The following is a 72,089-nucleotide window of genomic DNA, read 5'->3' on the forward strand; positions in this document are numbered from 1 at the left end:
AAAGAAAATTAGAGATTTTCATCTAACTCGCTAAGGAATGGATTTTCGCTAAGCAAGGAGCTTCATTTCGGGATTCAATCATCAAGGTAGTGTATTTCTAATCCTTTGAAGTATTAAGTTTTCATAAATTTAAAGATTTTACTAAGATTTGGTGATTTGAACATTTTAGGATTTACTTTTGATTTCTCAAGCACATTACGTTTTAGGTGTTATTGATATGTTTTATGGAGCCTTAAGAACCTAAACAACTTACTAAAGCTTCAGAATAAATTTAAAACCAAACCAAGTCATTTGGATGATTTTTGAGTGATTCTGAAACTAAATAAACCATTTCAGGGTTTAAATATCGATAATGAGATGAACAATATTGATACTGGTTAAATTGGGGCAAAAATTAGGGATTTTAACTAGAAGTATCGATACTGTCATAGGGAGTATCGATACTGCAGGGGTGATAGTATCGATATTGAGGCATCATTATTCTCAACACAATGCATTTTTGGTACCAGTACTCATAGGGGTATCGATACTTGACCCTAGGGTATCGATACTACAAGTGGAGTATCGATACTTCAAATTTGACCCGTTTAAGGATTGTATGATCTAAGCATGATCTGTAATAGTAAGACTTAGTCCGTGTGGGGCATAAATAACCCAATACATTTAGAAACATTCATAGGAGTTGGTTACAACCGATGTAACCAAACTAAGCATAATACGTTGAAATATCTTCAGTCGAGTACGTATACATATAGTTGAGGACAAGGATCAGTTTAAGAGATATACTGTTAAAGAGTACAATGGATGAGTTAGATACAATATGGGTGAAAAACGTGAGCTTTGAGAACGTCAATGAACCCAGGAAATATAAGCTATCTCTTTTAGTCCAAGAGGCAATGAAGGGAAGTACATTACGAGCAACTAGAGTATCGCAAGCTCATAAATCATCAGTGAATCACAAAACACGTAGAGACCTCTCTTAAGTCAAAGTGACTAAAATGTCCTTAAGGAATGAGCGACTATGATAGAGTTGGTTAATATATAACAACAGTAACAAACTAATAAGTCTTTGAATAAATCTCTAGATAATACAAAGAGAGAGATAATAGTTAGTGAGAGGATGACTTCACTTTAGGGAGTCCAACCATGCTAAGGTATAGTTGGATTACCTTAGTTGCCCTAGTGGGGCATTGTTAGTGTGCGAGGCACTTCAAGAGCTAACTATGGAGGGAGGCTCGAACACTCGTGAAGAGTGGGTTAGTGATGTCAGTGTTGTGTGGCCTTCGTAACTTAGGTTTGCATGGGTAATAACGATTATAAATTGCCTTAAGGGTATAAGACACTAAAACATTATTAAGCTTTTGCATAACATTCTAAGATAGAGAACGATTGAGATAGCAATAGGTGAGGGAACGATCTCACCTAATTGTGTTATAATTGATAATAATAACAAGATAAGAACGAGATAATAATATTATGTGTGATAACCATAAGAACCTTATGAGGTAAGATTCCATAAGACTTATGCCTTTGTTTACTGCTCGAGAAACGGTAAAGACACACGAGCTACTTGTATACATGATGATCATATAAAGTATATGTATTTTGAATATCTAGATATATACCAACAGTCCTAAGGCACTTTAGTATCAGTACGAATGCTCTTTCGTATTAGTGCTGAGCACTTTAGTACCAGTGCTAGGGCACTTCTTTGAATTGATGACAATGCCTCTATATATATTGTGTTTGGATATGTATCATGCTTATTGAATTATGTCATTGTTTGGTATTACGGTAAGAGACCCAATAATTGTATACTCGTGGAGAAACTCTTAGTAGAAGACTAAGGGAAACATGAGACTCAAACTACAGTGATAGAACTATTGAGCCCTAAGTAGGTAGCGCTTGATCTAGATCTTGCATGTACCTACTGCTTAGTATAATGTCTTTATCATGCTTGTGTTTATGAAATTCTTATGTTGCTTTAGATTAGCAATTCGGATTCATATGTTGGGCTTTGTAATCTTGGCATTCAGATGTTTTTTTCGTTGGCAGGTTATTAGCATGGACAGTTCGTAGAGCACCATCGCAGTAGGATTCCCAACATCTCTGTCAGAGTATTGTATTGTAGTTTAGTGGGCATGTGTATTCATAGAACCTTACTTATTTATTTGAGTTATAAGCCTTAAGATGTATTATTTTGTTTTAAATTATATGTCTTGGAGCTCCATTTTATAAAATACTTTTATAATAGTAAATTATGTTTTACTTATGATTCCATGCAATATGTTTGAAAGGAAAATGAACAAGCTTTTGAAAAACAAGGTTACCTCGATAGCCCAATGTGACACTTTAGGCCTAATTGGGTTTAGGGTGTTACATTTCTAGTCTCGATCAATCAAGTGGCCTAATATATTAATTCTATTACGTAGAATAGATAAATACTTTGTTGGTCAACCATATCTTACTACATAAATTGTGGTAAAAAATACTCATTGCTAAGGGAAAAAAATTACGGCATGCCCAATATCAATATTTATGGTGTAACCAGTTATGACACACGTTTAAATGTATTAAAACATGTGACAATAAATATTGAGATAATGAGGACCTCAAGTCATAGGATCATATATGAAGTTATCATCATGAGCAGTGTCATGATTGTCATATAATAATCCAAGAGACATGCTCATAGCGAGTCAATCCGATATGTTATTCTCTAACACATACTGATGTATTGATTTCTGACATCTCTATGTCAATGACAACGCTTTGTCATTTATCAACTACACATTAGTCTCAATTGTATTATTGTTGTACATGCCAACAATAATACTTGGCCAATGATCTTTTATGAATAATCATATCATTCTATGAACTTTATTATTCTACTGTTTCTTTAAGTGCACAAAAAAATGATTGAATATAACAATGACAACGCCTTTAATTAATAAAGACGATAAAAATAAGTATGTCATTATAATCATCTCTTGATTGGTCTTTGGATATACTCTAACATGCAATGGACCAAATTGAGTTTTTTGTATGCTTTGACTCTGATCCGACACAATAAATCCATAACTTGACTTTCAATTGACTCTAATTTTTATATTATTTAATTTGATATGCACCAAAATAATAAAAAAAAACTAAATTTCAATCTGATCGAAAATATATTACTGAAAATAAAAAAATGGAAAACACACATTGAACAAAAATAACAAAATTTCCAAAGATAACCATAACAGTCCCAATTTCATTTCTAGATTATACCATCTTTTTCTTTGAATACAACTCATCAACAACTATATCTCTTACAAAATTCCTAAAAACTCATAAACTTTTACATATGATGAAAAAAACCAGATTTTCATTAAAGAAATTAAAGAAAAACAAGATATATAAAAATTAAATAAAAATTAAGAACATCATGTTAAATAAAAAAGTAAATAAAAAATATTTTTATGAACAAAAACATATATATTTAAATGAAACTTAAATAAAAAAATCTTAAAAAAATAAAAATAAAAGAGCAAAAAAATAACATCATTAAAACGAGTGCATCTAACAGTGACCATCTAGGTGACAAAACAAAGATCATTAATTAACAATAAATTAATATAGTGGAATGAAACATTATATCTCTTAAGAGAAGTTAGAAATTCAAATTTTGTAAATTTGAATGATACTTAACTAAGTTGGAAGGTTGTTCTATAGTGAATCATTAATTAATATTATAATATTAATAATAAATTTGATAATTGAAATATCTATTTAAATAATAATTTTTCTCAATTTTTGTTGGGTTGTCAACTAATAAATAAGAGTTGTTAAATAAAATTAAGAATTGATTTCAGTAGAAAAAATAGATCTTTCAAATATTATAATACTTAAAATCTTTATACTAATAAATGAAACGTTTATGAATGATTTCAGGATGCAGTTCTCCTAGCTAGTTTGGGGGACCGCTCAGTGTACGAGTAAAAGAGAGATTTCCTCCGATTGAGCCGTTATTCTCTAGATTTAGTTGTGACTAAGTCCTCGAGGTGCAAAAGGTTCCTTGAAGGACTTTGTTTCGAGATTCATGAATAATTAGTGGTAGACCCACCAAGAGTATTTTTCAGAGTTGGCACGACAAGATAAGACCGCAAAGAGAATGAAAAGTGTGATGGAAAGTTTGTTGGGTGAGTCCAACAACCCAAGTTTGAGGACTTATGTACCAATAAATCTATCTCAGTCAGTGGTAGGGAGGACACGGGGTTCGTATGAGCAAATAAGAGTGACGTTAGCTCAGTCGTTCTAGCTGAGTCAAAGGTCAGTTGTAGGGTCTCACAGGAGACCGTCAACTCCACCATCAATAACGAGCTTTAGAAGCTCCAGTAGAGTTTTGGATTTTCTAGAGTGTAAGCGTTGTGGCAGAAATCATCGAGGAATGTGCTTCAAGATTTATAAGAAGTTCTATAGATGCGGATCCTTGGCACATATAGTGAGTGATTACCCTAGTTTGGATGCGATTGGTTTCATAATCAGACATAAGAGTATAGGATTGGATCGACATGTTCCTAATTTGACGATGTGTGATTCGGCTTACTATATCACAAATGAGATACCAAGTATGTTTTCAAATGTATGAACTTTTTATGTTGCTTCAGTAGACATGAGTGTATGTATTCCTTTGTGGTGTTAAGTGAAATAAATATGATGAATCTCTGCATGGAGGATCTTAGTGAGGATCTAAGTGTCCAGTTGGTAGACCCCTAACAGAATAGGTAAAGTTTTCCTTAGATATTTATTAAGGGATTAGGGTCAGACTCAATAGTCGACCTAAAGGAGGATGTTAGTACAAGCATTGTTTGACCTTAAGATTACGGGTCTAGAGATCTAGTAATTCTGAGTTTAGCGTGGAGATTAAGAACTCCATAAGAGTGATAGGAATATCCAAGTCACCTTAACCAGTATGTCCATCACTCTGTTTTCCAGAAACATCATGATGTACCTTAGTGCCAAGGCATTTTAGTTGCTAACTGAGTATGGATGACTCAAGTACTCTCGTGGAATAAGTTAATAGGTTGTATGTTCTGATGCAGCAGTTCCAGAATTCCACCCTAAGTACAAAGAGTACCATATGTCAAATAGTGAGTTACGAGTCTTGAGATACAAAGATTCCTCTAATTTTGTCAGTATACATTCGTGCGCAAACAGTAAGCGAATCAGCTAAGTGAGCCAAGTTTCGTCAGATATGTCTTCGTGTTGGTATATAAGCGTGGGCTATATACAACACCTAAAAGCAAGCAATATGGCATATTACCATAGATTTTAGTACTTCAGACTAAAAGAGATTAAGCTACGTTTGACTAGCGTTAGCTATCAGCAAACAAATCAGTAGTGGTAAGCGGTAGTGTATGTCAGACGTAAAATTTCAGAATCCCTAGTCAGTGTGCAATTGTTAGAGACTTCCACTTTGTGATGTATGCCCTCTAAGAGAGCCAAGTGTTGCTGGTTTGGTTAGACCAGTGACCTATTTTCAGTTGTGAGCCCTTCATATGCTTGATCAGGTGAGTAGAGCGTATACAAGCTGCAAGGTAAATGAAAACCAGTTAGGTATCGCCTTTGATTATTAAATCATAATTGCACAGTAGAAGCTTAGAGGTCAACGTTACTCGATAATTATCATCATATCTTCAGTAGTCGGTATTGAAACAGTGTTGAAAAGTTCCACAAGATCTTAAGGCATAACACGATGAGTTACCTATGTTCAGTAGGTAAAAGAGGTTATCAGGTTATACATAGAATCAACTTGTTTGAGTAAAATTAGATGGATAAGGATTCAATGATAGTAGCGAATGGAGGGGTAGTGTTATCCTTATAGAACGTTTCGAGCGTGTAGTGTCAGATAGAGAGAATGTGATTCTTTAGCTTCGTGCTTCACAAAGGTTTCCATGTAAAGTTTAGCATTGGTAGCGCCTTTAGAAAATCGTAGATAGATTTGACGAGTTTCAAATTATATGTCAGATTGTGAGGACTTCTTCCTTCAGAGTCAGTCTGATATGAGTTTAGGTGCTTCAAGGTTCCTAAGTGTTTGACCTAAGAACGGGTTGTTGTTTGGACTGAGTAAATTTTGAGGACGAAAATTGTTTTAAGGAGAGGAGAGCTGTAACACCTCGAATTTTGGGCTAGTAGTTTCAGGCTTACCCGGGAGGTAAGTGGACCTCGTAAAATTCATAAGTAAAATTATTGGGCTTAATTGGGTTTGGAATTGGATCCAATTAGCCATAAAAAGGGATTTCTAATTGTGGGAAAACGAAGAAGGATTAATTGTGCAATTTTCCTATTTTAGGAAGATGAAGACTTTTCATTTCTTCCATCTTCATATTTTCTTCATTTGTTTCTTTCTCACTATGACCCATAACATAATGGTAATATTTTGAACCATTTTTATGCTTTATTTTTGTCCTAAATTCATCTAGCAAACTTAGTTTATTAAATCAAAGTCTTGGTTTAATCTTAACTAAAGAAAAATAGGGGTTTTCATCCAAATCTTCAAGCAAAGGATTTTGGCTAAGCAAGGAGCTTCATTTCGGGATTCAATCATCAAGGTAGTGTATTTTTAATCCTTTGGAGTATTAAGTTTTCATAAATTTAAAGATTTTACTAAGATTTGGTGATTTGAGCTTTTTAGGGTTTACTTTTTGATTTTCAAGCAAATCATATTTTAGGTGTTATTAATATGTTTTATGATGCCTTAAAACCCTAAACAACTTACTAAAGCTTCATAATAAGTTTAGAAACCAAACCAAGTCATTTAGGATGATTTATGAATGATTCTCGAGCCTAAATAAACTATTTCAAGGTTTGAGTATTGATATTGGGATGAACAGTATCGATACTAGTTAAATTAGGGCAAAAATTAGGGATTTTGACTAGGAGTATCGATACATCCATAAGGATGCCCATTTTTCATAATAGAATGTATTTTTAGTACCGATACTCATAAGTGTATCGATACTTGACCCTAGGGTATTGATACTGCAAGTTGAGTAACAATACTACTTACTTTAGATGGTTATATTTGACCAGTTTAAGACTAGTATGAGCTAAGTATGATCCGTAATAGTAAGACTTAGTCTGTGAGGGGCATAAATGACCTAATATACTTAGAAAAACTCGTAGGAGTGGGTTGCAATCGATGTAACCAAACTAAGTGTAATACTTTGAAATATCATTAGTTGAGTACATATATGGATAGTTTAGGATGAGGATCAATTCAAGAGATATACCGGCAAGGAGTACGATGGATGAGTCGGATACAGTATGGGAAAAAATGTGAGCTTTAATAACATCAGTGAACCCAGGAAGTGTAAGTTGTCCCTTTCAATCCAAGAGGTACTGAAGAGAAGTACGATACGAGTAACTAGAGTGTTGCAAGCTCAGAAATCATCAGTAAATTACGAAAAGTGTATAGACTTCTCTTAAGTCAAAGTAACTAAAACATCATTAAGGAACGAACGACCATGATAGAGCTACTTAATAAATAACAACAGTAGAGGACTAATAAGTCATTGCATAACGCTCTAGATGAGATAATGAAAGAGATAGCGGATAGTTAGAGGATGACTTCACTCGGAGTCCAGTTATGCTAAGGTATAGATAGATTACTTTAGTTGCCATAGTAGGTCATTGTTATTGCGCGAGACACTTCAAGAGCTAACTAGGGCAAGAGGCTCAAACACTCGCGAGGAGTGGGCTAGTAATGTCAGTGTTGTGTGGCCTTTGGGGCTTAGGTTTGCATAGGTAATAACGATTATGAATTGCCTTAAGGGCACAAGACACTAAAATATTGTTAAGCTTTCGTATAACGTTCTAGGAGAGAGAACAATCAAGATAGCAATAGGTGAGGGAATCATCTCACCTTATTGTGTTTTAATTGATAATAATAGCAAGATAACAACGAGATAATAATATTATGAGTGATAACCATAAGAATCTTATGAGGTAAGATTCAATTAGACTTACGCTATTGTTTGTCGCTCATGAAACGGTAAGAACACCCGAGTTACTTGTATGCATGAAGATCATATAATGAATATGTGTAACGACTAGTGTAAAACCCCAAAATTTCATCAAGTGAAAATATAAATTTTAAAAATTTGGTTACCAAAGTAAAAATTTAGGAAAGTTCAAGGACCAAAGTGATAATTTTCCCTAAAAGGATTTTTATTCCATAAATAAAGAGTTCATCCTTAAGAATGAATTGTCTATGGAATTTATATTTCGATCCAAAATTTGTGTAAAGAGTTATTAAGTGATAACAGAATTAAATCAAAAGTTTACAAAAATTTGAAATAAGATAGTTTGAGGTTAGAAATATTATTTTTGATATTTTTAATAAATGGAATTTGATGTGGATCAGTGAAATTTAGTATAATTTGCATGTTAAAGTGGAAGGCTAAATTGAATTTTTAGTGACTAAATTGAATTTTTGATATAAGATAGTTTGAGGTTAGAAATATTATTTTTGATATTTTTAGTGACTAAATTGAATTTTTGGAAATTGAAAAGATAAAGATGAAAATTAGTAAATAATGTTTTTATATTTATTTAATATTATTAAAATGGATATCAAAGGATGGCAATTAAGATTCATTAAGGGTAATTTGGACTTTGGGGAGTAAAATGAAAATTTTAATTAGATACAAGTGGAAGAGACTTTTTTCATAGAAGTTTCATGAATTCTTCTTCCCATCTTCTCTATTGCCGTGAGGTCCTTCATAGGTAAGAGAATATTTATTTTCTGCTAAAGGTTGTTACAATTTTTAATGTTTAGTTTGCTTCTGTTTTCTATAGCACTTACCAATTGTCATCTTTCTTTGAGCTTTCTGTTGTTAAAGTTTTCAGCATCGAAAAATCATTTCCCATTTCAATTAGTTTAATTAGTTCATGAAGCCATCCTGTTGGATTTTTAAATTTCCATTTGTTCACTGCTTAGGATTAAAGCACACAAATCTTAGAGTGTCGACTTCATCCTAATACTAGTCTAACTTGAAACAAGAGAATAATTCATAGCGGGAATTGGTGGAACTTAACATGGTGGCTGGTGATGAGTATTGTTGAGATAACAGAAACTGTGTATCCACGTGAGCTAGAGTGCTCATACATACTATGCATGTAAACTATATGATGGTGATGAATGGTGATAACCATCACAGGGAAGTTGTTAGGAAATGGTTTAAGTCTGTTAGGCTGTTAAGGTTGTAACAAATATGCTATAAATATAAGGTGTAAGATGAAGCAATGTGAGCTGATATCAATAAGAAATTACTTTTTTCTTCTTCTCATTTTTGTTATATGATTTGATGCAAGTTCTACTTTGCTTAACATGGCATCATTCGTTGAACGATTCTGAGGTTTTCTTTCCGCTGTGCCAAGCTCGTGGTCATGGAGGTTCCTGCTGGGAAGACTTTCACGAACAAGAAAGTTAACGTCATCCTTGATGAGGCTAATTTCTTGCTTTAGAAATAGCAAATCTTGCTAACCGTCCTCAGTCACAGGCTGGAACGGTTACTAACCGGAGCGTCGTGTCTACCTCCTGAAACAGTCGAGGATGAGAATGACGATACGGTGGTGAATGAGCTGTATGAGCAGTTTGTTGCACAAGACAGTGCACTCGAATCCTGGTTGTTGTCTACGATCAGCCCCCATTTGTTGTCCCAGATTGTTGGAGTGGAGACGGCAGCAGTGGTCTGGAGCAAGGTGCTGCAATTCTTTGCTAACCGTTCAACCACGGCGGTCATTAGCCTGTACTATAAACTTCAGTCACTGAAGAAAGACAGTGACAACATGCGTACGTATCTCACTCGCATCAAAGAGGTGTGTGATGCCTTATATTCATGCGATAACATAATACCTCAGGCCGAACAGGTTGTGAGCATCCTAAAAGGTCTTCCCCGAGACTACCAACCTTATATTGCGTTCATAACCACCATGAAAGATGCCTTGTCTCTCGACAAGATATGCTCAATGTTAATCAATGCAGAAACTCAACTTGCAGGTTTTGATTCTCAAGAAGAGCCTCTACCGATGAGCGCTCACTTTGCTCAGTCTGGCTCCAGTTCGAAGGCTACTAGTCATGTGTATCATGATCGATCTTCTGGCAAATCTGCAACCAGTGCTGGAGGTCGGACTGGAGGATAGGGTCGTGGTCGGCCACGGGTACAATGCCAATTTTGTGGCAATAATGGCCATATTGTCGTTGATTGCTGGTACAGGTTCGATCAGACATTCACTGGTCGGTCGGCTGAGCGATCTCTTAGTCGAGGTGGCTCGGGTTCAATAAACTGCACCAGTCTGGAATCATCTTCTCCTGATGTAAGTGAGTGTGTATGTTACACTAAAGTCAAGCCTGAAGTGCAGGTATGCTACCCCTCCCAACCATAAACTTATATTGCTTCCAGCACGAGGGACCACTGGGTGCTGGAATCTGGAGCTACGCACCATGTGACTGCTGATTCGACCAAGGTCTTCAGCCCAAAAGAGTTCTCAGGACCAGGTAAGTTACTGGTCGGTAATGGTGACTTAATGCCAATTCAAGCCACTGGTAACTCTATCTTGTGTTCCTCTTCTCGAGTTTTACTATTGAATGATCTACTTCATGTACCTAAGGTAACTAAAAACCTTCTATCCATCTCAAAGCTTGCTAAGGATAACGAGGTGTATTTCGAGTTCCACGCATCATGCTGTTGTGTTCGTGATGAAGCCACGGGTGATGTGCTGCTGTAGGGACAGGAGAAGGATGGTTTGTACCAATTTCGAGTCGATGATAGCCATAATATGAACACTTGCCTTATAGCTAATAAACATGTTTCTTCAAATCACGTGTATGGGCTGTGGCATAGGCGCCTTGGGCACCCTGCTCATGCTACTCTCGAGTAAATATGCAAGCTCTTAGATGTAAATATTGAACAAACTGTTAATGAAAGTTGCGTTGCTTGTCATATGGGAAAGAGCCATAAACTCCTTTTCTCCGACTCGTCTACTAAGTATAATTCTCCCTTTCAACTTGTATTTACTGACTTATGGGGGCCATCGCCTGTTATTTCGAATGGTTATAGGTACTACGTAAGCTTTGTTGATGCTTGTACACACCACACATGGCTATACTTACTTAAAGACAAATCTCAGGCTACACAGGCTTTCCTGCTATTTCAGCAGCTTGTTACAACACAATTTGGATTGAAAGTCTTGGCAATACAAAGCGACTGGGGCAGTAAGTATCATCGACTGTCTCGCATTCTTGTAGAGGCTGGTATATCTCATCGTGTTACTTTCCCTCACACGTAGGAGTAGAACGGTGTTGTGGAACGCAAACACCGTCATGTGGTTGAGCTGGTTCTGGTGTTGCTTGCACAGGCGTCCATGCCGATCAGCTATTGGTCCTATGCTGTGGTGATAACTATGCATCTAATTAATAGGCTACCATCGAGGGTACTAGCTGGAAAATCCCCATTTGAGTTTGTGTTCAACAAAAAGCTGAATATGATTCACTTAGAGTATTTGGGTGTCGATATTTTCCCCATTTTGATTCACTTAGAGTATTTGGGTGTCGATATTTTCCCCATTTGCAGTCATTCAACAATCATAAACTTGAGTTTCGCTCGCAGCCGTGCACGTTTTTGGAAACGAGCCCTCAACACAAAGGGTACATGTGTCTCACACCTGATAAAAGGGTAGTGGTGTCTCGCCACATGCAATTTGATGAATGGTGTTTTCCATTTGCTCAGGACAGTGCTGCTAAACCATCAGGAGCTCGCTCGCAATTGAGCAGAGCCATTTACATTGTAGCTGATGCTAGCAAACTGTGCAATACCAATGCTCGATAATCGAGACTTGCTGATCTGACTGCAGACACATCTGCACACAATCCTGTATGATCGAGTACTACCAATGAATCTGTTACAACACCTAAGTAGTCTAGTTCTGGTGAAGTGGCTTTGGGTGAGCCGCAACCATCTGATGAAAGCACAAGGGTTGTGGTTACTACTGGTCACCCTATGTTAACTAGAAGTAAGTGTGGCATCTTTAGACCCAAAGTATACACCATATTTTTTGATGACATTGTTCCTGCCACAGTTGAGGAAGTATTTCAGTCTTCCCCGTGGTCTGATGCAGTGCATGCTGAATACTCGGCACTGATTCAGAATGACACATGGAGTCTTGTCTCGCCACCTGTCGATAGGAGTGTGATAGGTTGTAAATGGCTGTTTAAGATAAAAATAAATCCTGATGGTTCTGTGCATAGGTACAAGGCGAGGTTGGCGGCAAAAGGGTTTACTCAAATTCCAGGGTTCGATTTTAATAATACATTCAGCCCGGTTGTAAAATTTCCTACAGTTTATATTCTTCTAGCATTGGCAGTTGCAAGAGGATGGGCACTACGACAGGTAGATTTCAACAATGCTTTCTTAAATGGTGACTTGAGCAAGGTTGTGTACATGCATCAGCCACCCGGGTTTGTACAATGCGCTGAAGATGGAACTCCACTGGTGTGTAAGTTGCAAAAGGCCCTCTATGGCCTTTGACAAGCCCCTGAGGAACTGGAATGACAAACTTAAGAACTGCTTCCTCGAACTTGGGTTTGTAGAATCGAAGGCAGACGTATCACTTTTTGTTCGAATCAAGGATGATAGTAGTACATATGCCTTAGTGTATGTAGATGATATCATCATCACAGGCACTTTGGCTTCAGCTATTGATCAGGTTGTTGCTTTCCTCAATTATCGTTTTTCGCTTAAAGATCTTGGTGAACACTCATATTTTCTTGGAATAGAGATTAAGAATGTTGGTACTGGACTGTTGTTAAATCAGCGTGCCTACATATGTGATCTTCTGAAGAAGACCAACATGAGTCAAGCCACACCTGTCTGTACTCCCATGGTTGCTGCAAAAATTGAGACTCAAGCCAGTGAGTTAGTGTTGAACGCTCGAGAATATAGAAGTATTATAGGCGCTCTCTTGTATGTTTTCCATACGAGACCAGACATTGTGTTTGCAGTCAATAAAGTTTCCCAATTTATGCAATCCCCTCGTACGTGTCATTTTGTTACCTTTAAGCGAATTCTACGTTACCTGGCAGGCTCTCTTGATCATGGGTTGTTGTTCTCAAGAGGAGATGCTCGAGTGTGTGTTAAAGCATTTTCTGACACTGACTGGGCTGGTGATGCCAGTGATCGTCGATCCATGTCTGGATATTGTGTTTTTCTTGGGGAGTGTCTGGTTGCCTGGAACTCGAAGAAGTAGAAAACGGTCTCTTGATCGACAATGGAGGCAGAATATAAGAGCGTTGCCGAGTCTGCTACTGAGGTAACCTGGCTGCGGCACTGCTTCGGGATCTTGGGCTGTCTTTGCCAGAGGTACCTGTTATTTGGTGCGACAACACTAGCACTGTTGCCTTGAGTATGAATCCAATTTGCCATGCTCGGTCTAAACATGTGGAACTCGATGTCCATTTTATCCGTGAGAAGGTTACAGCTAGTAGTCTACGGGTTAGCTATGTTCCTACTGAGTGTCAAGTTGCAGACGGTCTAACCAACCCTCTCACCAAGGCTGCCTTTGAGCAGTTTCGTGGAAAATTACGGGTCTTATCGTGTTAAAAAGAGGAGATGAAAGAAGCGGGGAGAATGTTGAGATAACAGAAACTGTGTATGCACGTGAGCTAAAGTGCTCATACATACTATGCATGTAAACTGTATGATGGTGATGAATGATGATAACCATCACAGGGAAGTTGTTAGGAAATGGTTTAGGTATGTTAGGCTGTTAAGGTTGTTACAAATATGCTATAAATAAGGTGTAAGATGAAGCAATGTGAGCTGATATCAATAAGAAATTACTTCTGTCTTCTTCTCGTTTCTGTTATATGATTTGCTGCAAGTTCTACTTTGCTTAACAAGTATTATGATATGGAGTTTTAAAAACCATGCTATGGTTTTATTTGTGGGTTCATTTGTTAGTTGTTTTTTTAGCTAAAACTTCACTTTTGGTGTAAAAGTTTCCTCTCGGGTTCCATAGAAAGGTATCTTTGAAGCTTGCTTTCATTTTCTTCGGTGTGCAAGATATGTAAATTCAATGGGGTCTTCAATTATGCCGAGGCCTTTTTCATGTTTCAAGATGATTCTTTGTTAAAGTGTCTTTTAATTATCCTGATGAGTTATTTTATTTGTTTTTGCTAACCTACTGTGAGAATAAACGAATATGAGCTCCATTTTTTTGTGGTACTTGATTTTGGTTTTGACATTTCAAATTGAAACAGTAAATGGTTAAGTCAAGTAATTATGTGGAAGGTTTGGATAATGCTGAGAATTAATTTGAAAGATTTCGGAAAGTTAATGGTGAAATTAGCAAAAGTGCAATGTAATGTCTTCATTTGGAAGTAATATAAATTGGTTGATTTTGGCGATGGAAATGAAATTTTAAGTGAAAAATAAGGGACCACTTTGAAACTTTTTTGAAAATGTTGGGTTTAAATTAAAAAGAAAAGTTTATTGGTAATTGTTGTGAAATGTTAAAAAGTAAAGAATATTATTGTGATAAGTGATTAATTGGAGGACTTGAAAGGGAAATTGGATTTAATTGAGGTCGACTTCGGTTTAATAAGGAATTTAGTATCAAATGTTCATTGATTGTATTTTTATAATTTTGATTCGAACTCGAGTTTATTTTATTAGTTTGGGTACTGATGTGTATTTGAAATTGTTTATATATAGGAAAACGATGATTGTGTAGTTCATGATCGTAAACGAAATCAAAGTGAACAAGATACGAGAAAATGATGATTGTGTAGTTCATGATTGTAAACGAAGTCAAAGTTCATATATAATGATCCTTCATTGACATTCTCGTAGTTCATTATTCATATATTTCGTAGTCCAATTAATTCATCATACCGCTTGTCGGTTTTTCATCTATAATGATCATTCGTTCTTAGTTATTCACTTTGAGGCCCACAAGGGTAATTTGGTAATTTTAACCCTCAGGGTCATTTTAGTCATTCTCTCATACCCCGAGATAGATGTCTAATCTTAAACGATATGAAACTCCTCACTCTTGAGTTTATTTGACAGCTTAAAGTCACTCAACCACTTTGGGTATTGATACCAAGCCTTCAATATGGATACCCATTTATTCGGTATGGAGACTAATTTTTTGGTATAGAGACCAATTTTCAGTATGAAGACCAATTTCAACACCCAATATCGATATTATAACCTTCAATATCAATACCAAGGGATCAGTATCTATACTCATCCCCTCAGTATCGATACTCCCTGCCTGAAACCCTATATTTTACCCCAATTCAACCAATATCGATACTGTTTATCCTAGTATTGATACTCAAACCCCAAAATAGTTTATTTAGGCTCAAAACACCCAAAAATCATTTTAAATGACTTGGTTTGGTTCCTAAACTTGTACTAAAGCTTTATAAGGTCATTTAGAGTCTTAAAGGTATCTTAAAACACATTATTTACACCTAAAATGTGATTTGATCATGAATTCAAAGATAAACCTTAAAATGCTTAAATAACCAAGTCTTAGCAAATTCTTAAAATTAATGAAAGCTTAACACTTGAAATGATTAGAAATACACTACTTTGATATTTGAATCCCGCAATAGAGCTCCTTGCTTAGCTACACTCACTTCCTTGGTGATTTGGATGAAACCCCTACCTTTCTTTAGCTAGTAATAAACCAAGACTTTGATTCATTAAAACGATGTTGCAATAGGGATTATGAACAAAAATGAAGCATGAAAAAGGATCAAGGCCTTACCTTTGAGCTATGGCTACTTAGAGAAGATAAAGAAAGAGGAAATGGGGAAGATGAAAGAAGAGAAAAAGATGAAATCGGATATAAAAACCCTTATCTTTACAAAATAGGGAAATTACATTTTTTTATCCTTTCCCATATTTCCACTATTCAAAAGCCTTCTTTTTATGGCTAATTGGGCCTAAGTCCAAACTTAATTAAGCCCAACTCGACCCAACGACTTTACTTACGAATTTCACGAGGTCCACTTACCTCTCAGTTAAACCCGAAACTACTAACTCAGAATTTAGGGTGTTACATAATAAGTATTGGTATTCTCCTATGGGAGTTGATACCCCCTTAAACTACTAATACCAAATATAGGTATCGATATCGAAGATAGACTCAAAATCCTCCCATAGGTATCGATACCCAACTTTTTATAGTAATACCTTATGAATGTGCCGATACAAAAAATTAGTTCAATACTAATATCTAGCCAGTGGTATTGATACCAGATGAAAAGTATTAAAACCAATTGAACGATATTGATACCATATGAAAAGCTATCAATAATTAAAACCTGAAATACCCATATTTCTGCACTATATTCAAAGGGTATCGATATAATATCGATATCAAAGCGCAGATTTAGCCTCCCAAGGTTCGATAAATCACTATAACATTGCTTAAATCAACCATATGATCCCCAAATCAATACCTATGACTATTAGTACCTCACATGCATCATTTAACTACATTTAAATCGATTTCCAATATTAAAATCATAACATATGAGAAAATTCATGCAAATTGGTATATCATACAAAAAAAAGAATTTCTATCTATAATTTCTACATTTATGGTTTATATGAATATGCTAAGAATAAAAATGTATTTACCTAAGTTAAAAAAATACAAAAAGAATGCTTATTGATCTTAAGCATTTTTTTATCTTTAGATTGAGATGGTTCTCCTACTTCTTTCACTAGATTAAAAAGCAATAAAAGAGATTATAACTTTAGAGGTTGAAAGGTAGGTAAAATGGACACTTATAACTCTCAGTCTCTCACAACTCAAAAAAAAAAAATCTTCTTTCACCCAAAAACCATTTAAAACCCTATATATCCATCAATTTTAAAGCATAAAGATTCACCTCTCATTATGGAGTTTAAGATATGTGAGAAATGGTTTTTACCTTAACAACTTGCTTTAATGGAACCAAGATTCAAAATAGAGGAGGAAAGAAAGAATGAGAGGAGAATAAAAAGATAGATAAATAAGGTCGAGAAGTGAGATTATCTTTTTTACGATTGGTTGCTTCGTGGATGCGAGTGGAAATTGGTTGTGGAGAATGTTCAAGGAATGCTTGTCAAATGTGGCTTGCTTAGCCTTGGCTGCTACTCGACCCCCTTTGCCCACATGTGGTCCAGATCGGATAAGGTGGCGACCGGATCAACATAGTTTATTTTCTGTCTCCAGCGCATATGATGTAAGATCGTCGGTCTTTCCTGCAATTTCTACGACACCGTGGGATATCATTAGGGGGTATAGAGGCTGGCCTCGGGTTAAAATGCTCCTTTGGATCATTTGTAAAGGGTGTCTTTTATCGAATGAAGAGCGGGTGCACAGATTTGTCCTCCGACGAGCTGTGAGTTATGTGGTGCAGTGGTGGAGAGTGCAAATCATATTTTCTGTGAGTGCATGGCTTCAAGGGCGGCTTGGAAGGAGGTTGTTAAGCCTCATTTATTCGAGGAGTTTATGGATGGAGATATTGTTAGTTAGATTGATAAGAATTTGCGGCAACCCAGTATTATCCTATAGCGAAGGACGACTGGGACCTTAGTTTTGGTTCAATGATGTGGTGTATTTGGACCAGAAGAAATAAGATCATTTTTGATAAGGAGTTTGTAGAAAACGAAAGTATTCTTTAGCGATGTGCTCCGCTCTCTAATGAAGTGTGTGTGGGGTTGGCAAGAAGGAAACAATGGCGAGCTGCTCGACTGCAGAAGGAAAATTGAAGCTCTAGGTGGCAGGCCCCGACTCCTGGTTGGATGAAGCTTAATACAGATGGTTCGTGAAACACTGTACAGGCTTATCGGCTTGTGGAGGAGTCCTTCGCAATCACCTGGGGGAGTGGCTTATCGGCTTTTCAAGGTGTATAGGCTATTGCTAGGTGGTTGATGCAGAACTTTGGGAACTTTTCATAGGATTGTGTGTGGCTTGGGACAGAAATTATAGGAGGATAGTTATAGAAAGCGATAGTAAGAAGGTGGTTAATATGCTCGAGTAAGCTTGAGGTAGGGAGGTTTTCCCCAATGTTGTCGCATATTCATTAACTCTAGCAGGGATTGGCAGCTGCGATTTCTTTTTGTGCCAAAGGAAGGGAGCATAGTTGCAGACGGTTTTGCTAAAATGGCTTGGTCGTCGTCGGTGGCCTTTGCGCTTTATGACGAAGTTCCGGACGAGCTCCGATTGGAAGTTGCTGAATATTATCGTGGAGTAGTTTAACGGCCTTGGGGACAGCCTATTTAAAAATCTCACTTTAACCCCTACTTGAGCATTTTGACCTCCAGTGGTTCACTGTACCCCTATTATTAGTCTATAACTTTTTGTCCAAAATAAAATGATAGTAGCCAAAATATTTAAAAAAGCCAAAATATTTAAAAAAATATATAAGGATTAAATTGACTATTCAATTAAACGTTAGGGTATTAATTTATCATTACGTCTTTAATCTTCAAACCCAACATTAGCTTGGTACGGCTCCTTATGGGTTTTAAGCCGATTTATTTTGTGTAGCATAGTGGGAAAAGCCCAAATAATTGAACGGGCCAAAAATAAAAACCTGGGCAAACGAATACCCGAAAACCCTGGAAGACTATCCCCGATTATTTCACATCACATCTGGCGTCTGACTAACATTGTTTTTAGTTTGCTGTTCTCGTCTACTGTTCCAATTTGTTGTTCTCTCAACTCTTTCAGCACCTGTAATGTAGGATCACCGTCACGTTTCCTGGGCCTTCTCAATGATTCATAGCTCAAAAATCAGAGTTGAAGTAAAAGCGATGAAGAACGTTGAACTTGGGTTTCTTTTATTTCTCCTCCTTTTCAACCTTCGTTTCCTCTTTTCGTATGGTAAAAAGTTCTGCTTTTTCCTTGTTTTATCAGGGTTTTAGCATCTATTGTTTTCATTAGTTTTCTCCCTTTTACCGACACTTGTATGGATTTTGTTTCAAGTTATTCATTCACTGCTTAGGGTTAGGGATTAGGCAAGTTTATGCTTTGGGTTGATTTTATTTTATATAAAAGGAATAGTCGATTGAACTGCTATGTAAAAGGGTTTTAATTCATTTATTTGTTTGTTTATTGGCTCTAGAGAATGGGATTTTCTTCCTTTTGTTTTAGTTTGTTGTTTTCTATGTGAGGTTAAGCTTCAAAGTTAGCTGATTTATCCGTGTGTATGTTTTAGATTAACATTCATGTAGATTGTATACATTGCTTCTAAGTTTTAACTTCATGTTGTGTTTTACTTTGAAAAGCCTTTCATATTTTTCTGATGAATGATTTCCTAAATAGGAAAGGATCGTGCTTAAATACTACACGCTATAGTTCTAAGGAGTTGCAGCATTTTAATTTCATTTATTTTGTATTGATGCAGGAGAAACTGGTGGTGTTTGTGTATCTCAAGGTGGTCGTTTTCCGCCTTTCTCCTCTGAGGGGAAACCTCCTAAAAGGGTGGGGAAGGGACACAAAGATTTGACACTTTGTAGAGTGTTTCGTAAAAAGACTTGCTGTGATGCTGCCCAGACACATCCCTCTTTGCTTTCTGTTAGGAGGCTGGCTTTAACAGGGGAAGCCAGCCAAGAGTGTTTGCATCTGTGGGAACTGCTGGAATGTTCCATCTGTGATCCACGAGTTGGCATTCAGCCTGGACCCCCACAGATATGCACATCCTTATGCGATAGAGTATTTCAGGCCTGCTCTAATGCTTACTTCTCAATGGATGCAAAGACACAGGTTGACAAGTGTGTCTAATATCTTCTAGATTGTTAGTTATGTCGTGAACATCATGCATTTATGGGGTTTAGTGTATTCTCAATTAGACGTTCCCCTAGATTTAATTCAAACACAGAAACTTTGTAGAGGTAGTTGTGCTTAGGTTGTGGTGGATGACCTTTATTTTTTTATCGAGATTTCATTTTAAGCTGTTTTAATCTGTTTGCCAGGAGGGTTACCTTCATGGCCTTGGAGCTATATTTAGTTTTAAATTTTGTCATGCTGATTTGGTATCTCTTATATTTGGATGTTCCCTTAGATTTAATTCAAACATAGAAACTTTTTGGCAGGTTCTAGCGCCATGTGGAGTAAATGACTTTGTTTGTGGTAAAGCATCAGAATGGGCATCCAATGGAACAGAACTATGTCTTGCTGCAGGTTATGGTGTTAAACAATCTGTTGGCATTCATGGTGGTGATGAAGAAGCATCTTGTTATGGTGGTAGAGCTAGTCTTGATTCAATTGCTGATTCATGGGGAGCATCACGAACTGAGAAGCCCCACAAAACTGGGGACTCCGGGCTTTTAGAAGATTTCCAGCAGTGGCTGCAGGATATGCCATCTAATGAAAGAGTTTCTTGGGCGGTAGGAGGCCTGGTTCTTACGGGAGGCCTACTTTTTATAAGGTTCAATCACTTCCTCTTGTGAATGATAAAGTTTTCCTCCAGATAGGCAATTTAGTTTCTTAACCTGGAATGATGACCATGTCCATAAAATTATTCAATGCTAAATGGGCTTCACCTCTCCAAGCCAATGTATTTAAATTGTTTATAGGTCTAGTTTTCCTCTTTCTTTTCTTCATTAATTTCTTATATTTGTTTACTACTTTTGTAATACTACTGACTGTGCAGCAAAAGAAAGAGCCATAATCATCGCCAAAAGCTTGCTGCTATTCAACGAACCGCAAGGAGACTTGAAAGCAAGATGAACCAGACAGCCCCTTCTTCCAGTCAAGGAAATAGGAAAGGAAACCGAAGATGAAACTTCGCTGCCGTTCTTCGAATGTTATATTAGAATCTGTAAGAATTCTGTACTTAAATTCTTTAATGGTTTTTGTTTCCCACCATTGAGCTCTCATTGTTTGCATGTTTCTTCTTTCATTTCTGTAATTTCTGCAGGTCGGTATCCTTGAAGTTCACAACCTCTCTTCCTGAGTTCTAAACCGATCATGATTTTTGTGAACCCTCCTCCAGTTGTACCAGATAAATACGTCGTAATTTACACATTAATATAAGCCTAATTTTGTAGTCCGTTTGTGAAATTATAGCAAAAATAAAAGGTCAGCTTTCTGTTTTTGAGTTCGGAATCCTCCTTTGTGGTTAACTTAGATTTTGTCTATCACTTTGTAGACAAATTGCCGTTGATATGGATGGATTTAGAAAGAGCTGCCTTTTAAGGATTCTTGAATGTTAACGTCAGTGATGTTGAAAGAGCTTTCTCAATATCTATATTATAGTAAGTTTTCATGGATAATTAGTTACTGTTCCTTGCCACGCGTAAACTTTCGATAGCTGAGGAATATGACACGATGGAATTCACAAATGTTCAACAAATGTATTGCATCCGTCTCGTCTTTAAGATCTCTATGTGCAAAGTTACAAAGTTGATACGAAAGAAATATGAATGCATGCAAACATTATGGAGTATCGAATTGGGTTTTGTTAAAACCCTAGTCCTTAATACCAGAAATAAGCTGATTACTAAGTGTATTCAGCAAAAATAAAGACAGATCCATCCATACTTGGGTGATTGCACGCTTATGCTGATTAGAAAACTGTCCCTATTGGTCATATTGCCAAGGGTAATCCAGGACCGTGCGTTGCAAAAGGATGTAGTAAGTAATGGGCCCATCACGTAAACGATCTTTTTAATCCAGTTTTTTCTATTACAATGTTGGATACGAATCTTTGACATTGCTTAAGGATCAAGTATTTCAACCCATTATGGAGATGACTTGATCCTCAAGTAAGGTTAGGAGTTCGAATTTTGACATTGTGAATGAAGAAAATTGAGTTGAAAGTCACCTTCATGATGAGCCTATGCAATATCCAATTTGGATTATTGAACTAATAATTCTGAACAAACTCTTGGTGTCTTGTTTTATTACGTGATCGTTTCTATTCTCGTTATTTCTCCTGTAGTGTAATAACTTTGCATATGATAGACCATTACCTTAAACTAATTTGTGTAACATCATGTTTACCACGTATTTCCCTTTTAAATTTCAAAGGATAGCAATTATAATTGCCATATAGAAATTAGTCATGCACAAAATATAGAAATTATAAGTAAACAAATCAAATAAAAAAACTGCAATGCTAACTGCTTTGCGACAAACAAACAAGTATAAAAAAAAAATAGCTATCAATCACATAGTTTCAAGCAATCACAAGCAAACAAAATAAACCACCGTTGATTCCGATGATCTCCATTCAAAGTAGAACCAGAAAAACACTGCTAAAATTGATGACACTTGCATATAACAATCGTCTCATTCAAACAATTTCTACTTAGAAGAAGTCATTTCGCCAATCTTCCTTACTTTCTGATGACTGCATTTTAGGAACCTGCACTCACATTGAGGGCTGTCATCAAAGTCATCCATAGGGAAACCTGCAGCAGCAACCCCCATTGAGAATTTCAAGCTCATCCCCTTTCCTCAACACTTCAACTACATTAACCCAGAAGAAAATAAACTTCACACTGACACCTTCAAGCCTCGCAAGCCTTCCCTTCGAAATATACCCATTGATGGTATTCTTATATCTCAATTTGTAAGCCCCTTGAAGAGTGAAGGTACATGTACCATTCAAGTAAGCAGAGAATTTGCCCGACAGAGGGTCGAAATCGTAGGCAGTGACACCAGCTGGTAGAAGACCTGTTGGGAAGTTGAAATCCCTGAGGATTTCATAGGCCGTTGGATTGTTGTCTTCCAATGAGATTGTTTCCGAGATGAATGATTGGATGGTGAGAAGGAAAAAGAAGAGAAATTTCTTCCAGAAAGAACCCATTTCTCAGCTTCTTTTTCACTTACCTTGTTGCCTCATGTTGTTGTTGATGTTCTGCATATATAGATATCTTGCAACCCAAGCTATGGGGATTTTTTTTCAATCAAGGAAAGAGTACTTGAAGACGTGTAGACAAGGAGGAAATTGTGGAAGTGTTTCCTTCATCAGCAAGATACCGCAAAACAGTACAGCACTGAAGAGTGTGTTATGGACTGATTTGGAGTTTTTGGTTGGTTTTGATTCATGGTGATTTGGGGTTACGGGTAATTTTGAGCTTTGAAAGGTATGTGCTATCATTTTGGGCCCAGAAACTTGATATTCATCGTACAAAGACATAGCTAGAAGTTACACCTTATTGGTAATGTTTAATAAATACCAAAAATGTACTTTTAATACACACATTAACATGCTATATTTTTCCTAACATTCCAAGATATTATATAATTTATGGTTTGAAGAATATGTTGAGTTTATATTTATCGAAAATATAATATCCATTTATGGATTATTGAATCATTAAAAATGATGAAAAAGTCTAGTGTAGGAATGTATAAGAGGCGGCAAACATTCCTTGAAAATTTTAAATTCTTATATAATTTAGATATGTGATTTGTATTCTTTATTGATAATATGCTTTCGTCCCTTATAATTTTTGAAATTCGCTCCCTAAAGTTTTTCAAGCTCGTCAACTTAAATGGAATTGTGATGCTGGGATCTTGGGTAGAGACGGGCAAAATTTTAGTAGGTAAATTAACGTCTCAGGTGGCGAAAGAATCATCATATGCTCCAGAATATAGATTATTACGGGCCATACTTGAGATTTAGGTACCCACTTCAAAGGAAACTTGTCTAAAATTACCTATAGGTGGTAGGGGTCGATTTATCGATGTGAGATTGATCTAGAAAAAGGAGAGTTCTAGTTATAATCTGATAGCGATTCATGTATATATTTCACAGAAACACGAAATCAAAGTAGGCAATAAAGTAGCTGGAAGACATGGAAATAAAGGGATCATTTCCAAAATTTTATTTAGACAAGATATGCCTTATTTGCAAGACGGAAGACTGTTGATATGGTCTTCAACCCATTAGGAGTACCTTCACGAATGAATGTAGGACATATATTTGAATGCTTGCTTGGGTTAGTAGGGAGTCTACTAGATAGACATTATCAAATAGCACCATTTGATGAGAGATATGAACAAGAGGCTTCGAGAAAACTAGTGTTTTCCAAATTATATGAAGCCGATAAGCAAACAGCAAATACATGGGTATTTGAGCTGAATATCCAAAAAAAGCAGAATATTTGATGGAAGAACGGGGACCCTTTTGAACAACATGTTATAATAGGAAAACCTTATATCTTGAAACTAATTCATCAAGTTGATGATAAAATACATAGGGCGTTCCAGTGGACATTATGCACTTGTTACACAAAAACCACTTAGAGGAATGTCCAAGCAAGGGGGACATCAAGTAGGAGAAATGGAGGTTTGGGCTCTAGAGAGATTTGGTGTTGCTCATATTTTACAAGAAATGCTTACTTATAAATCTGATCATATTAGAGCTCGCGAAGAAGTACTTGGTACTACGATCATTTGAGGAACAATGCCTAAACCTGAAGATGCTCTAGAATCTTTTTGGTTGCTCGTTTGAGAATTACGATCTTTGGCTCTGGAACTGAATCATTTCCTTGTATCTGAGAAGAACTTCCAGATTAATAGGAAGGAAGCTTAATCGAAATGAATCAGAATTTTCTTCTATGATCGACCGATATAAGCATCAACAACTCCTAATTGGATCAGTTTCTCCCTAACAAATAAGTGCTTGGGCCAAGAAAGTCCTACCTAATTGAGAAACCGTTGGAGAGGTGACAAAACCCTATACTTTTCATTACAAAACCAATAAACCGGAAAAGGATGGATTATTTTGTGAAAGAATTTTTGGACCTATAAAAGGTGGAATTTGCGCTTGTGAAATTATCGAGTAATTGGAAATGAAAAGGAGGGCCCTAAATTTTGTGAACAATGCAGAGTTGAATTTGTTGATTCTCGAATACGAAGATATCAAATGGGATACATAAAGTTGGCATGTCTAGTAACTCATGTATGGTATTTGAAGCATCTTCCTAGTTATATCGCCAATCTTTTAGATAAACCTCTTAAAGAATTAGAAACTGTCATCCCATTCAATCGAATTGGGATGCCCTGGATCTGACATGACATGTCTCTTGGGAAGAGTAACATGGAGCTCAAAATTATAGGCATTTTTAATACTCCCAATAAAAACGGAATTGGTCTATGATTGAGTCAGTAAAAAAAAATAACTAGGAATTTGAGTTGTACCTCGTGAAAAAAACTTCTTTCTTTTGCTAAATTAAGCATTCTCACTTCTTTTAGTTCTTTTAGAAATAAATGAAATTGTGTTCAAGTAAAAAATATGTCATGGTTGTAGGAGTCTATAATCACATATAAGCTTAGGCTTTAAGTTAAGGACATCATGGTATAACCGTCGAGGTAACGCAGGACCTAAGAGATCGAATGGAATGGTACATAGACAAGTAAATCCTTTATGATACTCTTTAATTGTAGAGGATCATCATTAGAGGGGAAGTAGACTACTCAAGAATTTCAAATTTCATTTATGTCCTAATTTTGAATTGAATAAAAAATTAAGAAAATTGAAATCAATAAAAGAAGAATGAATCAATAAAATGTTTCTTGGGAACTAGTAAAGAGTATACCTTTTTCTTTTTGGGAGGGAGGGGAAATTCTAGAATTTGAAAGCGACTTTATCTTTATTTGTTTATTTGGTGTAACTACTTGAGTCGGATGAGAGGAAACTCTCAATCTGATTTTGAGGGGGGATTTCATAGGGCCTATCCTAGTTTTTCTTTTGCTAGGCCCATCGCTAAAAAGCCTACTTTCTTACAATTATGAGGTTCATTCGACTATGAAATTCAATCTTGGAAATGCAGTATCCCAATTTTTTTTGCTACCCAGGGTTTCGATACATTTCGAAATTGTGAAATTTCTACTAGAGCAGGTGTTATTCGAGAACAATTAGTCGACCTAGCTTTGTGAATTCTTATCGATTATTCGATAGTAGAATGGAAATAATTACGAGAAGAAAGCCTCACGGTTAATGAATGAGAAGATTGAAAAATCAGAAGAAGAAGAAATGATTTTTTTGGTTAGACGCATGGAATTGGCTAAGCATTTTATTCGAACAAATATATAACCAGAATAGATGGTTTTATGTCTATTACCGATTCTTCCTCCCGAGTTGAGACCGATCATTCAGATAGATGGGGGTAAACTAATGAGTTCGGATATTAATGAACTCTATAGAAGAGTTATCTATAGAAATAATACTTTTACGGATCTATTAACAACAAGTAGATCTACTCCAGGGGAATTATTAATGTGTCAAGAAAAATTGGTACAAGAAGCCATGTATACACTTCTTGATAATGGAATTTGCGGACAACCAATGAGGGACAATCATAATAAGGTTTACAAGTCGTTGTTAGATGTAATTGAAGGCAAAGAGGGAAGATTTCGTGAAACTTTGCTTGGCAAACGAGTCGATTATTCTGAACGTTCTGTCATTGTTGTTGGCCCCTCGCTTTCATTACATCATTGGGATTGCCTCGCGAAATAGCAATATAACTTTTCTAGACATTTTTAATTCATAGTCTAATTAGACAACATCTTGCTCCAAGCATAGGAGTTGCTAAGAGTAAAATTCAGGAAAAAAAGGTCGATTCTATGGGAAATAATGTAAGAAGTTATGCGGGGATATCATGTATTGCTGAATAGAGCACCTACTCTGCATAAATTAGGTATACAGTCATTCCAACCTATTTTAATGGAAGGACGCGCGATTTGTTTACATCCATTAGTTTTAAGGGATTCAATGTAGACTTTAATGAGGATCAAATGGTTGTTCATGTACCTTTATCTTTAGAGGTGCAAGCAGAGGCTCGTTTACTTATGTTTTCTCATATGAATCTCTTGTCTCCAGGCATTGGGGATCCCATTTCTGTACCGACTCAAGATATGCTTATTGGGCTCTATGTATTAACGAGCGGGAATCATCGAGGTATTTATGCGAATAGGTATAATCCATAGAATCGAAAAAACTATCAAAATGAAAGAATTGATGATAATAACTATAAGTATACAAGGGAGCCTTTTTTAATTCCTATGATGCAATTGGAGCTTATAGGAAGAAAAAAATCAATTTAGATAGTCATTTTTTGCTCCCGTAGCGATTAGATCTATGTGTTATTTCTTCAAAAAAAGATCCCATCGAAGTTCACTATGAATCTTTGGGTACCTATCATGTAATTTATAGACATTATCTAATAGTAAGAAGTTTTAAAAAAAATTTGTATATACATTCGAACCACTGTTGGTCATATTTCTCTTTACCGAGAAATCAAGAAGCTATACAAGGTTTTTTCGGGCCTACTCATACGATACCTAATCATATGGTATATAAGCTAAAATAATTCTATGTTACCAGTACGAATTCAGGTCTCTTCGATTCAATTAGGACCCTAGTTCCTGACCCGACTTTCTACGAAAATCAAGATCGAGAAAATAGTTTTCCAATCATTGACTCAAACCCATTGACGAAGTCCACTCAGCGGAATAAGGGTATACTTTTGGCAGAATAGGCCAATCTGGTATTTCATAATAAAGTGATAGATGTAACTGCCATTAAACAACTTATTAGTTTATTAATAGATCACTTCAGAATGGCACATATCCCACATACTGGATCAAGCAAAAACTATGGTTTCCAGCAAGCCACTGCTACATCTATTTCCTTAGGAATTGATGATCTTTTAACAATACCTTCTAAGGGATGGCTAGTCCAAGATGATGAACAATAAAGTTTGATTTTGGAAAAACACGATCATTTTGGGAATGTACGCGCAGATTAATGTCGGATCCCCCAGGACAAATGATCGATTTACCCATTCAAAGCAATTTACGCGAAAGATTGTCTTTAACAAAATATATCATTTCTTGCTACGGAGTCCGAAAAGGTGTTGTGGATACCGTCGTACGAACAACAAATATTGGATATCTTATGTAATACCCCAAATTTTGAATTAAGGACTTTATTGAAAGAATTTAAAAATTTAGAGGATTTATTAGACTAAATGATAAAGATGAGAATAATTTGGATTACTGAATTAGAATAAATTGTAACAAGGGATGGTATAGAGGGCATTTTAGTCCTTTAAATAAAAATGAATTTAAAATCCTTATTTTATAAAACATAAAAGGTAGGGGAAAGGGGAAAGTGGATATCAACCAAAAGCTCTTTCTTCATCTTCTTCCTTCACGTGATAAGCTTCCTCCATAGCTCCCAAAGGTAAGTTTCAATTGATTAGTTTTTCTAGTTGATTATGGGTTTCTTTTACAACCTTAAGTAATATAGAAGCTTAAGGAATCATTAAATGAGATTAAAGCTAAGAAAGGGAAGAAATAGAGGGGATTTTATAAAATGGTTTTTTAAATGAGATGTTAATATAAGAGTGTTTATGGATGTTTATTGGTAAATTTGACTTGTCAAAGAGGTTTATAAGAGATTAGAAGCATTGGATTAGATTGATAAAACATTAGGAAAAATGGTTTGATTTTTAGAATTTATTGTTCTTGGAAGATTTTAGATGTTTTAATAGACTAATTGAATGAATGTTAGTATAGATAGTTAAGGAAGAGTTTAATAGTATTGAATGGGGTAAATATAAAGAAATTTGACCCCATTTGGGTGATTTTTGAGCTGAAAACTGGAAAAATCTGGATAGCGGTATCGGTACCCCATAAAACAGTATCGATAGCCTAGGCAAGAATTAGGCTAAATTATATATGAGGTATTGATATTGATTTAACCAATATCGGTACCTAAGCAATGGGGTATCGATACCATGGTAAGGGTATCGATACCAGTAAAAATATCGAATCTAAATTGGGTATCGATACCTAGAGGGGGTATCGGTACCATAGCATAGGAGTATCGATACCATGGTGAGGGTATCGATACCATGCTCTATTGAAGCTAATTTCGGTATTGATACATTAAGGGGGTATCGATACCCTAATAGGGAAATATCGATACCCTAGAAGGGGTATCGATACCAAAGGACCAAAAATGTTAAGTTGGGGCTGATAATGTGGTAGAAAGTTAATAATAAATATTTTGATTAATGTTAAGTTATAATTGTTAGGAAACGTACTAACAATTGATATTATGCATGTCTTTAATGAATGTGGAATAGATCGAAAACAAGCTACAAAGGCAAGGGCCAAGTTCCGGAATAATTATCTTCTCATTTTGGATATCTAAGCAAGGCGAGCCAGGTGAGTACATTTAAATATGTACGTAGATGTTATGATAGACCTACTTGTATGACTTATTAATGTAAATTGGTGATTTTCAAAGGACACTAAGTGTGCAAAATATAAGAAATCATACTAAGTGTATGAATTTCAGATAGGGCGTTTTGTATGCTAAAAATGTTAAGAAATCATACTAAATGTACGAATTTTAGATAGGGCGTTCCGTACGCTAAAATGTTAAGAAATCATACTAAGTGTATGAATTTCAGATAGGGCGTTTTGTACACTAAAATGTTAAGAAATCATACTAAGTTAAGAAATCATACTAAATGTATGAATTTCAGATAGGGCGTTTTGTACACTAAAATGTTAAGAAATCAGACTAAGTTTATGAATTTCAGATAAGGCATTTCATACGCTAAATTGTTAAGAAATCATACTAAATGTATGAATTTCAGATAGGGCGTTTCATACGCTAAAATGTTAAGAAATCATATTAAGTTTATGAATTTCAGATAGGGCATTTTGTACGCTAAATTGTTAAGAAATCGTACTAAATGTATGAACTTCAGTTAGGGCGTTTCGTACGCTAAAATGTTAAGAAATCATACTAAGTGTATGAATTTCAGATAGGGCGTTCGTACGCTAAAATGTTAAGAAATCATACTAAGTGTATGAATTTTAGATAGGGCGTTTTGTACGCTAAAATGTTAAGAAATCATACTAACTGTATGAATTTCAGATAGGCGTTTCATACGCTAAAATGTAAGAAATCATACTAGTGTATGAATTTCAGATAGGGCGTTCGTACCGTAAAATGTTAGAATCATACTAACTGTATGAATTCAGATAGGGCGCTTCGTACGCTAAAATGTTAAGAAATCATACTAACTGTATGAATTTCAGATAGGGCGTTTCGTACGCTAAAATGTTAAGAAATCATACTAAGTGTATGAATTTCAAATAGGGCGTTTCGTACACTAAAATGTTAAGAAATCATACTAAGTGTATGAATTTCAGATAGGGCGTATCACACGCTAAAATGTTAAGAAATCATACTAAGTGTATGAATTTCTATCTTGGACATTTTGGGTGCTAAAGGACAAGAAATTTATACTATTTGTGTAGTATGAATTTCCATATGGGAAACATAAGGGTATACACATAAGAACTACATAATAAGGAAATGGATCTTTATATTGGTAATGGGTATGTCAACCACATAGATTATAGAAATGATTGAGGAATAACGGTATAAGCACTACATGTGCATCTTAATAAATGAACATAAATAAAAAGTTGATAAATTACCATGTGAGCACTAAGGGTGCTAATGTATAAGGTTTATAATAAATTAAAAGAGAGTTAATTGATATTAAACATAAGTATTAGAATAGAAACTATTCCAAAATAAAAGATGTGATGGCCTAGCTGTGCAATTGAAAGAAAAGTGTCAATTATGCCAGTTAGATGAATGATTAAGTATCGTTGAGTAAAAGAATAATGGTCTAACTGTGCAATTGAAAGAAATGTGTCAATTATGCCAGTTAGATAAAGGCTTAAACACTGTTTAGTAAGAGAAAAAAGGAATTTTAATGTATTGTGAGAAGGGATAATATATATATATAATGTATAACCATACATAATTGGTATGGAAGAATGCCATAAATGAAATGTAAAATAGTGTATAAAAGCATGAAAGGATATCATAGTGGAAATGGTATAATGGTGTATTATAAGCATAATGGGATGCTATCAATGAAAATAAAGGTTTAGGACTAAAAAGATAAATGGAGAAGAAAAATATAGAGGAAGATAGGTATGCTAGGCATAGTAAAATACTTAAGATAAGTGTGAATGGAATACATTTAGATGAGGAGGATCATAGAATCCTTAAGGAATATACGATTTAGTACAAAGTAAATAAAAAGAACATACTTATGTATACACAAAGGTTATTTTAAAATATTATGACTCACTAAGTAAATACTTATGATGTTGTTTCCACGTGTAGGTAAAAACGGAGAATAATTAAGTAAGGAGTGCAGCAGTAGCAGTGAGTATCATTAGTTAAGGTTGACTCTCATTGGCAACGGTAGGACAATCTTATTCAATTTAAGAACTTAGTTGGCATGTAATTAAACAATGGTAAACATTTTGTAATGTAATTAAGTGAAGATTTAAGTATGTTACTTTTGAAATATTCTATTTTGTGGTTAATCAAATTGAAACAAAATTTTACGGGTTTTCAAATGAAAATTTTTTATTAAAGTGATGTGACATCATATCTCGTGTATGAAAGTGTATACGTGAGATGGGTGTTACATCTTACGCGCAAACTTGAAGTAGAATCACAAAATCTTGCATTCGTCCATGGTCGAATAAATACTAACTTGATTGATTGAAATAGTATCTTTTGTTTAAAAATTTGACCATTCAAATTATTTGGATATTTCATTTATGAGTAAATAATTATTAGAATGATTTTTTTGATAAATTTGAGGTGAATACAAAGTAGTATCACTTCAAAGACTCTCAAATATTTGACAATGAACGCTCATACTCTTGATATATGTGGTGCTCGAATATAGGATTTCAAATAATAATAAGTCTTTTAACCACTAAGATCGATTGGTTTGTATAATATTAGAATAATTTATATATTATACTATGCAAAGTTTTCCTATCATCATGTATAATAAATATTTGATATAGTTAGGAATGAAATAATGACTTGTATTTTAAATAATCATAAATATAAAAGAAGAAAATTATTCAGAATTCAAATATTAATCATAAATTTGTTTGTCTTTTACTTTTTCGTTCGCTCTAGCCTTGGCCAAAACAAACTGCCAATGGTCCCCCATTGATAAGGAACCTTCCCCTCTCACCTTTTTCTTGCACCTTTTCATGAAAGTTAAACTCAAAATTAAATTACTAAATAATGTAAACCACAAAAATGAAATTCCCATGTATCAAAGTTCAAGTGAAACTAATATAGTATTGTAAATTAACCATTAACACATTTAGGGGTGTTCAAATTTTCGAACTAATTCGGTTAACCGATCGAACCGAATTAGTTCGGTTAACCGACCGAATCGAATTAGTTCGGTTAATTCGGTCGACCACCGAATTAGTTCGGTCGGTTAACGGTTAAGAAAATTTTTAGAATTCGGTTAACGGTTAATTCGGTTTGAAATTGGTTAATTAACCGAATTAACCGAAATTAAATTTTAAATTTTAAATATATTATATATAACATATGGGCTTAGCCCAAACCATTTAAAACTCAATTAATAATTTAAGATTCAATAACTTTTAAACCTAAATCAATATTAATTAATTAAAAAATTATATAAATTTTTTATTTTATAATTATATATTATTTAAATTAATTGTAAATTGTTTTTTTAATTAAAAAAATATTAAATATATTAAATATAACATATGGGCTAAGCCCAAACCATTTAAAACCCAATTAATAATTTAAGATCCAATAACTTTTAAACTTAAATCAATATTAATTAATTAAAAATTTTATATAAAATTTTTATTTTATAATTATATATTATTTAAATTAATTATAAAATGTTTTTTTTGAATTAAAAATATTTAATTTTTATATAAATTCAAAATTCTAAAAAAATTCGGTTAATTCGAAAATTAACCGAATTAACCGAACTTTATTCGGTTCGGTTAATATTTTCGAAAAAAAGTTTGGTTCGGTTAACGGTTAAAGAAAAAAAATTCGATTAATTCGGTTAATGATAGTTCGATCGGTTCGGTCACCAAATTAATCGAATGAACAACCCTAAACACATTAGATATTTTCATATATAAAATTTAAAAATAAAAAAAATAAAAAATATATGTTTGGACTAAAAGGTGGCATCATGCCACGTGGTATCTTCGTAACCTTGTTAAGGATAAATATTACAATAATATATATAGAATAAAGCTTCAACTACTAAAATAGATATTTTTAACGTAAAAGTGCCACATTAGAATATTTATTAAAGTACAAGGGTTAAGTATGAAACTAACCCTTCTCTAACTAGTGTTTACAATATATTGATAAGGGTTTTGTCATTTTTTATATGATTTAATTTGTTTCTTGAACTTAAAAAAATAAAAAAATATTAAATTTTCTATATTGATTTAGTTCATTTAAAGTTTCACGAAAATTATATTTTAGTACTTGAAAATGGAAGAAATGTAAAATGATAATTTTGGTTTTTATGTTAGTTGTACCTCATTCGAATATCGTTCACAAACTATAATTTTGTTGTAGTTCTCCATCTATCAAGACTTTCGAAGTTTTTAAAAAATTTGATGTTTCATATACTTTTGATAGATATAATCCTTTCACATGATAACTGACAGACCCACATATATGAAAAATCGAATTGAATACTCTCTCTTTCTCTCTCAACTTCTCTCACTATTCATCATTTTCAGATCATCTACTTTTTATCTTTTTCAGAGAATCGTCGACTGTGAATCTTTGTTAAAATAGAATGGATAACCGTCAAACACCACTATAATCGCATTTTTCTTATCAACAATTGATGCTTTAAGCCTAGATTCCTTTTCTACCGACAGTCGAGTTGAGCCCTAAGAACAAAATAACCAACCCAACGTTCTATCTTCTTTCAAAAATCTCCCCGAGGCCTCCGATTTTTTCAGCCAACAAAAGCAAGCCATGCATTACCTGACGTCTACCAGGGTTCTTATGATCAAAGTGATCAACAATACCCCTAGTAGTAGTAGTAGTACCGACAGTTTGTGTACTTCAACGACCGAAATATTCTACAAGTTGACAACTTACGAAGTCTGTATACGTAGTTATAAGCCTCCTAGACAGCCTAACTGCAGTTGCAGCAATAAAACCAACAACAACAAGAGTTAATCTAAAAAAAATTCGAGAGTTGTTGATCTTCTAATGTCAAGAAAGTAGGCAGTGAGAGGAAAAAGAAGAAAGTGCCTCTAACGCCGAAGAGATGGATCAGGTAGAGCAGGCTGTTGTTCGTCTGAGTATTTCTAGTGGCAGAGTTCTCCCTAAGAGCCTGACCATAAGGGGACAATATTTAAAATGTGTGTGGAACCAAGAGAGCAAGAATAGAGGAGTAAAATAGTGATCATGTCGCCTCAAAGTATCATTGTCCAAAATCTTCCACCAAATTAGGGACTATGACATTCTAAAACCCCTTCCTCCTATGAGGCATGACTCTCGATAGAGCTCTACCAACTACTATGAATATCATAAGAAGATGAGTTGAAGTATTGAACGATGTTTACACTTCAAAGAAACGATGGATGAAGTAATTAGAAAGAAACGTTAAAGAAATTTGTGCAAAGATATGGGCACCAAAATGATCTCTCATATAAGATGTACGAGACAAGCCTACTAACATCTGGTGCTAAACTACTGATGTGAAATGCATTAAAAGGAATCACACTTTAGTAGATGTTATTTCCATAGATGTTCATCACCGTGATGTTACTATAGCACTTGAGGTAGCTTCAAAAAGGGCCAACATAGGTGTAATGAGGGAACTATCTAGGACTTGCAAGGAATCAAACCTTGATAATCGATGTTTGGCCTATGATGATAGGCAGAGCTGCATAATGCCCCTCTAGACTATTTATTAAAACTGGAACCAAGGAAAATTTCCTTCTAACATATTGTGTAGTACTAAAGCATTTCTAATGCACACAAACATCAAAATTTTACTCCCTCCGTTTAAGAATTGGTATAGTAATAATTATTTTTAAATTAATCATTTTTAACGAATTGAAAATAATTACGACAGGTATTCTACAAGGGGATCTTCTCTCATTGTCTCTGCAAGAATGTTAATATCTTTACTACGTGCATATGATGTTAAGATGTCTTCGTTTATTCTACAATGCGCCTCCAAGATGCCTTCTCTCTGACCAAGAGCGTTGAGTTGCCTTTGCTACATTCTAACTAAAAAGATTTTTCCATCATCTCTATATTATATGGCTAAGACAATCAAGATGTCTCTGTTACATATAAGTAACGCTGAGATGCCCCACCCATTTAATGTACTATTTCTCCATAGAGCGTCGAGATGCATCTACTTATTCTCCAAAATATGTATTCAATTGGAATATTGAATAGCTAAATTGACTCAATCCCTAAAATAAAAATTTTAAGTTGCACTTTTAAGGTTTCAAGATTTCCTTTTAATGGTGGTTTCTCAAGATTGAAGATACCTTCATCACGTGAGCTTTATGAGAGCAAATCATTTCAATTGGGTTTTCTATTTACACAATTTAAGGAATAATATAAATTAAGACTAAACTATGAGTAAGTGATAAGGAAATGTACAATGGGAAGTTCTACAGTGCGGCACTTTTAATAAACAACTAAAAATAGGTGTTACCGGTTTTGTTATTATTTAAATAACAAAACCAGTAAAAAAATTACCTAAAACATTATGTTAACATCTCTTTGAGCAAAGAAAATGAGAGAGCAGTATTGAGTAATACTTCCTTTATTGCGTGTGTTCTATGTACAAGCTATTAATGCATTTATACACTTTTAATAACAACTAAAATGCTTCTAACAGTTTAACTAACTTCCTAACCAATCTTGTTAACTAGCTTCTTAACACTCCCTTTCAAGTTGGAGAATGACTCATGTCTTTCATTCCCAACTTGATCTTCAAACGCTCATGATGGTTTGTTCTTAAGCCTTTTGTAAAGATATCAGCCTGCTGTTCTTTAGTTAAGACATGCTTGGTACAAACAACTCCCTTTTGTATCTGTTCATGCACAAAGTGACAGTCGATTTCTATATGCTTCGTTCTCTCACGGTATACTGGATTTATTGCAATGTGGAGTGCAGCCTGATTATCACAGTACAACGTTGTTGGCTCGTGGTGCTCAATTCATAGTTCCTTAGTTAATCCCCTCAACCAAACTAATTCCGCTACTGTAGATGTCATACACCTGTATTCAGCCTCAGTCGATGATCGTGAGATGGTATTCTGCTTCTTAGACTTCCAGTAAACAAGAGAATCTCCCAACTTAACGCAATAACCAATAACATAACGCCTTGACATTAGACAAGCAGCCCAGTTAGAATCGCAAAATGCTACCAAGTTAGGTATACTTTTGCTTGAAAATATAATACCTTCACCTGGACTTTTTCATATATACCTCACAACACGCATAACTTCTTCATAATGAACTTTCTTTGGAGTTTGCATGAACTGACTTAGAAGCTGAACAACATACATTATGTCCGGGCGAGTATGTGTTAAGTAAAGGAGCCTTCCAATCAGCCTTTGATACATTCCATTATCTTCTAAGAGCTCATCAGATCGATGCTTAATGTACATATCATACTCAGATGATGTGAGTTTTTTATTCTATTCAAGAGGAGTAGACACACTACGTGTATTCCCTAGACCAAAATCTGCAATGAGTTCCAAGGCATATTTCCGTTAGCTTAGAACAATTCCTTCTGCATTTCGTACAACTTTAATGCCTAAGAAATACTTGAGCTACCCCAAATCTTTCATCTTAAAATTCCTGTGAAGGATGTTTTTTAACTCTTCTATCATTGCCTGTAATCAAGAGATCATCCACATAGATCAACATTATTACCAACTTTTCACCTTCTCGTTTTGTGAACAACGAGTATTCATAAAGATTTTGCACATAACCACTTGCAGTAAGGGCCTCAATCAATTTTAAGTTCCATTGACGAGACGCCTGTTTCAAGCCATATAGTGACTTGAGCAACCTACATACTCTAAACTCCCCCTGGTTACGAAAACCATCTGGCAACATCATGTAGACTTCTTTATGAAGATCTCCTTGTAGGAAAGCATTGACATCCATTTGATACAGATCCCAACCAAACATAGCAGCCATGGCAATGACAGTATGAACAGTAACTTGTTTTACCACAGGTGAAAAAGTGTCATGGAAGTCAATACCTTCACATTGACTATAACCCTTAGCAACTAATCGGGCTTTGAACATTTCAACTGAACGATCAAGTTGTACTTGATACGGTATACCCATTTGCAACCAATGGGTCATTATTTGGTGGTAGATCAACCACTGCCCAAGTACCATTTGCTTCTAGAGCATGAATTTCATGTTGAATAGCTTCTACCCAACGTTCATCACAAGCTGCCTCATGGTAGGTTTTAGGTTCAACTAGAGATAAGGAAGAAGCAACAAAAGGTAGTGATTGTAAAGATAGGAGAAGATGAGGTATGATTTAAGGATGAAAGTGTACCTGCTTGCAGTGAAGTAGAAGAGGATTGAGGAGGAAACAAAGTTAATAACCAGGAAGGTGGTTTAGTGACTCAAGTAGAACGCCGCAAAGGAGAAGAACTAGATACAATTGTCTTACTCGATAACCGAGAGGATGAAGGACATAAATTGTCAGAGGTTGGACATGTTGAACCAGAATTTTCATTATCATTATTTCTAGTTCCGATATCACTTTTAAGTTAATGCACGGGTAAATGCTTATGCACGGGTAAATGCTCATTACGTGAATCATTTGGTGTCATAACTGGAATATGCAAAAATTCTCGATAAAGGTCACTAGGCAGGGTTGAGATATGAAACAAATGAGAGTTTTTACCTGGAAACTGAAAAGTAAATATAGATTCATGAAATACCACATCCCGATTAACAAAAAAGGACTTTGAACTTAAGCTAAAAAGAACATAACCCTTTTGAACCAAGGAATATCCCATAAAAACTGAAGGAATTGATCTGAAGGAAAATTTGTCATGATTGTTAGGGATAGTAGCATAACAAAGACATCCAAATACTCTAAGGTGTGAAAGATTAGGTACCTTCCCATACAACATTTGAAATGGTGTTTTCATTGAAGAACCTTAGTTGACAACATGTTAATTATGTAGTAGGCAGTTTGAATACACTTACCCCAGAACTTAGTTGGAATAAAGGATTAAAATTTAATAGCACGAGCAACATTAAGTAGATGTTGGTGTTTTCGTTCAGCAACCTCGTTTTGTCGGGCGTATGAACACAAGAACTTTGGTGGACTATCCCTTGAGAAGAAAAGAAAGTGTTGCCTTCATTGCTAAAGAATTCCCAACCATGATCACTTTTCACTGTTTTGACTTTAGCAGAAAAATGATTGCCAACATAAGCAAAAAATTATTTAAGGGTGAAAAATGCATCGCTTTTGAGTCTAAGGAAAAATACCCATGTCATACGCGTATGGTCATCAACAATAATTAAAAAGTATCTATGTCCACTATGAGTTGAGACACGATACGCTCCCCAGAGATCAATATGAATAAGAGAGAATGCGGATGACTCACGAGAATCACTTATAGGAAATGGTAAACGAGTTTGTTTAGCAAGTGGACAAACACCACAACTTTTAACATGATCAATATTAGAAAAACTGCTATGTAATTGAGACATTTTATTCAAGGTACTCAAAGAAGTATGGTCAAGTCGTGCATGCCATAGTACACCATTATCTGATTTTAACAAAGTGGAAGACAGACAAGAATTTTTACAGGAAACAAAATGACAAACCGATGGACTGAGTGATGACTTTAAACATAAAGACCATCATAAGATCTACCAATTGCCTTCATCTCTCCACTGCAAAGGTCCTGTATAAGGCAAAATTATGGAAAAAATGTTAATGAACACTTAAGTTCTTTGGTTAATTGGGATACAGATAACAAATTGTAATGAAAGTCTGGTACATGTAAAACATTGGTTAATATGTGATTAGGAGAAAAGTCATAGGTTCCGTTGTGGGCTATAAGGGCGGTTTTACCATTTGACAGCTGAACAAACGAAGAGGAGTCGCAAGCAACATAAGAACTCAACTTCTCAATGTCAAAGGTCATATGATTCGTGGCACCAGTATTAGAATCCAGTCATGATGCAAGGGAACAGAACGAGTACCTGCCATATGTGTTGCAGCTTGCACAGGCGGATCTTTCCCTAACAACTCAAGAATTTGTTGATATTGTTCATGTGTAAAAGTAGGAACCTTAGCAGAAACAGAATTTTCAGCCAAAGAGGAGGTCGATTCTCCTTCATTGTCCAAGGTAACATTGTTAGCAGTAGATCCCTTACGCTTAGTGAACTTGTGATCAGCTGGATAACCAACCATCTTGTAACACGTTTCCTTCTTGTGTCATTTGATGTGACAATAGTCGTACACTCCATTGAAACGTTTTTTGACCTGAGTGCTAGAATAGAATGCAGTAGGTTCTAAAACACTGGCTAATATTCCTGCATTTTGACGTTGACCTTCCTCTTGAACAAGCATGGAATATGCTTGATTTACATAAGGTAAAGGTTTTAGCAGAAATATTTGACTGCGTACCATAGAGTAGGAATCATTCAATCCCATGAGAAAATGAAAAAGCCACTGTTGATTAACATGTTCTGTATTCTGCCGAGAAACTTCACAGTTGTACAGAGCAAAAGGGCAATAGCATCATATTCATCCCAGAGCAACCGTAAGCGTGTGTAATACACTGAAATGGAGGACGTACCTTGAGAATGAGAAATAATTTCTCGATGTAGAAAATAAACACGTGATCCATCAATCTTGTCAAAACGTTCTTTAAGATCTTCCCAAACACGTAATGCATTTGAAGCAAAAACTATTCCCGCATAAAGTTATTGACTAACTGTATTCAAGATCCATGAAAGCACAATGGCATTGCAACGTTCCCACTGTGCCAAAAGATCTGGAGAAATACCTTCACGAGAACAAGTGCCATCCACGAATCCAATCTTGTTCTTGGCAAGTAGAGCAATGCGCAAAAATATGCTCCATAGATTATAGTTTTCCACACCAGTCGCCGATGAGAAACGAGTAACGTTCCCGGAGTATCTGAATGATGAAGATAAAGAGGATGATTGTAGTCGATCTGAGTTGTCTCCGGCTGGACCATGCTTGTGCAGAAACAAAGAACAAAAAGATAACAACTAAACCAGCTCACCGGTAAGAAATTAACTGAAAACAACCGTCGGTGATGGCCTCTGATACCATTTTAACATCTCTTCGAGCAAAGAAAATGAGAGAGAGCAGTATTGAGTAATACTTCCTTTATTGCGTGTGTTCTATGTACAAGCTATTAATGCATTTATACACTGTGAATAACAACTAAACTGCTTCTAACAGTTTAACTAACTTCCTAACCAATCTTGTTAACTAGCTTCTTAACACATTATTATTTCTATCTAAAACATCAATATTTTTAACATTTCCGTAAAGTGCCCAATAATAATGAAACTGGTATAAAAAATAACAAAACCGTAGAAATAATAATTTTCGGTAATTTTTACCGATTTTATTATTTAAATAATAACAAAACCGATAGCACATTTTTAGCGGTATATTAAGGCTGCCGCACGTAATTATTTCGATGTAAAATCAATGAATCAATTCTCCATCTTTTCTACTTGCATGATTTAACTAGCCCTTAGCCATTTATCTTTTTCCTTGGTTTGACTTGAGCACCTAAGTTCGTCTTTTCAATATAGTCATCATATTATATATTTATCACATTTTAATCCTTAAACAAATTTCAAAGCAAATATACTTTAATCATATTTATTCAATGAAATTGATTTCATTTTAAAAAAAATCAAAATGATTATCAAACTTTTTTTCTAATTATCAATTATTAAAAGAATTCTAGACCAGTTTTTGGTGTCACATCCCAAATTTTTGTTAGTGTTTTTGTGACAATTTCATTTGGTTTGTGGAAATCGTGTTAGTAAGGCCTCAATTGAAATTAATGTGAACCTTGATGACTTAGTTATACATTCATGATCTTGAAATTTGGATACTTGCAAGATAAGGAATCAATTTTGAAGTAATGGAGATCAAAATAAATATGAAATGAATCTTATGAGGCCAGAGTGCAGACTCTAGAAAATATAGGGGCACGCCCTGTAATTTACTCATTATCTTGGGCACCAGTTTTAAATTCTGGGACAATTTTCGGGAAAGGGGGAACGCATTTTTCTTCTCTACATTTTCTCTCCCAGTTTGGTTAGTTTTGATAACATTTTTCGCTAACGTTTTCCTTCACCGTGAGGGTCGTCACCATTTGACCACCTGTTCATGAGTCAAGACTCTCATTTGATTAAGTGCCTTGACCGTGGTAAATGCCAGTGCACATCATCCGTTTGTTCAGATTCACCCTTCCTCTGTTCCAATTTGCTTCGGGTAAGTCAATGTTCCCTTTTATTTTTTTTTTTCCGGAAAGAGATGTGTAGACATTCGTTTTTATCCGGGTCTACAAAAATATCATTAATTATTACTATTATTACTTTTATTATTAATAACTAAATTACATTTTTGTAGCCCTAAACATGAGCCCAATTACAAGCTTAACCCAGGGCCCAACAAAGGCCAACCAACAGCCCAAACAGCTGGAACCAAATGACCCAATATCTCAACACTCTACCTGATCCATGCCTACCCAGATCCGACCCGCCCAGCATTCGACCCGGATCCAGACCCGAATTCGGATCTGACCCGGTCCCCTAGGGTTTCTAAAACCCTAACCTTAGGGATATGATATCTGATGTCGTCGCCTATTCTCCACTATCACCGACGAACTGTTCCCGCCTGTTGCTTCCATCCTACAGTGATTGAGTCAATCAACATGCCATCAATCAAAATAAAAATGGAAAACAAATCAAGTCCAAAATTCCAAGCGATTTATCAGATCCATCAAGCATGCAAATAAAAGAAGATAAAGAGGAGATATCAAGGAACCATTCGGTGAAGGAGGTTTTAAGAGAGAAAAATATAGTGGGATTAGATAGAGAGAGTAACCGGGGAAAAAGAAAGAAACAGAGCAACTAAGAGAGAAAAAACTATCCCAAAGCCTTCGAATGAAAAAAATAAAAAGAAAACATAGAGAATCCAAACCCAAAACAACACAACCAAGAGAGCAAAAAGGGAGAAGGTTCTTACCGGGGTTGGAAGCCATTGGGAATATCAAAGGTCGCAGGTGTCTCGTTACTTCGAAAGGTAAACTTGTAGATCTACGGGCCTAGAGCGAGTTTTAGGCTAAGATGGTTAGGGATTTGGGTTAAGGAGGATGAGAGGAAGATGCTGGGGTGTTTGAGGTCGCTCCGACCATCGTTCGTCGCCTCTCTCTCCAACGAGGGAAGTTGAGAGAGTTCTCTCTCTCTCTTTGGTTTTCAGAATGAAAAAAATGAGAGAATGAGAAGGAAAAGGGCTCATTTTGGGCTTATATGTCCCTAACGAAACGACGTCGTTTCAACAGAGACCTTCTCCGTATTTTCTAGCTAAGGGTAAATAGCACCCTAGGTCCCTCATAGTTGTAATTTATATGTTTTAGTCATAATGAAATCTTACTTTATTCTGTTTTGAGCACTTAAGTTTCTGTATTTATTTTATGGTCATATTATTATATGTTATGTTATTATTGTAAATGTTTGACTTTGGTTGCAATATTTGTAATTATTTCATTTTAGTCACTGATTTTGTGTTTTGTGTATTTTTGTGAATGTTAGAATTTGGCCATGATATTTATGTATCTTTTATTTTAGTCAATGCCTTGCATATGGTTTAATTATTGTTTAGTCCTCCATATTTTTGGTAATTTTATTTTAGTCTTTTAAATGTTTTTTTGCTATTTTAGTCCTTTAAGTTTTTATTTTTTCTATTTTAGTTCCTTAAGTTTCTATTTTTTTCTATTTAGTACCTTAAGTTTCTATTTTTGTTATTTTAGTACCTTAAGTTTCTATTAATCATATTTTGGTCCTTTAAATTTTTTATTATTCTGTTTTAATCCCTTTTGCTTGTTATTTTATTTTTAGTGTTTGTAATATGATTGTTATTTACTGTAAATATTTTATTTGTATATTTCCAATTTTATTGTATTATTATCTATTGGTATATTATTCGAATAATTTCAAGAACACGTATGCGTAGAATGAGCGTGAAAAGCATCACTTGGTCGAAGTGGTGTGATCCATATGACATTTCAACGACATGGGAACTTGAAATAAAATCGAGTTTATTTTACTAATTAATATGTTCTAATTCAAATGATGCAATGTGTGTTTTTATATAGTAATTTATTTGATGCAAATGCCGATATTCAATTTATATTCAACTTGTGTTTTTTAATAAATCGAGGAGAGAATATTCTTTTACAGATAAGAAATAGACGAGATAGCTTTCCTGATGGAGGATCGCTAATCTTGAGATTTCTTTTCAAGTAATGAATGTTCCCTAACAAATAATTCAAAGTAAATTAATTAACTTTAACAAATGGATCATATTTTAATTATCGATGCGAATTCATAAGTTCCACCATTACGATAATGTGTAAGCGGCTAAGTACCAATTTTGGGCGTTGTTAGGGTGCCTATCCTTCCCCACGCGTAACCAACTCTCGGACCTGTTACATCGATCTTTTTGGTAAACACATACCAACTTTTGTCTTAAAAAATAACTTTTCCTTAAATTTGTTCTAAAAGACATTTTTAGGTATTCGACCTACCTAACTTAAAGGTCGATGGCGACTCTTAATCAATTTAATGCAAATTAATCCAAAATCACCAATGTTTTCAAAATAAAAGGTCATAATTGTTTCTTTAAATAATAATTAATTGTTTTAAAAAAATGGTTATGAGAAGAAGTATTAAATATTTTTCGGTTCTGTCCATGTTAGCTTGTATCGCTGCAATGATTCGTTTCCTTTACCAGGTCATTGTTCTACCATTTTTAAATGAATAACCATATTTCATCTATCGTGGGCCTCTGATTCTAAACAAAATCATTAAATCATGGAAGCACCACCTTTATTGTCAGTCTTTAATCTAAGAAATGAATTTTAGTGAATACATTTGCTTGGTGAAACGTGTAATCCACCCCAATTGCCATATTCCTTTAAGTTAACTTTGGTGAATACTTTTGCCCAATGAAACTTGTAACTGGGAGTGAAGAAAATAATTATAATACTATTATTTCTTTTATTCTTTTGGTTAAGGTGCCCTATAGATTTCGTGTATTGAGAATTTGGTTTAAAACCCAATGGATATATTATCATTATTTTATAATAGTAAAGGTAGCAAGAATACGGCAATATGTTGGCCTTTAGCGCAGCTAGGTTGACACAGTATGATATGAGCTTGTATCCGAATTAAACTCGTATATTTATATAAACATATGATCTGACCTGTAATATCGTGGCTTGAAATTTGACTCGTTTGATCAATTTGTTTATTGTATCGCTCTCCAATAGATTCATACCATCTCGTTTGGCCCAGTTCGATTCCACACATTCGATTTGAGATACATGTTTTCATTCCGCAGGACCTAATGCTACTGATCATTGAAAGCGTGGGACTTAGCTAGTTCCATTTAACCAATATAGGTGTGTCCCCTTACTTGTTCGATACATTTAGTATGTTATGCTATTATACTGTGTGTTGCAATTGATGAGCATGTTTGTGAACTGAATTTATATATGTATTTGTGATATTTTGACTTCTGAATAATGTTGCATCACATTTAAAATGTATACTGATGCATTCTTGATTCTGCATGGGCTTAGTCCCTGTCTTGATTTTGCGTAGGATTATATCTCCGTCCTGATTTTGCATATGATTATATCCTGACTTGTGTTATAAAGCATATTATACCTTTGCTTTGACATGTATGAAGTGGTTGAATAATGTCCAAGCATGTTCCTAGTCCATGATTACTTTTATGGAGGTGATTAGTTGACCAAATATGCATGTTCTTGATAAAACTATAGTTTTTCAGAAAAATGATCGATCCCTTAGGAGAAATGATCAATCCCAAAGTTTATGTTTTGCTAAGAATCGATCCCTTTTCAAAAAAGGATCGATCCATTCGTTGTTTTAATCGATGGAAAAAAGTGAAATTGTATGCATTAAAGGTCTGAAATGTTCTTAAATTCTAATTTGACCCCTGAATGATTATGTAAGTTCAATTTAACCTAGAAATTGATTTGTTTAATTACTTAAACTCTTAATTTGGAAATTTGATGAGATTTGAGTGATCACTTCTTAAACACACTTAATTATATAATGGAACCCTCAATTGCATGTTATTGTTTGGTACATAAGTTTTGCATGTTCACGTTTAAGTCCCTAATCTTGTATGATCAATTAAGTGATTGTCTGATTTCTGATTGGTATGAAATTTTGCGTGTTGCTTCCTTATGACAATATTTAACATGTTGTAACCTTAATTGGGTGATTTGACATGTTGATTGATTATACATTGTGAAATAACCAAAATACCCCTAAATGTTTAAATGTAATGTTTGCATTTTTAATTGAGATTCAATTGCATGTTAGTTACATTGAACATTGTGTGTGAAGTATAGTAAGATTTTAATTTGTTTTGCTTTCGCGAAATGTTTGTAAAGTGGATCATGATCCGTCTAACACGATTGGAACCTATTGTACGCTCAAGTTGGCAACCGTTTCCACTTTGTTCATCTTGTGGTAAGAGTAATCCGGGAGAATGTTGACGTACTACTGGAGGTTATTTCTGTTTTGGCGACAAGGGTCATCGATTGTTAGATTGTCCGAGGAGAGCTGAGCGTAGAGATGATGCTCATGTTCCTGCCAAATGAGGTGGTTTAGTTGGTACATGTGGTCCGATGGGTCAGGCTCATGGTAGAGGTTTTGGTCTTGCCATGGTAGCTGAGACTAGTGGACCTGCTATAGTTACGCAGTTTGTGAGCCTTACGATGTGTTTCCACAGACATGATCACGAGTACTTTTCTACTAGAGTCTTTTCCTTTGCTTGCCTTGATAGATTCCGATCCTTGGTAGTTAGGCTAGTCGGTTGAGTGTTCATGTTTTTTTAAGAGTGTGGGTTTGGTTGTAACTGGAGCTTTAGGCGAGGGAGTATTTGTGGATCGTGTGTACTGTATGCGTCATTTGGTTGTTCAAGGTGAGGTTTTTTTGGCTGATTTGATGGAGTTATTATTCCATGGTTTTGATGTCATTCTGGGTATGGATTGGTTATGTGAGCATCATGTGCACTTGGATTTCGAGTTGTCCCTGGCAATTATAAAGACGGCGGGAGATGTTTAGTTAGTGGTTTTGGGTGAGCGACCTTAATTTTTTCTAATGTTGTCGACTTTGGATGCAAGTAAGATGTCAGGTCGTGGTTATGAGGCGTACTTAGATTATGTACTTAATCCGGGTGGTCAACAGTTATGTGTGCATGATATTTGTATGGTTTGGGATTTTGCAGATATGTTTCCAAAAGAGCTTACAAGTTTGCCACTGGATCGTGAGGTTGAGTTTCGTATAGAGACTTATATTGATTCAACCCCATGTCTATTGTGCCCTATCGCATGGCACCTAAGAACTTGAAGGAGTTGAAAGTGTAGTTGCAAGAGTTGTTGGATCGAGGTTTCATCTGTCCGAGTGTTTCTTCATGGGGTGCTCTAGTTTTGTTTGTAAAGAAGACTGATTGTACAATGCGAATTTGTATTGATTATCGTCAGTTGAACATGTTGATGATCAAGAATCGGTATCCTTTATCGAGTATCGATGACTTATTTGACTAGTTTATAGGTGAAAAGGTGTTTTCAAAGATCGACTTGCGTTCTAGGTACTATCAGTTAAAGGTTAGTGAACCGGATGTGATGAAAATAGCTTTTCGGACGTGTTATGGTGATTACGAATTCTTGGTGATGTCGTTTGGTTTAACTAACCCTCCAGCTGCTTTTATGGACTTGATGAACAGTGTGTTTCTTCCATATTTTGATCATTTTTTGGTGGTTTTCATTGACGATATCTTGGTGTACTTAGCTTCTGAGGAGGATCATGATTCGTATCTCCAGGTTGTTTTACAAGTTTTGAGTTAAAAGAAGTTGTATGCTAAGTTTTCTAAGTGCGAGTTTTGGTTGGTGAAGGGCATTTCTTGGTCATGTTGTTTCCACCGAGGATATTCGGGTTGATAGTTAAGTGGAAGCTACCTAGGAGTATTGTTGAGGTTTATAATTTTCTTGGGTTAGTGGGGGTACTATAGACGGTTTGTTAAGGGTTTTTTGTGGGTAGCTGCTCCATTAACTAAATTGTTGCAAAATGATGTTAAATTTGAGTGGACGAGTGAAAGGTAAAATAGTTTTGAATTTTTAAATAAAGCTTTGATAGATGCTCCGATGTTGGTTCAACCGGTGTCAGAAAGGAATTTTATGGTTTACAGTGATACGTCGATTGTGGGTCTGGGGTGCATGTTGATGCAAGATGGAAAGGTAGTTGCTTATGCATCGAGCCAGTTGAATTTGCACTAACGTAATTATCCTATGCATTATTTGGAGTTGGCCGCAATAGTGTTTGCGTTGAAGATTTGGTGACACTACTTGTTTGGTGAGAACTGTATTCTTTACAGTGATCACAAGATTCTGAAAAACCTCCTCACTCAGAAGAAGTTGAATTTGAGGAAGAGGCGTTGGGTTGAGTTATTGAAGGACTACGACTGTGTGATTGAGTATCATCTAGGTAAGCTAATGTGATTGTAGACGCCTTGAGTCGTAAGTCGATGGGTGAGTTACGTGCCTTGTTTGTTTAAGTTTAGCTGAGGATGAGCGTTAGTAGTTGAGTTGCAAGTTAAGTCTACGTGGTCTCAACGTATTCGGGATTTGCAACCAAATGACAAAAAATTGGAAGAAAACTTTCATCTAGTGCAAGATGATGTTAGGGGTGACTTCTCATTGAAATCTGAAGATGTTTTGTGCTTTCGAGGTAGGTTGTGTGTGTCAATGGATGAGGATCTGTAGGTGAGATACTCGTGGAGGCACATAGTGAACCAGATGCGATGCATCCGGGTAATACGAAGATGTTTCGAGACTTGCGTGAGTTGTTTTGATGGCCTGGGTTGAAGAGAGCTATTGTTGAGTTTGTCGGATGATATTTGGTTTATCAGCGTGTTAAAGCCGAGCATTAATTTCCTTCAGGTTGTTGCAACAAATTAGTATTCCTGAGTGGAAATGGGAATAAATTATGATGGATTTTATGATGGGTTTATCGTTGACACCGTTGAAGAAGGATTCGATTTGGGTGATAGTTGATTAGTTTACTAAAAGTGTGAATTTTTTGTTGGTTCATACTACATGTTCGTTATAGAGGTTAGTTGAGTTATTCATAGCTGAGATAATGTGGTTGCATGGAGTTCCTTTGTCGATCATTTCAGATCGTGATCACCGGTTTACGTCGAGGTTTTGGCGAAGTTTGCATAAAGCTTTGGGTTCAAAGTTTAGTTTGAGTATATCTTTTCATCCGGACAGATGGCAATTGAGCGTGTGATACAGGTTTTGGAGGATATGCTTCAGGTGTGCGTAATTGATTTTATTGGTTCTTGGGAGCGTTATTTGTTGTTTGTAGAGTTTTTTTACAATAACAGTTTCCAAGCTAGTATTAAGATGGCTCTGTTTGAGGTGTTATACGGGCGTAAGTGTCTTACTCCTTCGTGTTGGACTGAGTTGAGTGAGAAACGTGTTTTTGGTCTGGAATTGATTCAAGAGACTGATGATAAAGTTAATTTGATTAAGTATCGGTTGGAGGATGCTTTTGATTGACAAAAGTCGTATGCCAATTTGAAACGTTGAGAGATTGAGTACATTATGGGTGACTTGGGGTTTCTTAAGGTTTCGCCTTGGAATAAGGTGTTACGTTTTGGGTGTAAGGGTAAGCTTAGTCCAAGTTTTATAGGGCTATTTGAGGTGTTAGAGCGTGTTGGGCCAGTTGCGTATCGTTTGAGATGAGCTCAAGCATATTCATGATGTGTTTCATGTGTCGATATTGCGTAAATATAGGTCAGATCATTCTCATTTTGTTTCACTTAATAAGGTTGAGGTGCGCAAGGATCTTTCTTACGAGGAAGAACCTGTTAAGATTTTGTCCAGGGATGTGAAAGTTTTTCGGAACAAGGTCGTTCCGTTGGTAAAGGTGTTGTATCATAACCATAATACTTAGGAGGCAACTTAGGAGACGGAAGAGTCAATGAGAGCTCAATTTCTGCAGTTGTTTAGATAAGGTAATTTCGGGGATGAAATTACTTTTAGGGGGAGAGAGTTGTAACATCATAGAGTTGGGTCTGGTGGTTAGGGTTAGTTTCGGGTCGTTTTCCGGGTTTCTGATAAAAAGAAAGAAAATTTTCTAAAATTCATATTTAAGTTTTAAAAATATTTTGGAAAAGTTTCAAGTGATTTTATATGATTAATTTTAATTATAGAAGTTTAATTAAATAATTTGGTGACTGAATTATAAGAATTGGAAATTATAATTCGATGATCATTTTGTAAATTTTTACAATGTCCAAATTTTATGAAGCAATTACACCAAGACATATGTTTAGAGTTTTCCTTTTAAATTAAAATGTTTTAATTTTCCCTTTTTACTATTTTTCCATCTAGATTCATTTTAATCTAAATTACATTTGCTTGTTTTCATTCACGTGCTTTTCATTTCCTCAATATTTTATATTTTAGTAACTTCTCTTAACTTCCTCTATTTTCACTTGTTTTCTCCCAAGCAAGCTGATCAATTCTTTTTCTTTTTCTTCTTGATTCTAGATTTACTCATCTCAATCTTGATTTATTTCTCAAGTTTCTCATCTTTTATATTCTTGTTTTTAAAGCTTGATCATAATGGAATTCCATTGGTGATCTCAATTTCAATATATTTCACAAGGTAAGGATCTTTTCCTTGGTTTTATTTCAAGCTTCAGGGCAAGTGTTAATGATTCTATTGAATTGTTGATTTAATTGAAAGGATTTCTAGGATTTCAATTCATTTTCGGAGCTAATTAATGTGTTGATTTCTTTAATTGGTTTTGAGGTTTTCTTAATCAAATTAAGTTGTTTTTGGAGTGATTATAATCATATTAAATCAATTTTTTGATTTCAAATGATTTGGATATTGATTTCTTGAAAACAATGTCGATTTTTGGTATTTTTGGGAATTCGAGAATTAGGTTTGTAGATGTTAATTTTGCGATTCTAGTTGAGTTAGATGTTGGTTATAGTGTTGTTTATCAGCTTTTAGTACGGAGATTCGTGTTTTAGTTTAAAGCTTCTGGAGTGATGTTTCGGTAAGGTTTTAGGTGTTTTCGATGTTTAAGCTCTATTTTACAAATAGAGGTTCTGCTTTGTTCTAGATTAAATTTTGATGTGTTAATTTGTTTTGCAAGGTTCTTATAGTGTTTTTAGTTGATGAAACTTGGTGCTTTGAGTTTGGTGAACGTTGAGGTAGTGTTTGGAAGCGTTTTCTTTTTTCAGAGAGCAAGGTGAGTGGCTCTTATTCGTAGGAAATGAACATGATTCAAAGTTGAGGTTTGTGTAGTGTTGCATTTTTAATTCTGATATATTGTGTTATTTTGTTAATTGTGATGATGAAATATGAATTATGTTGATTTACATATGATGCCACTTGTGTTGGAAATGAGAATGTGATGTGTTCTAAATGATGCATAGGATTTTGGAAACGGTTTGTGAAAAATCTATATATATTTTGAATGTGAATTGGATGAACTGAACTTTCTCACTGTCCAAATATGTGGGTTGATCATGACAACCATCCGCAAGTTTGTTTCAAAATGTATTTGAATAAATATGTGAAAACTATGCATCATTGACAACCGCTTTTGGTGAATTGGATTAACTGACTATTTTTCTTAATAGGTCCTTTGGATATGAAATTCGTCCTAGGAAAGACTAATTTGTGTGTTTTGTATTTGTGTGTGATTCAGAATTATGCGGGGTGCGTTGAGTTTTGCTCTGAGAAGATACGGGTAAGGTTGGGCGTCTGTTTAGTCCATAATTTGTGGTTTTGGACCTATGTGAATCCGTAAGCAAAATGGGAGTTTTATGGAGTCCGTTTATCCAATGAGTGAGTTGTGTTTTGAACAAAAGTTATTGATCTTAAAATAGAAAATGTGTGTGATTGTGTGATTTGCCGAGGAAGGTAATAGTGCATATGTGATTGTGATTGCCTTTGAACTATATGGTCCTTGATGTTTGTTTAATTAGGAAATCAAGTGATTTGGAAAACATTAGTTGATCATTCAAGCATTAGATGTTGAAATATATGTGTAGAGTAAAGAACAAGTTACGTATTAACATATAGGATTGACCTTTAGCTTGGTTATGTGCATTGCTTTGAATGTTAGTCGTTCACTGGGCTTTATAAGCTCACACTCGTTAATATTGTTTAGAGGATTAAAGTCGAGTTTGGAGGTGAGGGGCTTGGCATCGGTGTGATCAAGCAAGGCTAAGGAATAAAGCTATACTTATGTGGTTTTCGGAAATTTTGTGTGGCAATTTGGGAATATTTGGGATTTAGACCTATTATTCACTTTGTTGGACTTATAATGCTAGATTTTGGTTTGTAATAAGTGGATTTACGATTGGGATTTGATGTTGGTTTGATTCATTGAATTTGGATTTATAAGTAGGAACTTGTTGCTTGAAGTATGAGATTACTCAAATATGTTTTAGACCCTAAAAAAGTGTTTGGAGTGTTTCATTAAGTGTAACTTGGTAAACTAAACGTGTTAGACTCTTAGGTTGCATGAAACAACCTTAAATGCCAAAAATGAGTAGGTGACTTGTGGTTGAAATGAACTTTTATGCAATTGTTGACTTTTGGTGTCAAATCCTTGATTAATATGTTTACTTGTGTCATAAAGCATGTTATACAATTATTTTGACATGTATGAAGTGGTTGAATAGTATCCAACATGTTCCTAGTCCATGATTACTTTTATGGGGTGATTAGTTGACCAAATATGCATGTTCTTAATAAAACTGTAGTTTTTCAAAAAAATGATCAATCACTTGAGAAAGGATCGATCCCAAAGTTTATGATTTGCAAAGAATCAAATCCCTTTTCAAAAGGATCGATCTCTAGTTAAAAAGGGTCGATCCCTTTCAAGAAAGTATCAATCCCTTTATTGTTTTGCTCGATGGAAAAAGGTGTAATTGCATTCATTAAAAGTCTGAAATGTTCTTAAATTCTAATTTGACCCCTGAATGATTATGGGAGTTCAATTTAACCTAGAAATTGATTTGTTTAATTACTTAAACTCTTAATTTGGAAATTTGATGAGATTTAAGTGATCACTTATTTAACACACTTAATTACATAATGAAACCCTCAATTGCATGTTATTGTTTGGTATATAAGTTTTTCATGTTTACGTTTAGGTCCCTAATCTTGTATGATTAATTGAGTGTTTGTCTGATGTCCGACTAGTATGAAATTTTACGTGATGGTTCCTTATAACAATATTTAACATGTGGTAACCTTAATTGGGTAATTTGACTTGTTGATTTATTATACATTGTGAAATGATCGAAATACCCTTAAATGTTTAAATGTAATGATTACATTTTTAATTGAGATTCAATTGCATGTTAGTTACATTGAATATTGTGTGTGAAATATAATAATAGATTTTAATTTGTTTGCTTCGTAAAATGTGCGTAAAGTGGATCATGATCCGTCCAACACGATTGGAACCTAATGTACGCTCAAGTATCCGGCTCAGACTCTTGGATCGTGTATGGGGTGTTACATTTGTCCGTCGTCTTCAAAATTACCTGGATAACTCAAAATCCAAGTGTATGTGATGATCGCGTAACCAATCTGTACCCAGAATGACGTCAAAACCATGGAACGATAACTCCATCAAATCGACCGGAAAAACCTCGCCTTGAACAACCAAATGACACATATGGTTAACACAATCCACAAATGCTCTCTCGCCTAAAGCTCCAGTTACAACCAAACCCACACTCTTAACACAAACAGGAACACTCAACCGATTAGCCAAACTTCCAAGGATATAAGAGTGTGAAGAACTAGAATCTATCAAGGCAAGCAAAAGAAAAGACTCCAGTAGAAAAGTACCTATGATAACGTCCGTCGGAACACGATCCTGAGGCTCACGAATCACGTACACTCTAGCAGGTCCACCAGTCTTAGCTGGCACGACCACAGCCTCTACCATGAGCCTGACCCATCAAACCACTCGTACCAACTTGACCACCTCCTTGGCAGGAACATGTTTACCATCTTTAGGCTCAGCTCTCCTCGGAAATCTCGCAACCGATGACCCTTGTCACCATAATGAAACAACCTCCAGTAGTATGTCAACACTCGCCCGGATGAATCTTACCACAAGATGAACAAAGTGGAAACTGCTACTAACCTCCAAACGATCCAACAGCTCTACCAGACTGACCTTGACGAGAATCACACCGATCTGATCCTAGCCCCTTCCCAAAAACTCCCTGACTGGTCCACCCAAAGTACTCTCAACATCCATCGCCTGATCTACCACAACGTCGAACACTTCTTAAGACCCGGTAACCAAGTAGGAACGAATCTCTCTCCTCATACTATCCTTAAAACTCTTGCACCTCGCAAGCTCAATAGGTACAATCTCTCGAGCATACTCACTCGGACGACCAAACTCGGCCTTGTACTCATATACCAACAAATGACCCTGAACCAAGTCAAGAAATTCTTTCTTCTTCGCGTCTGTATATTGTGTACCCAGAAACTTGCGCCTAAACACCTTTAAGAAGTACATCTACGTCAGTCTATCCTCAATAGCACTCCTTCGAGTCGTGACCCACCAACGATGAGTGTCACCCTGAAGTAAGGACATAACACAACCAGCGTCTCAGCGTCGGTACAACCCATCTTATCTTAAACCCAAATAACACTCTCCAACCACTCCTCTGCCACTGTTAGCTCGGTACGACGAACATCGCTAAACTCTGTGGCTTCTAAAGCCCTCGGGCGCTCTAGAGGAAACCCTCTAGTAGTTGGAATCGACACAGAAGCAGGCACCTCAACCGGAATGGCTTGAGGCAAAGCTCTCAGAAGCGCCTTAGTTAACACATCCACATGAGGGTTCAGTGTGGAACTACTGGCAGGGGTCCATTAGCACCACTCCCAACCTCGATCACATTTTCCTCTTCCTTATTCTACGTGGGCTTAGTCCCCATCTTGTTTCTGTTTGGGATCCTCTTCGGAGGGCAAGATCCCCATGATGATTTCTCTGATGATCAAATATTGATGTTGCACTTTGATGATTAAATCTTGATATTATCGTTTGCGCATTATTGGTACTATTAGTTTGTTTATTGTAGAGGAAACAGTGGGTCTCGTAGCTCACTTTGTTTCTGTCTTTCTTTCTTTTTTTTCTTTCAAATTATCTAGTTATAGGACCAATTTAACTATCGATTATATATTATATAGGGTTTAATATTTATTTTTCAACCTTTTAAGATGTAACATGGGTTTATTTCTGATTTTGTATTCAATAAATATTTTCAAAACGACTTATTGATTATTTTCATTCGTGGGTCGTTTATGTGATCAATGTAGTCACCTTGATTCAGTGGTAACTCCTAGACTAAGTCTAAGGGGTTACATTTGGGATGTTACATGATTAGTTCGTTTTGAGCGATACTTTGGGTCAGAACACGAGAGATTCTTTTCCTGCATTTTGTTTTCCAATTTCATTTGACATTAGTTGATCTTATTTGCTTATTAAGATTAGACGATTCAAATGAATGGAGAATTTGGTATTGATTCAATGTAGAGTTCTATATCATGAAAACTCGGGGGGGAACTCATTTTCCTTGAAAATTTATATAATTCCTCCCCAACCGATAAAATGCAGTAAAAAAAAAACCTTGTTTTTCCAATAAGAAAAATGTAATCCAGTAACTTTGGAGCACATCTCCATGAAAAGAAAAAGGAGAAAGCCCAAGCAGAAAGGATACAGATTGCTTTACGCACAGATAAAATCATAGGAACCAAAATCATCTTTGAGAACCAAAAATGAAGAAAAAAGGCTGTGCCTTCAAATGATAGCGGCTATTTCCCATTTTTAAGAGATTTGCACAAACCCTAGATTGCTTTGCATTTTGATGGCAAGACCGTGTTTATAAATATAAAGCGAGTACGTATACAATGACGTCAGGCCCTCGTCAACTTCGTATTTATCTTCATAAAATATTATTAATTAACTAATTTAAATATTATATAAATGAGTAAATTATACCAATAACTACTTAATTTTTGCTCTTTTTCACTTTAACCACCAATCGTTTTGTTTTTTCAATCGGGTCAACTAACTATTTAAATATTACAATCAAGTCATCTATCATTAAATATTAACATAAGAGTTGAGGTAGTAGTTAACAAAATTGTTATAATTATACATTTAGTCCCCATTATTTAGACACTCTATCAATCTAGTCATAATTTTAAATTAATTTAATAAATATAATCCTCAATCAGATGGTGACACATATCACTATATGATTGGATGATTTTTTTCTTATTTTTATTTTATTTAGTTTAATAATTTTTTCAACCAATTAGATAATAACACATATCACATAAAATATAAATTAAGCACCCTAACCATTGGGTTGAACCATTCAATTGAAAATCGTTTCATTACATAATATATATAGAGTTAATCATAATAAAAAAAGAAAAATTCACCTAATAAGTACTCAAACATGAAATAATTTAATAATATGAAAATATAAAATATATATAAACAAATATTATAATTGATTAATAGACGAATATATTTTATTTATATTTAAAATAATATTTAATGCAAATTTTAAAATAAAAATGAAGTTAATATGTCATAATTGAAATGTTTCATTCTTCTTATTTTAAATCAATAAATTGTCCACATGATTCTATTTTTATTAAATTGGAATGTACCATTTCTTGTATTTTAAAACATTATAATGTCGATCGAATTGCATGAAACAAGTAACCTATGTGATAAAGGAATTGTTATTATTCCTTGAGGACCTAGATTTTCGAGCACCATAGATGTGTCATGGGTGTGAGCGTTCAATGTCGAAAGGTTGAGAGTTATCTATGAACAGATACTATCTTGTAGTTACCACAGATTAATCAAAAAATATAATATTGATCAAATTTTAATCTTATTTAACAACTCTATGTTAAAATAGACGAATTCAATGAAACCAAGTTTCTCCTATATCATGAACAAAATGATATTAGTGGTTAAAAGGAAGGTTATTATCCCTCTACAATATACGAGAAGTACTCTGATAAAAGATCGAGTTTGGAAGTCTTGAATCTGGCCACGAGCTCCTCGACTGACACCTAAGAACATGTACACGGAAACATATTCCATACGTTGAGCTCACAAGCTCAGTGTCACGCAAATAACCTACTATACTACATGTATCCAACATGTAAGCATGCTACTATTATGATCATTAACATTTGCATACACTACCAAAACAACAAAAGTAAGCATCATGGTGTAGCTCAGGTAACTTAGCATCACAAAACTCTCACCCCTCTTAGTTTACAAAGAACCTTAGGCGAGATCTTGGTCACATAGCATTAGCGTCTCTCTATACTTCGAGTTAGGCCCAGGTCACAAAGCATCCAAATCTTGCTCAACTAGTCTACTCCTCTAAAGTACTTGGGATGTACCCGAGTTACTTAGCATCAGTGCGACATCCAAGTAGCATTTAAGGTACACAAGCACTGGATTGAATATATCAGAATAATCCTTAATCAACTATGTCAATGTCGTACATAAGTAACTCAGGTGTCCTCAATATTTTCTCTAGCATCAAACAAGGTATAAGTCTTATGGAATCTTACCTCATAATGATCTTATATTATCACATAATTTGTTAAGGTTTCCACTTGTAAGCTTATTGGAAAGTATCCCTCACCAAACTCCTTGGTTTCATCTCTCAATCCCAGTTAGGCTTAAGCCTAAAACTTTCTGATGGTATTGATACTCTTCCTTGGGTATTCGTACTCCCCTCTTATGGTATCTATACTTCCCCGTGTATCGGTACCAAAATTGTATTCGATGCTTTGAAAACTACCTGGTATCGATACCCTATTAGAAGCATTGATACTCTACCATCGTTATCGATACTCCTGTGAGTATCGATACCAAAATTGCATTCTAGAATCTAATAAAGCCCCAATTATCGATACCACTTGAGGAGTATCAATACTCCTTGATGAGTATTGATACTCTTCTCATAACTCTTTGATTTTTTTCCTTTTATGACGAGCAGTATCGGTATTGTTCTTATAATATCAGTACTTTATGTCTAGATAACTCTATTTCTATCGTCAAAAACTTCCCAAAATACTCCTTAAGTGTTCCCGAGATCCCCAAATAGTGTTTAAAACTTATTTAGTACTTAAGGTCATACAAGGTCATCACTTTATGCATGAATAATAACAAATCTTTGTTTTCATGCTTTGAACCCCAAATGCACTCAAATACTTCATAGACTCATACAATCACCAAATCTACACATGTTGATCTACAAGCAGTAGAGAAAGGTTAGAAGTGTATTACTTTACACCTAGTAGTTATAGGAACAACCTCACGCTCACCCAAGGATCTCTTTTTCTTTTCTCTTTACCTTTGAGCTTTCTCCCACTTATCTTACTAAGCAAAAAAAACGAATGGATTACTAAACAAATTGAAGAGGGAAAGGAGAAGAAGAAGAAGAAGACAATGATGGTGGGTTTCGAATCCAACAAATAATAATACTTGCTTTTAGAAATATAAATTGTAGTAGCGATAAGCAATGTTGAATCCACAAGGAATGTGTAAACTTATTTTAATGAAAATTAAAGAAAAGAAAAGGGGATTTGAAATTGGGAAAAAGAAAAAGAAATTATAATAAACCAAAAATTTAGAGAGACTAATAACAAGCAAATATTCAACTAAAGGTGTAATTTCATAATTGGTTCAGAGAATTGATCATAGATACAATGATAAAATCTTCTATTTTTCACTGAATCGGTTATGGTTATTAACAAGCTCTAACAACTTATCTCTCCTTAGTTTCTTGATAATCAAGAGAAGCTCTTTGATTATTTCCCTTCTTAATGAACAACCCTAGACAAGCGCTTAAGATTTAATCCACCCACAGCATTAACTACTAGAGAGACCACCAATTCTAGCCAACAAATACACAAGTTCGATTCATTTAGACTAGATTATATACCTTCATAACATAATAAAAATCAACTATGTTACTTTACCACTAATATTAGAACGTTTAAACAATTACGGATTTAAAGTTCTAAATGGCAATTTATCAACCTGATAATTGAACAACGGGCCCTTTGCAACAATCAATCAAGGCAATAATTCTTAATAAATATAAAAGATATATAAATAGTGAAGAAATAAAAGAACGATGAAAATTATTTAGATCTCACAATTTTTGAAGAACCAAAACTTCAATTATCCTTTAGTTGGAACAAAAGTATTTAGCTACTCATAATTGAAAGAATACCAAAAGAAAATAAAGATGAAATCTGAAAAATAATCCTTGAGAAAAACTTAAAAACTATGAAAACTCTAGCTCCCCTTTTATATGGGTTGCTCTATTCTATATAAGGAAGTTTCCCAAAAGTCAATCCCACCAAAATAGGGGGTTTTGAATACCATTATCCTTCTCTAAAGATAAGAATGATTCAATAGAGTCTTTCAGCCGTCATTAAAATCATTTTCCCTTGTAAATTTGTAACCCTAATTTAGGGTTATACGAACTGGTAAGGTGTGCCCACGCCTTAACTACAGACTTCTTCTACGATAGCTCAGGATGAATAAGTTGTGCCCACGCCTTATGTGAAAACCTCTTCTGGTCTTGCCAACTTCTTGAATTCCGATTTTTCCTCTTTAATTTGGGATTTTGTGTAGATCATTCTAATCATTAGATTTTGCACTTGTTTAATCCAAATCTTCAACCTAATCTACAAAATATGAAATATAATCAAAATTCATGATTTAAGCAATTTTAGTTATTCAAATATAAGGAAAATGTCATAGAATATATGGCTAATATGCATCTTATCACAGGGAAGATGGTGAAGAAAAAGAGAGGCTTGCACATTACATTATCCATTTTAATCGAGAAATCAGCTTTCAAAATAACTTAGGGGTTAATTGTTCTTTTGGTCGTTCATTCTCTAACCTCATTTCAAAAACACCACCTTTAAACCATAATGGGCTCAAACAAGTCCAATTCACTTCATAATTAGGTTTAGGCTTCCTACATGCTAATGGATCTTTAATACTTAATCTCGAGTTAGACTGAAACTTTTAACCTGGAATTCGGGGTGTCACAGTAGACATTATAGACAGAGTCAATATAAAATAAAGTTAAATATGCATAAAACATAAAAAATAATTAAAATAAGATAACCTTTGTTTTGATAAAAATTTCAAAAGAAGTAAAAAAAACGGTGTTTAATTCAAGAATATATGTGTTCCAAGAAGATTAAAGAAAATGAGATGAATAGGTGCGAGAGAGAGAACCATTGTAAACAAAAATAGGAAACTTTCCCTAGATATTATCGATAATGAAGATGGTAATTTGCCTCATTTGATATGAAATACTTAAAATATTTATTTGGTTTTGAACAAAAAATTTGGAGGGAAAAATAAAGAAATAAGTGATTTTTTAAAGTAAATAGAATATGCAATATTTTTATTAAAAAGTTGTATTTATATTAGGTTTAATAAATTTATTTTTGGGTTTTATTATTTAATTAGTTATATATTATTACTATAAGCAAATTCATGTTTATTCGTTTTACTTTTATATTTTATTTCATTTAATCATTTTGCATGAATTTTCGTTATTTAGTATATTTTTTATTTTATTATTTCTTAATATGTTTATTTAATTAATTTAATTCTTTTATATGTTTTTTTTACTATAATTTATTATTGTCGTATGTACAAAATTATTTATGAGATCATCAAATTTTAAATATATTTTTCCTTATAAAAATAATAATTATTATATCCATTAAATAAAAATTATTAACATTTATTTCAAAACTTTTAATTTAAATAAAATAGTTTACATTAAAAAGTGAATTTGAGATTATTCCAATAGGATGTTTGTTAAGTGAGTGAGTCAGAATTTAGATGGTTAAAATATATCATCGTTCTATTAATCCTAAACTTTAACAAATTTGATCTAAATTTTAGTATCTGAATCGATTTATTTGATTTGGAATTTGATATATACTTAAATATGATAATTTAAACTTGATTCGAAATTCAAAATAAATTAAAATAAATCAAATTGATCCAAATTTTAGTTGAACCGATATAGCCCCAAAACGAAAGTAATTTGAATAAAAAATAATTCGAACCAAAAACAATTCAAATCAAAATTAACCCGAATAGAAAGTAATTCAAATCAAAAGTAATTTGAACCAAAAGTAACTCAAACTAAAAGTAATTTGAAATGAAAGCAACCCTAAAGTAGTCCAAATTTAATTTATTTAAATCCGATCTAAACTAATTAGCATTTCAATAATGAGTCAAAGCGATTAAATAATTAATTTTTAGGGTAAATTACTCGTATGAGCACTCCACTATTATCTCTTTTCACAATCCACTGTAATATTTATTTTAAATTTTATTAATGGATCATTTTCATGATATTTGCAATTAGTGCATAAATATGTACTATGATACATCATCTCCCCTTTGATTAGCACGTTTTTCAAGTTCAAAGCCTTTGGTAATGAGTATAGAATCAGGTAATGAGGAAGGCACAGATCCTATCCTTCTAAATATTAAAACCAAATTTAAATAAATAAAAAAAAAGCAGAAAAGAGATTAAAATGTTGGGAAAGGGAGAAATACGAAGAGAAACACCATGAGTATTACAACCATTAACATATTGATTTGAGATGAACCTTGACCAGTCAGAGGAAGTAACAAAACCTTGAACAGTAAACTAATGAGCACCTAAATAACCAAATAGCACAGCCTCCCGTTTCAATACCATCTGGAAACGAAATTCTACTGTACATATGAATTTTGCTGCTTCAGCACTCGTTGGAATCTGTAAGTACACATCGGTATCGCTCTTAGATCCAACTTCCATGTACAACTACAAATATGTTCGACCAGCATTACTCCGAAACAACCACCTCATGATCAACCCTCCAATAGTTTGCATCATTGAACTCCTTTACCCAGCACCGCCAACTTCATCGGAATTCTCCTTTTCGGGTACCTTAGGAATGATGTTCCTCTTCAATGGTCCTGCTTCACCAACTATTCCTTCTTTCAAGGCTTGTTCCATTGCCTTCTCCGTGCCTTCTGATTCCACACCCACGAACTCAACGTCCTCTTCAAATAAAAAGCACAGGTGTTGGAGATTTCTGACTTACATCACTGTTTGTCGATCCATCACTCGTATCCATAGAGTCTGAGGAACCGTTTTCAAGTATGGATTCCCCGTTAGAGGGGATCACTCTATCTGTATTTACAGGTACATTGACGTCTGAGATGTCATCATCGAGAAATGGGTTCTTGCTCGAGCCACCAAATTGGAAATCTGAAGGTGGTTCTCCCCAGCCCACCCACTCAGGTAAAGGCCTATCTCCAAACAAGTCTTCGTTTTCGGTTGTATCAAACCTGAAGAATCCATATCGTTAGAAGCATTTGTTTTCTCCCCCTGGGGATTCAAGTCTCCGCCGCTCATGGAATTGTTAAATCCATTTGTCGCATTGGATGTGGATGTGCCATTCATAGACTGTTTGATTTCATTTAACTCATCCTCCTCTCCCCCGACCACCTCATCATCACTACTGCTGTTACCACCATTTGTGTCGCCATTTAAGTTGATCTCATCCATTACCTCTATGGGGGAAGCAGCCATACCGTTATTGTCGTCTTGGAACGCAAACCAGTTGGAATTTGTGAACAGACTGCATTGGAAAAACATTGGGTGTAATCTCCATTAATATAGCTACTTCAAAAGAATTGAACTGCATGATAATGATGAAGCAAAGGCTAGTTGAACATTCATCGGCCGAAGTACTCCATTACCATGAATAAGGACAGGAATACTCACCTCCCTTGGTCATCACCGAGCCTCAAGGATGATATGACAACCTCAGCAGATTCATCGTCGAAGTACACATCCTGCAAATTGGAAACATACATTCGCCATCAAGTTTGACACTGAAAATGACAAACAAAAATGCTTCTTTGTTTTCTTTCTCTAAAACTCATACTGGTCTTTAACAAATAGCCTTCGGTTATGTTTACCATTGATGCCTTTTTAAAAGACAATAGAAGCCAATTAAAAAAAGTCATCCTCTTGGCCTCATATATAACTAGGGTTAAGCGCTCGATTGAGTCGAGTAAAAAAATTTCATTCGAGTTGACGAGTCGTATTTTATAACTCAAACTTGATTTAATTTTTTTTCGGATCAAGTGGAGTTGTTTGAGTTTCTTTTTAAACTTAATTATAAATATTTATAATATTATTGCTTGATTCCAATTTAAATAGTTTTCTATAATCATATACAATACATATATATTTCTTTATTTTTTTTCATAGGTCCGAGGGATTCAACTCAAACTTGAAAATCAATCCACTAATTGTTAAAACTTGCTTGGTGTGCTAAAATCTACGTTTTGTGGGAGGAGCGTAATCGAAGAATCTTTCAAGGAAGATCAAGATCTACTGATGATTTTTTAATTTGCATCAACGAATTTGTAGGTATTAAACTGAGGGGGAAAATATCAACATGTTTGATAGGGTTAATACTTTCCTATGTAATTCTTGGGCAATACAGAGAGACTTTCGCATAAGGCGAGGGCACGGCTTATTCATCCAGAGCTAACGCAGAAGAAGTCTTCAGTTAAGGCTTGGGCACGGCTTATTCATCCGGAGCTAACGCAGAAGAAGTCTTCAGTTAAGGCGTGGGCACGGCTTATCCATCCCGAGCTACTGCAAAAGAATCTCTACTTAAGGCGTGGGAACTTATTCACCCACATCTTTCGCAGAAGAAATATTCAGTTATGGCGTGGGCACACCATCTATCGACTCAGTTTGAGTTTTTATCGGATCCAGTTTTTCGGTATTTGTTTTTGGACTGGTTTTCGGTATATTATTGGATCGGATTGTAGCTATACACTTTTATTTGATTTGTAGCAGACTCTCTGCTTCTTTGGGTAATAAAATTCAATTTATCCAAAAAAAAATCCACTAATTGCTTGTGTTTAAAAAAGCGGCGCTTAAGCGCGATTAAAGCGCTAAGCGACTCGAGCGTGGCCCCAGGTGCTTCAGCATTGCAAAAGCACTACGAATTCATTAAGCGGTAGTAATCGGCGCTTTTGCAGTGCTTTTAGCAAAGCGCTTAATCGCGAGTTTAGAAGATATGATTCTCGGCTTTAGCAGATACGAATTTTGGGCTTGTTTAGGGTTTAGCGGGCTATTAGATTATCAGGCTTAGATCGGCTTTTAGTTTAGGCGGGCTAGGGTAAAAACTGCGATTGAAATAGGCGGTAATCGAAGAATTTACAGAGAACGATTGAGGTTGAGCGTAAAAAGTTCACAGAGAGCAATCATCTTCCACGCCTGTCGCCTCACACTCACAACTCCTGACTCCCGACTCAAGTTTTGATCATCATCTTCCTCATCTCACTCGAGTCACGCTGCTACTGCTGCTGCACTTCATCCACCGGTACGTAATTCTGTTGTTTATATACTTAATAGTTTATCGCAAAATTGTGTTTTATAGTTTATAGTTTATAGAATGAAAGATGATGAAGATGATGATGAGGCGGTGTTTGTTGGTGAGGATTTGACATGGAGTGATGTTGCTAACGCTTCCGGTGCATATGAGCCTAGTTCTCTAACTAGAGCATCAAAAGTAGTGAATGATGGTGCCAGACCATCGAGAAATGATAAAGGAAAATCTCCTACTCATAATCCTATCTCTAGTAGACCATCTCGTAGATGCTTAGTTGATGAAGATGAGATGGAAGAAGATATTGGAGTGTCTAGTGATGAAGGAGATGTTGTCCGAGTTGATGACGATGACGATGACGATTTAGAGGATTTTTAGTTATAAGGAATTGAGGGTTTAGAAAATACTTTTGTTCATCTCACTTTAGACTACTTTTGGTGTAGACCATCTTTTGAGATTAATATGCTCATATAGTCGTATGGTTAATGGTATATAAGTATTTAAGTGTTTATAACTTACAAGTAAATTGAGAATTATATTTTGGTGTTTAAGCAAAGTTATCAAAGGCTCAAGGCATCGAGGCGCAAAGTATGTTAGTGCCTTGAGGCGCGAAGCGCATGAAAGGCGCAGGATTCACAAAGGCGAGCGCATGATATCCAAAAAATTGTAATACATGTATATATTAATGCAATCAAACTCAAATATCATAGATACCCAATATTAGGCTTCAATAGAGTTCATTCTCAAACTCAAATACCAACCTAACGTCATAAAAGGTATCAACAAGCATAATCAAGTACTAAGTTTAACAAAAGCATCCAACATGCATAAACAAAACATCAAATAAAGTCACTGATAATCATCATCAAACATCAAACGTGACACGTCACTCACGTTTTTATTAAAGTAGAAACCTAAAAGTGTAACGAAAGAAACATTATACACTTATTTTTAATAAAAAAATTTAAACATCAAAAATTAATTTTAAATATGATTTAGACATTTAATTTTATATTAATCATTATTTAGAAAAGGTAAAATATAGAAATGTTGTTAGACGTAAATTTTTAATTACGATTAAATTAATATAAACAAATATCACATCAACCGGTCACAAAACGTTCCACGTCATGACTTTATCCATTCCCCACAAGTACCCGCGACAACTAAAGATTTTTCTTCCCGCCAATCAAAATACGACACATTACCATAGCTTTTGTGTTTAAAATTACTCACTAGTCACTTTCTCCTTTTCTTCACCTTCTTATTCGTACGAAGACAACCACAGTTCAAAATCCCCCCACCGACCTTTTTGTTCTTTGTAGAAAATGAATCCAAATAAGACAGCGGAGGATGAACAACACCTATCCATCGCTGTCGTGAACCGCCGTATCCAGTGGTTGTCCCTTCACCTGACCCCACTTCTACCGCTCCAACCTTCACACCAACTCAACATGCTAACGTACGCCAAGTCGACCAATAAACTAAAGGTTGACAAAGCCTCCCTGAAGAGCTACATGAGAGGGAAAAACAGGGAAACACGAGAAAATCATCAAGTTCTTTGAGTCGAGGCCCGATTTGTAAACCCCAGTGGGGATTCCGATGAAGGAACACAAGGTTTTAAGCCCACATCGCGCCTCGACTGAGCCTCGCGCCTCAGAGCCTTGCTGTGCCTCACTGAGCCTAGGTGCGCCTAGGCTACGTACCTCGCTTCAGTGTTGAAAAAGCCCCTTTCAGTGAGCCTCTGCACTTTTGCGCCTCAGGCGCGCTTTTTACAACTATGTGTTTAAGTACTTATAAGTTTTGAATATATGCATTGACACTTTGATATTTAAGTATTTATAAGATAATTTATAAATATTCTGTATTTTTTTTTTGTGAATTTCGGCCTTTCTAGCTCTTCGTGTGCATAAAGCGAGCGCTTTCGCTTAGCGCTTCGGCGTCTAGGACCCTAGGCGCTTTACGCTTTTTAAAGCCAATCTAATTGCTAAAAATTTTGAATTATTCAAGTTCTATTTTATAACTTGACTCGAATTTGAAATTTTTTCGAGTCAAGTTTATGAAATTACAACTCGAAATCAGTTCGAGTCAAGTCGAAAGGATCGATTTTTCGAATCGAGTCGAATTTTGCGCACCCCTATGTATAACCACAGAGAATGATTCTAATTTCTAAATGAATACCAAGAAATCAGAGTCACTTACCTCCTCATCTCGATCAAGAGCACCATGGTCCTGAAAGCAATTAAATAAAAACAATAAGCATAGAAAAAGGCACAATGCAAGAAATTGTCATGAGAAGCAAACTACACACCTCTTCATTATCATCATTCCCGTATATTTTGTAACTGAAAGCCTGGGTGAGGTTGTTCGCTAAAGCTGCAACATCGTAATCTCTGTCATGAATATCATCCTTGTCGCTATCCCTTGTTCTGTCTTGGAATGCTGTTGGGCGGCTGGACAGGAGGAGGAAAAATACACGACTCTTAAAATGATTTTTCTGTTAGATCTCACAACTTACCATTGCCACAACTGGAAAAAATGTGCTAACAAAAATGCATGGATTAAAAAATTGGAAATACCATTAGAATTTTCACAACAGTAAGCAGAACAAAACACGACATAAATAAGCAAGAGAACTAGAAGACACATTTCACAGCTCATTTTATAAGTTGAAAATCTGTCATGCAACCATAGTCTGAGTGAAAGCACTCTCACAAATGCCATACCAAGCACCAAATCTAGAAATAATCAACCTAAATTAAAAAGAAATCCAACTAATCAGATTGAAATGCCTATCAGAAATGAAACAAGTCCATACCCACAAGCCCATTGATAAACATTTTCAACTGCATTACGTTCTTGCAAAACATTAACTTGCCACTCATTCCATTCGCAAATTTCCTATAAAGAAATTTAGAAAGATGTGTCAGCAAATACAAAAAGAATTAGTCAAATAATTCAACCTTGCAAATCTAGCCAATGAATGATATGACCAATGTGTCAAATAAAACAATAATTGAGCTTAATTCAAATTAACCATACCACATAGGAGATTCGTAGTCTAACTTTGATTATAACAAAAATTGTTGGCTTAAATAAAAGATGTGCTTGCATCCTAGAAAATCCTGAGAAGCACTCATACAACATTAACAAGCATCCAATTGCCCACCTGTAGACATGCCTTAATGCCGCTGTTTTTGCTTCCCAACTGTAGAATTTTATTTGAAATGCGTGTAATATGTCCAATGTTTCCTACCCGAGACGCACATTTTTCAGCAGCAGGTAAAGTTGGCTGTTTGACCAGAGCAGGTTAAGCTGACTGCATAACCATGTAGCTTTATAACAGCCGTTAGCATAAATGGAAAAATAGTAATATGAATTATCTACCTGATTACCGTCACCAGAAAGAATTGGATTCTTGTCAGTTTGAAGAAATTTCTCAATCAAATCACATTCTTGAAGAAGATGATCAACTATGGAATCATTCTTGCTTTCAAGGCAGGACAATATTATATTTTCCACATGATGATGTAATGCATTGTTGTATGGGTACCTGCATAATTCGAAACAAAAAGACAATCTTAGCATGCAGACAAAAAAATCCAACATCCAGCTCAGGAAGGTATCAAGCACTTTGTTCTATATTCAAACTCCCATAAATTTCTAACTATAATCAAGATGACAGTTTTAAGCAAGAGCTTACTTGAAGAAAAGATCAAGAACTCGTTGAATGATTCCTGAGCTCACCAATTCCTTCTCTGCAGCTTCATTTCCATTTCTTAACAGCACAGCAATGTACTCCACAATCTAATATAAAAGGGGGGAATTCAGATATCACACAAACATAATTTTTCACTTGCTCCTGCTGCCCTACAAAGTTTGATATACATGACAAACATCCAAAAAATTCAAACATGTGTTTGTTTGAGCATTCCATGTTAGTTGGCACATAAAACTTATGATGAGAATATAAAATAAACCTTTAGACGATGCTTCCCGAGAGGCGGCCTCAATTCTCCATATGTGGTAGGCAAAATTTTCTCATCAGAGGAAGCATTCAGTAGCATGAGTAGATTACCTGTACATACAAACAGTGTTGAACGCCATCGCTAAAATGAGAGCCAATATATTCCACGCGCATAAGAATATAAAAAGACTATTACATACAACTATCAGCAAAAGAAACCCACTCACCGAGCTTAGGCAACATTGCATATATAGTCTCCGAATTCACAGGGATTGGAGGCTCATACATATGTTGATGTCGGAAAGAATGCATCAAGGGAGAAACAATTGCTGATCCTTTGGGATCCAATATTGAGATACAAACTGAGAGTGAGTGTATAAGGCCAGATTTTGAATGTGAATCTTCCAATGCATGACCAAATATCCTTGAAACAAAGCTGTATATGAACATATCCAAAAATTATAGGTCAAGTCAAAAAGGAAAAAAAAAAAGTAGAAAACTGAAATGGTGATGCAAAAAGGGAGGAAACACAAAGGAACTCAATCTCACAAACCTTGGACTAGAGAGTTTAGTGGCCAAGGCTGACGGGGCATTCCGTGTTATTGCACATAATGTTTCTGCTGCATTAGCATGAACTTCGGGAGGACACTGTCAATGTAAAGGAACAGGTTGTGAGACACTCACTACAAAAAGAATGGCATGCCATGAAAATAATAAAACAATTTTACATCATGATTCATGAATACGACATAAAACAGAAATTGCTCTCTTACAGATGGACTCAATTTATCCACAATCATTTCCAGCAAATCGCTATCAGCTAACCATTGCATTACATCCAAAAAATTGGGATATGCATGATCATCACCTCCTACCAACCGAACCAAAACCTGTGAAAATAACCATGTCAAGTCAATGCTCAACTAAAAAGTACTAAAAGGCAACCCATACAAAATCCACTAAAGCAATAAAAAAGAAAAAATCTCAGGCACCTCCATGATGGATGTGATTCCTATCAAATCAACCAGTTGGCAAAACACATCTTGATGTACCTGTTAAAAGTCTTTTTCAGTAAATCCATATTTATAAATCAAAGATGCTTTCCTTTGTAATGCAGAGATTATAGACCACTAAGAAGCCCAATATTGTCATGCAAATCATTACACTCATAGTTTAACTACGGTACAAAACTCAGAGAACAAACCAACCAGATGAAAAGGATCTCTAGTCCACAGAATTGTTTACAACACACATCATTTAGTATGTTTAAGAGAAGTTACATGAAACAAATTATGTAGGTGTGTCATGCACATCCATGTCAAACACATCAGTTTAAAGTTCAACTGAGGCGCAAGATGAAGTTCAAACTGACAGTGTATTTCATACATGTCTCAGCAACTCTAGTTATTGAGATTTACAAGTTATTGAATGCAGGCCCAAACAACGTAAATGAAACATATAAGCAAATTTTGAAGGCGTTGTGATAATAAGCAAAAAATGTCTACTTACTTGAACATAATTCATAATTGGAACAGTCTTCCGTAGCATAAGGCACACAACAACCTAAAGTACCACAGCAAATGAAACCAATCAAGTGGTGATAATAACCAAAGCTGTAGTCAAACTAAACATGATATGAAGTATGAACCAGCAAGAAACTAATCATATTATGAACAAATATACCTTACTGAAATAACCTGCAAGCAAGGCACTGTGAGAACGGTTTGGTTCCAAGAAAGAGAAGAGTAAGTTCATCAACTGCAACAAGGAGATAAACATAAGAAACAAAATGCAGCTTTCAAACTAAAGATGCATAATCAAGAACAAAATGAAATACCTCTTCCTCATCTACTAAAGTCTTCAGAATAACATCAATCTCACAAGTAAATATCTCAGAAGCTACGAATGGGAACCTAGATACAAAAAAATTAATTGATGATTAGGAAAAGGAATAACTAACATCAGATAAGTTACAAGACAAGGAAATACAATTATCTTTTTTTTTCGATTCTTCATTTGATGAAAATTACTTACTTGAAGACTCTTTTTCTGTCAGCGTCCTCTGGGGGTTCTTCAACAACATATCGCAATAATTGCTCAACCTGAGCTCTATTTCGCAGACTGTATATAATATCGAGTAAATAATGAGCATCAAGCAAGACAAACCTATATTACATTCAACAAAGAATCCGGCATACTAATGAACTACAAATTTAATCAAGAAGACAGACATAATGAAAGGAAAGAGAAGAGAGAGAGGAAAAGACAAAATGTTATATAGTGGTAAAATTTACAAGTTGATGAGCCGACTGTTCAATGCTTTGCACTCTTGGATTATTTCTTCCTCATCGAGAAGCTCTTCCAAAGTAAAATTTTCCTTGTCTAGTATTGAATCCACCTAAAAAGAAAATAAGTCAATGAAACGAACCAAAATTTCAGTAAACGCAACCAATCTAAACAAATTCTTAGAACAATTCGTTGGATATGGAGAATGAAAATGATTCCAAAAAGCAAATCTGGACAACCATATCTATATAGCTTAACAGATTTTCAGAGATGCAGGTAACACTGAGCATGATAGTTCAGCTTCAAATGAACAGAACTCCAGCAACTCCTACTAAAAAAACGCAGATTCAAGTTCAAATTCAATTCATCGAACTTAAAAGGAAATTTTCCATAAAGGCATATAAAACTAAGGAGTGAACCTACTTTGCTACGGCATCTACGAATCCAGAGTAATTTCAGATGACCTAAGCTAATGGAAAAACAAGAATTCAAACCTAAAACAACAAAAAAGTAATAAGAGATCTCGAACGAAAAAAAAACAAGTTCAGACATCCGGTTAAATTACTCAAAAAAGAGAAGGAAAATCAATGCAGAAAGTATAGATTAAAGAAATCAAGGTTTAACTTTTTTCAGGAAAAGAAAAGATAGAAATGGAGTAATAATCAATTAATCAAATAGTATAAAAATTACTCACCGGAGAAGAGGCAGATAGAGATGTGAGCTTCCAAAACATGGCGAAGAAGAGGAAAGATTAAGTAGAGAATCTGAATAGATCTGTAAACCTTAAAAAAGTTATACCAGTGAATCTATTAGAATTGTCGAAAGAGGATGAAGAAAAAGCGCGATAAAATATATAGAAAAACCCCTAATTTTTGCCGTTGATAGAAAAGGAAAGAGAAAGAGAGATCGCAAAAAAAATGAGAAAACTAATAAGATAATTTAAGGTTAAAGAAATGTGATAAAATATAGGGGAAATTACGTGTTTAGTAACTTAAACTTCATTTTTGATACGTTTTAGTATATGAACTTCCAAATTTTACAAAATTATATTTAACGGAGACTAAAGTGATTAAAACTGACGCTATTTTGCTTGGCCTGGGATTTAAACCAGCGCCCTCCAGGAAGAAAGAAGAGCTTCGCCAACGGGCTAAGCAAGGTAATTATTTCTTTAATACTAAAAAGCTATATTTAATTTATACTCCATTTATCACTAGGGGTGCTTATAGAGTGAGTCGATCGCGAGTTAGGTTGTGCTAAACTCGTACTCATTAAAATATTTTGTTGCTCGTTAATATCGATGTTCGTTGTTCGTCTCGTTTCTCGTTAAGCTCGATGCTCGTTTCTTGCCTCGTTGCTCGTTAAACTCACTGAATTTTTTACTTTATTTTCTTAACTATAGGTAAAATCTACTAATATACAATACATAACTTAATATAAACATAAATTAATAAATTTAACCAAAAAATTTATCAAAAGAGTATATGAAACGTTTTCAAAGTCTAAATTCCAAAGTAACAATCCACAAATACATTAAAATAATAAATAAGGTTTGATTTTTTAGTGTAGTAAAATATTAATTAATAATTTAGTATTTTTTGTTGTTTATTAGAAAATTAATAGATTAGCAAGTTATCACTTTTTTTATTATCTATTAGTAAATTAGTAATTTTTTTAATGAAATGATTTTTAAACTCTTTTTAGTATTTTATATTAATGTATTAAATATCTTAATAATGGTTTTATATTTTAAATTTAAATAATTTTTATTTTTTTAAAAATAATTAAGTCTTGAATTTTTTTAAAAATATCAATTAAATCCTCAAGCTTATTTAAAAAATCATTAAATCCATCTACCATATCAACATCTATCATGTACTACCATAATAGCATGATAAACTATCACATTAATATTGTATATTGTCATGTAAACATCGTGAACTATCATATTAATAGCATTGTGATTGTAAAATCTATTAATACT

The 72,089-nt window shown here is 34.9% G+C and overlaps 3 protein-coding genes and 2 pseudogenes across 3 annotated transcripts; 2 read left to right on the forward strand and 3 right to left on the reverse strand.

The window, feature by feature from the left end:
- The first annotated feature begins 18,748 nt into the window (after positions 1 to 18,748).
- Positions 18,749 to 21,104, forward strand: LOC120134988. Its single transcript, XM_039151361.1, has 5 exons — positions 18,749 to 18,939; positions 19,463 to 19,821; positions 20,151 to 20,485; positions 20,711 to 20,878; positions 20,978 to 21,104. Exons 1-4 carry the CDS (start codon positions 18,831 to 18,833, stop codon positions 20,838 to 20,840), a joined length of 933 nt encoding a protein of 310 aa, XP_039007292.1. The 5' UTR covers positions 18,749 to 18,830; the 3' UTR covers positions 20,841 to 20,878; positions 20,978 to 21,104.
- Positions 21,105 to 22,365: 1,261 nt separating this feature from the next.
- Positions 22,366 to 22,870, reverse strand: LOC120134592 (uncharacterized protein At5g01610-like). Its single transcript, XM_039151033.1, has 2 exons — positions 22,473 to 22,870; positions 22,366 to 22,426 (listed from the first exon to the last, which is right to left on the reverse strand). Exons 1-2 carry the CDS (start codon positions 22,868 to 22,870, stop codon positions 22,366 to 22,368), a joined length of 459 nt encoding a protein of 152 aa, XP_039006964.1.
- A 627-nt stretch (positions 22,871 to 23,497) lies between these two features.
- On the forward strand, positions 23,498 to 25,033 carry LOC120134602 (annotated as a pseudogene).
- A 27,837-nt stretch (positions 25,034 to 52,870) lies between these two features.
- Positions 52,871 to 53,284, reverse strand: LOC120134610. Its single transcript, XM_039151054.1, has one exon. It carries the CDS (start codon positions 53,282 to 53,284, stop codon positions 52,871 to 52,873), a length of 414 nt encoding a protein of 137 aa, XP_039006985.1.
- A 7,743-nt stretch (positions 53,285 to 61,027) lies between these two features.
- Positions 61,028 to 70,999, reverse strand: LOC120134999 (annotated as a pseudogene).
- Between the last annotated feature and the right edge of the window lie 1,090 nt (positions 71,000 to 72,089).

This window comes from Hibiscus syriacus, unplaced genomic scaffold (assembly GCF_006381635.1).
Source record: "Hibiscus syriacus cultivar Baekdansim isolate YM2019G1 unplaced genomic scaffold, ASM638163v2 tig00001818_pilon, whole genome shotgun sequence".
NCBI lineage: Eukaryota > Viridiplantae > Streptophyta > Magnoliopsida > Malvales > Malvaceae > Hibiscus > Hibiscus syriacus.

Bases quoted from the DNA above. Each gene is read 5' to 3' on its own strand.
- LOC120134592 (XM_039151033.1), bottom strand. From the start codon at position 22,870: ATGGGTTCTTTCTGGAAGAAATTTCTCTTCTTTTTCCTTCTCACCATC. The intron at 22,427-22,472 runs GTTTCCCTATGG...ATGTGAGTGCAG, and splicing joins AATGGGGGTTGCTGCTGCAG to GTTCCTAAAATGCAGTCATC.
- LOC120134610 (XM_039151054.1), bottom strand. From the start codon at position 53,284: ATGGTAGAGGCTGTGGTCGTGCCAGCTAAGACTGGTGGACCTGCTAGA.
- LOC120134988 (XM_039151361.1), top strand. From the start codon at position 18,831: ATGATTCATAGCTCAAAAATCAGAGTTGAAGTAAAAGCGATGAAGAAC. The intron at 18,940-19,462 runs GTAAAAAGTTCT...GTATTGATGCAG, and splicing joins TCGTTTCCTCTTTTCGTATG to GAGAAACTGGTGGTGTTTGT. The intron at 19,822-20,150 runs GTTGACAAGTGT...ACTTTTTGGCAG, and splicing joins CAATGGATGCAAAGACACAG to GTTCTAGCGCCATGTGGAGT.